The following is a 72,089-nucleotide window of genomic DNA, read 5'->3' on the forward strand; positions in this document are numbered from 1 at the left end:
CAGTGACTCATTTTGAATGAGAGTTCCCTCCCCCAAAAAACTAGATAACACATTGCTGATCACACAGGAGGTCAGTTGCTGTTTGGTCTCAGAGTAAGATGGAGTGCCAGCATGATTTTACAGAGAGAGAGAGAGAGAGACATAAGCATTGAGGAAATGGTATTGTATTGCTGGCCTGTAACTGTATGTAACTGTAACTGTATGTTTTAACTGCTTACTGTGTGAGTTGTAACCATGTAATTATGTGTATACGGTACATTGTAATATATTGAATACATATCCTTTTAATAACAAATATATACATCAATGAGCTTTGGAACTCAGATAATGTGTGGGTGTATTGTTTTCTCTTATGGGATGCAGTGTTTTGCGATGTACAGCGCACTTTTATCGTATATGGTAATAAGATGCGCCTGGCGTGTGCAGTATATATTAGAGTGGGCATTTTAAATATTTGTGAGGAAACAATTTGGCATTCACACACCCCTGCCCACAGATAATGTATCTCACACCTGGCAGACCACAGATAATGTATCTCACACCTGGCAGACCACAGATAATGGGGCAGATGTATTAACCTGGAGAAGGAATAAGGAAGTGATAAACCAGTGATAAATGTAAGGTGATACACGCACCAGCCAATCAGCTCCAATATGTAAATTAACAGTTAGGAGCTGATTGGCGGGGGCGTTTATCACCTTGCACTTATCACCGGTTTATCACTTCCTTATGCCTTCTCCAGGTTAATACATCTGCCCCAATGTATCTTACACTTGGCAGACCACATATAATGTATCTCACTCCTGGCAGACCACAGATAATATATCTGTATTAACCTGGAGAAGGAATAAGGAAGTGATAAACCAGTGATAAATGTAAGGTGATACACGCACCAGCCAATCAGCTCCAATATGTAAATTAACAGTTAGGAGCTGATTGGCGGGGGCGTTTATCACCTTGCACTTATCACCGGTTTATCACTCCCTTATGCCTTCTCCAGGTTAATACATCTGCCCCAATGTATCTTACACTTGGCAGACCACATATAATGTATCTCACACCTGGCAGACCACATATAATGGGAAGGAGATATACTGCCACTGTCAGTAGTGTGGGATGATGTTGGTGTCTATCTAGCACTTGTTGAGGAATGTCCTGGAGACAAGGGGGTATATTTACTAAGGTGTGAATTTTGTAGAAGTGGAGATGTTACCTATAGTAACCAATAAAATTCCACTTAACAATTATCTAGCAGCTTCTAGAAGATAATAGCTAAAAATAGGATTTTGGTTACCTACCGTTAAATCCTTTTCTCGTAGTCCGTAGAGGATGCTGGGCGACCGCCCAGCGCTTCGTTTTCCTGCATTTGTTATTTGGTTCAGTACAACTTCGTTTTAGTTGAGTACTGCATTGTTACTTGGTAAGTAATGTTTCAGCTGTTGCTGAGTAGTTCAAGGTAGTTGTCTTGACATGCCTTGTATGTGTGAGCTGGTATGAATCTCACCACTATCTGTGTTAAAGTCCTTAGAGGATGCTGGGGTCCACATTAGTACCATGGGGTATAGATGGGTCCACCAGGAGCCATTGGCACTTTAAGAATTTGAGAGTGTGGGCTGGCTCCTCCCTCTATGTCCCTCCTACCAGACACAGTCTAGAAACTGTGCCCGAGGAGACGGACATATTCAAGAAAAGGATTTAACACAGATAGTGGCGAGATTCATACCAGCTCACACATACAAGGCACATCAAGCTAACCAGCTGGAAAAACTCAGCAACTGCTGAAACATTACTTACCAAGTAACAATGCAGTACATAACTAAACAAAGTTGTACTGAACCAAATAAATGCAGGAAAACGAAGCGCTGGGCGGGCGCCCAGCATCCTCTACGGACTACGAGAAAAGGATTTACCGGTAGGTAACCAAAATCCTATTTTCTCTTACGTCCTAGAGGATGCTAGGGTCCACATTAGTACCATGGGGATGTACCAAAGCTTCCAGAACGGGAGGGAGAGCGCGGAGGCTACTGCAGAACTGATTGACTGAACTTCAGATCATCAAAGGCCAAAGTATCGAACTTGTAAAACTTTGCAAACGTGTTCGACCCAGACCAAGTTGCAGCTTGGTAAAGTTGCACTGCCGAGACACCTCGGGCAGCCGCCCAGGAAGACCCCACCTTATGAGTAGATTGGGCCTTAACAGATCTTGGACACGGCAGTCCTGCCGTAGAATAAGCATGCTGGATAGTGAACCGAATCCAGCGAGAAATAGTCTGCTTAGAAGCAGGACACCCAATTTTCTTGGGATCATATAGGACAAACAGAGAGTCCGACTTTCTGTGACGAGAAGTTCTCTTCAGATATATCTTCAGAGCCCTTACAACATCCAAGTACTTTGATGCGATTGAGGAGTCAGTAGCTACTGGCACCACAATAGGTTGGTTGATATGAAATGCCGACACAACCTTCGGAAGAAACTGCTGACGTGTCCGGAGCTCAGCTCTATCTTCATGGAAGATCAAGTAAGGGCTATTACTGGTTAAAGCCCCCAATTCAGACGCACGTCTAGCAGAAGCTAAGGCCAACAAAGTGACAACCTTCTATGTATAAATTTGACCTCAACCTCCTGTAGAGGCTCAAACCAATCCAACTGGAGGAACTGCAGCACCACGATAAGGTCCCAAGGCGTCGTAGGCGGTACAAAGGGAGGTTGGATGTGCAGAACTCCCTTCAAAAAGGTCTGAACCTCAGGGAGGGCAGCCAATTGTTTCTGGAAGAAGATGGAGAGGGCCGAAATCTGAACCTTCACAGATCCCAACCTCAGGCCCATATCCACACCTGCCTGCAGGAAGAGGAGAAAACGTCCGAGTTGAAACTCACTGTAGGAAACTTCTTGGATCCACACCAAGAGACATATTTCTTCCAAATATGATTGTAATGTTTAGACGTTACCCTTTTCCTAGCCTGTATCAGGGTAGGAATGACCTTCTTCGGAATGCCCTTCCAGAGCAAAAATCAGGCGCTCAACTTCCATGCCATCAAATGTAGCCGCGGTAAGTCTTGATAGGCGAACGGCCCCTGCTGCAGCAGGTCCTCCCATAGAGGAAGAGGCGTCGGTTCTTCTTGCAGTAGATTCAGAAGGTCTGCGTACCAAGCCCTTCTTGGCCAGTCTGGAGCAATGAGGATCGCTCGAACCCTTGTTCTCCTTATGAGCTTTAGGATTCTTGGGATGAGTGGGAGTGGTGGAAACACGTACACTGACTGGAACACCCACGGAGACACCAGGGTGTCCACTGCTTGTGGGTCCCTCGACCTGGAACAATACCGCTGAAGTTTCTTGTTGAGACGAGAGGCCATCATGTCTATTTGGGGTATTCCCCAATGGTTTGTTATTTCCTTGAATACCTCCGGATGGAGGCCCCACTCCCCTGGATGGAGATCGTGTCTGCTGAGGAAGTCTGCTTCCCAGTTGTCTACTCCCGGAATGAAGATGGCTGACAATGCCAACGCGTGTGTTTCTACCCAGAGGAGTATTCTTGTCATCTCTGACATTGCCGCTCTGCTCTTCGTTCCGCCCTGTCGGTTTATGTAAGCCACTGTTATTATGCTGTCCGACTGCTCTTGAATGGCCCGATTTCTTAGAAGAGGGGCTGCCTGAAGAAGACCGTTGTAGACGGCTCTTAGTTCCAGGATGTTGATGGGCAGGCCCGCATCCAGGCTTGACCATCGTCCTTGGAAAGTTACTCCTTGAGTGACTGCTCCCCAGCCCCGAAGGCTCGCATCCGTGGTTAGAAGGACCCAATCCTGAATCCCGAACCTGCGGCCCTCCAGAAGGTGAGGTAAGTGTAACCACCAGAGGAGCAAAATCCTGGCCTTCGGCGACAGACAAATTCTCTGGTGCATGTGGAGAGGAGATCCCAACCACTTGTCCAGAAGATCCAGTTGGAAGGTCCGAGCGTGGAACCTCCCATACTGGAGAGCCTCGTAAGAGGCCACCATCTTTCCCAACAGGCGAATGCATTGATGAACTGACACCCGGGCTGGTTTCAGGACATCCCGGACCATAGTCTGTATTACCAACGCCTTTTCCTGCGGAAGAAACACCTTCTGCACTTCCGTGTCCAGGATCATTCCCAGAAATGACAACCTCTGGGTTGGTACCAAATGTGACTTTGGAAGGTTCAGACTCCAACCATGACTCTTGAGGAGGCGTGTTGTGAGAACAATGGAATGCAGCAGCTTCTCCTTGGACGATGCCTTTATCAGCAGATCGTCCAGATATGGAATGATGTTCACCCCTTGTTTGCAGAGGAGAACCATCATCTCTGCCATCACCTTGGTAAACACCCTCAGTGCTGTGGAGAGGCCGAATGGCAGGGCCTGGAACTGATAATGACAGTCCAGCAATGCAAAACGGAGATAAGCCTGATGCGTCAGCCATATCGGAATGTGGAGGTACGCATCCTTGATATCCAGGGATACCAGGAATTCCCCCTCTTCCAGACCTGATATCACCGCCCTGAATGACTCCATCTTGAACTTGAACTCCTTTAGAAAGGGGTTCAATGATTTTAGGTTCAGAATGGGCCTGACCGAACCATTCGATTTCGGTACCATTAAAAGGTTTGAATAGTAACCTGTGGCCTGCGCAGGAGGAGGAACTGGCACAATGACCTGTGCCTCCACCAGCTTTTGGACAGCTTCTTGTAATACAGTGCTGTCTGCCAACAGAGCTGATAAGCCTAATTTGAAAAAACGATGAGGAGGGAGACTTTGAAATTGCAGCCTGTATCCCTGGGATACAATATCTATCACCCAGGAAACCAGGCCGGACGATACCCAGACGTGACTGAATTGTCTGAGTCTCACTCCCACTGGCCCCACCTCCAGGCCGTGCGGTCAACCATCATGCGGAGGACTTTGGCGTACCTGAAGCAGGCTTTTGTTCCTGGGAACCTGCAGCGGCAGGTTTCTTGGACTTAACTCGACCTCCCCTAAAGAAGGTATTAGATGGTCTGGCTTTTCTAGGCTTGTTAGGCCGAAAGAACTCTGTTGCAGATGAAGAGAAAGATTTCTTCGGAGCAGGTGCTGCTGAGGGAAGAAACAGAGACTTACCCGCTGTAGCCGTGGATATCCACGCGTCTAGAGCTTCCCCAAAGACAGCCTGACCTGTATAGGGTAGGGACTCCACACTTTTTCTGGATTCCGCGTCGGCCGACCACTGGTGCAGCCACAGTCCCCGACGAGCTGAAACAGACATGGAAGATATTCCCGCAGCCATGGAACCCAGGTCTTTCATGGATTCTACCATAAAACTTGCTGAATCATGTATGTTGCATAAAAATAATGCAACATCATCCTTATCCATCGTATCCAAATCCTCAAGTAAGGTAGCTGACCACTTTACTATAGCCTTTGCAATCCATGCACTAGCAATAGTGGGACGTAGTATGGCCCCTGAAGCAGTGTACATAGATTTAAGTGTGTTATCAATTTTCCGATCAGCCGGCTCCTTTAAGGCGGAAGATCCTGGAACAGATAAAACCACCTTCTTTGAGAGTCTGGACACAGATGCGTCAACAATCGGCGGGTTTTCCCATTTTTTTCTATCCTCCTCAGGGAAAGGAAACGCCACTTGTACCCGTTTAGCGATCTGGAATTTTTTCTCAGGGTTTTCCCATGCTTTCTCAAATATAGCATTCAATTCCTTTGACACAGGGAAGGTTAGCGAGGCTTTTTTATTTTCAGTGAAAAAGGCTTCCTCAACCATGTCAGGTATGGTATCATTAATATTCAACACATCCCTGATAGCCTCTATCATCAGTTGCAATCCTTTTGCAAGAGATGCGGACCCCCGCGACACATCCCCATCACCGTGTGTGGTGTCAGTATCGGTATCCGTGTTGTCTTGTGTGACATGCACAAGTGCACGCTTTTGGGGGTATATAGCGGAGCGTCCTGAGGTACCAGAAACCGGCCATACTGCCATAGAGTTCTGTAATACCTGGGTTGCAGATTCATTACTTGCAACCCTGTCTGAAATCTGAGAAATCCACGATTTGATAGAGAAAAACCACTCAGGCTCCCTTGCTGGTATCTGTGCTAAACCAGTGCTATCCTGATTACATGGAATGGGATCATCCTGGGAGAAACACACACACACACACACACACACACACACACACACACACACACACACACACACACACACACACACACACACACACACACACACACACACACACACACACACACACACACAGTTTCCCCTCAGTGCTTAAAGTGGTCCTTCAGAGGTGGTGGAACTCACCCCCCACCCCACAGCAACTATGTAACAAAGGCATTGCGCGCAACGCAAAAATGGGCGTGGTCTCAAAACGAAAGGGGTGTGGTCACAGAATAGTAATAATGCCCACAGTGGTAGCACCCCGTAATACACATAATGCCCACCACAGTAGCGCTTCTTATACAATGCCCACAGTAGTAGTGCTCCTTATGCAATGTCCACTGTACTGCTAGTGCCCACAGTGGTAGTGCCCCTTATATAGACCCCATAGTAGTGGTGCCCCTTTTGCAATGCCCGCAATAGTGGTGCCCCTTATGTCCCCAGGAGTGATGCCCCTTATGAAGTGCCCTCTTTACAATGCCCTCATTAGAAGGCCCCCAGTAGTAATGCCCTTAATGGTAATGCCCCTGTGTAGTATTGCCCCCAGTAGTAATGATGCCTGTACTAATGCCCCCAGTCGTTTAGCCCCCTGTAGTTTAGCCCAAGTAGTTATGCCCCCAGTGGTAATGCCCCTGCAGTTATGACCCCAGTAGTTTATCCCCCCCCCCCCTATTGGTTTAGCCTCCCAGTGGTAATGCCCCCAGTAGTTTGCCTGCTTGTAGTTTAGCCGCCAGCAATAATGCCCCCCTGTAGTTTGCCCCCTTGTAGTTTAGCCCCTGTAGTTATGCCCCACTTGTAGTTTAGCCCCAGTAGTAATGCCCCCAGTAGTTTAGCCCCTGTAGTTATGCCCCCAAGAAAATCTCTAAGGGATTCGTCTGGCACTTATACTGGACTACTTTTGTGATCAATTTGCTTGAACTATGAAGTAACCTCATATCTCATTGTTCTCTTACCAGGTATGTCTAGTGGAACAACAATGCCCAGCAAGCTGTACCGAGTCTGCTAATTATCATATAGGAATATCCTGAATGCTTAGCCATAGGTATGTCTAGTGGAACAACAATGCCCAGCAAGCTGTACCGAGTCTGCTAATTATCATATAGGAATATCCTGAATGCTTAGCCATAGGTATGTCTAGTGGAACAACAATGCCCAGCAAGCTGTACCGAGTCTGCTAATTATCATATAGGAATATCCTGAATGCTTAGCCATAGGTATGTCTAGTGGAACAACAATGCCCAGCAAGCTGTACCGAGTCTGCTAATTATCATATAGGAATATCCTGAATGCTTAGCCATAGGTATGTCTAGTGGAACAACAATGCCCAGCAAGCTGTACCGAGTCTGCTAATTATCATATAGGAATATCCTGAATGCTTAGCCATAGGTATGTCTAGTCACTAGTGTATTAAATATTAGCAGATTTATTCAAGTTTTATTTGTAGTTATTTGGGGAATGTGTAATGGTTTCATCCCTACACATTATTTGTTTGTTTAAGTTTTATTGCCCCAAATGGGTGATGGGCTAGGGGAGGGTCCAATCAATCAATGTGCTTACATACACATGTTTGGGCTTTATATTGGTGTGTAGTTTAGCTGATCTAGCGTAGCTGAATCATTGTGTGGAGAAAGATCTCAAAGGGAGAAAATCTCTAAGGGATTCGTCTGGCACTTATACTGGACTACTTTTGTGATCAATTTGCTTGAACTATGAAGTAACCTCATATCTCATTGTTCTCTTACCAGGTATGTCTAGTGGAACAACAATGCCCAGCAAGCTGTACCGAGTCTGCTAATTATCATATAGGAATATCCTGAATGCTTAGCCATAGGTATGTCTAGTGGAACAACAATGCCCAGCAAGCTGTACCGAGTCTGCTAATTATCATATAGGAATATCCTGAATGCTTAGCCATAGGTATGTCTAGTGGAACAACAATGCCCAGCAAGCTGTACCGAGTCTGCTAATTATCATATAGGAATATCCTGAATGCTTAGCCATAGGTATGTCTAGTGGAACAACAATGCCCAGCAAGCTGTACCGAGTCTGCTAATTATCATATAGGAATATCCTGAATGCTTAGCCATAGGTATGTCTAGTGGAACAACAATGCCCAGCAAGCTGTACCGAGTCTGCTAATTATCATATAGGAATATCCTGAATGCTTAGCCATAGGTATGTCTAGTCACTAGTGTATTAAATATTAGCAGATTTATTCAAGTTTTATTTGTAGTTATTTGGGGAATGTGTAATGGTTTCATCCCTACACATTATTTGTTTGTTTAAGTTTTATTGCCCCAAATGGGTGATGGGCTAGGGGAGGGTCCAATCAATCAATGTGCTTACATACACATGTTTGGGCTTTATATTGGTGTGTAGTTTAGCTGATCTAGCGTAGCTGAATCATTGTGTGGAGAAAGATCTCAAAGGGAGAAAATCTCTAAGGGATTCGTCTGGCACTTATACTGGACTACTTTTGTGATCAATTTGCTTGAACTATGAAGTAACCTCATATCTCATTGTTCTCTTACCAGGTATGTCTAGTGGAACAACAATGCCCAGCAAGCTGTACCGAGTCTGCTAATTATCATATAGGAATATCCTGAATGCTTAGCCATAGGTATGTCTAGTGGAACAACAATGCCCAGCAAGCTGTACCGAGTCTGCTAATTATCATATAGGAATATCCTGAATGCTTAGCCATAGGTATGTCTAGTGGAACAACAATGCCCAGCAAGCTGTACCGAGTCTGCTAATTATCATATAGGAATATCCTGAATGCTTAGCCATAGGTATGTCTAGTCACTAGTGTATTAAATATTAGCAGATTTATTCAAGTTTTATTTGTAGTTATTTGGGGAATGTGTAATGGTTTCATCCCTACACATTATTTGTTTGTTTAAGTTTTATTGCCCCAAATGGGTGATGGGCTAGGGGAGGGTCCAATCAATCAATGTGCTTACATACACATGTTTGGGCTTTATATTGGTGTGTAGTTTAGCTGATCTAGCGTAGCTGAATCATTGTGTGGAGAAAGATCTCAAAGGGAGAAAATCTCTAAGGGATTCGTCTGGCACTTATACTGGACTACTTTTGTGATCAATTTGCTTGAACTATGAAGTAACCTCATATCTCATTGTTCTCTTACCAGGTATGTCTAGTGGAACAACAATGCCCAGCAAGCTGTACCGAGTCTGCTAATTATCATATAGGAATATCCTGAATGCTTAGCCATAGGTATGTCTAGTGGAACAACAATGCCCAGCAAGCTGTACCGAGTCTGCTAATTATCATATAGGAATATCCTGAATGCTTAGCCATAGGTATGTCTAGTCACTAGTGTATTAAATATTAGCAGATTTATTCAAGTTTTATTTGTAGTTATTTGGGGAATGTGTAATGGTTTCATCCCTACACATTATTTGTTTGTTTAAGTTTTATTGCCCCAAATGGGTGATGGGCTAGGGGAGGGTCCAATCAATCAATGTGCTTACATACACATGTTTGGGCTTTATATTGGTGTGTAGTTTAGCTGATCTAGCGTAGCTGAATCATTGTGTGGAGAAAGATCTCAAAGGGAGAAAATCTCTAAGGGATTCGTCTGGCACTTATACTGGACTACTTTTGTGATCAATTTGCTTGAACTATGAAGTAACCTCATATCTCATTGTTCTCTTACCAGGTATGTCTAGTGGAACAACAATGCCCAGCAAGCTGTACCGAGTCTGCTAATTATCATATAGGAATATCCTGAATGCTTAGCCATAGGTATGTCTAGTGGAACAACAATGCCCAGCAAGCTGTACCGAGTCTGCTAATTATCATATAGGAATATCCTGAATGCTTAGCCATAGGTATGTCTAGTGGAACAACAATGCCCAGCAAGCTGTACCGAGTCTGCTAATTATCATATAGGAATATCCTGAATGCTTAGCCATAGGTATGTCTAGTGGAACAACAATGCCCAGCAAGCTGTACCGAGTCTGCTAATTATCATATAGGAATATCCTGAATGCTTAGCCATAGGTATGTCTAGTGGAACAACAATGCCCAGCAAGCTGTACCGAGTCTGCTAATTATCATATAGGAATATCCTGAATGCTTAGCCATAGGTATGTCTAGTGGAACAACAATGCCCAGCAAGCTGTACCGAGTCTGCTAATTATCATATAGGAATATCCTGAATGCTTAGCCATAGGTATGTCTAGTCACTAGTGTATTAAATATTAGCAGATTTATTCAAGTTTTATTTGTAGTTATTTGGGGAATGTGTAATGGTTTCATCCCTACACATTATTTGTTTGTTTAAGTTTTATTGCCCCAAATGGGTGATGGGCTAGGGGAGGGTCCAATCAATCAATGTGCTTACATACACATGTTTGGGCTTTATATTGGTGTGTAGTTTAGCTGATCTAGCGTAGCTGAATCATTGTGTGGAGAAAGATCTCAAAGGGAGAAAATCTCTAAGGGATTCGTCTGGCACTTATACTGGACTACTTTTGTGATCAATTTGCTTGAACTATGAAGTAACCTCATATCTCATTGTTCTCTTACCAGGTATGTCTAGTGGAACAACAATGCCCAGCAAGCTGTACCGAGTCTGCTAATTATCATATAGGAATATCCTGAATGCTTAGCCATAGGTATGTCTAGTGGAACAACAATGCCCAGCAAGCTGTACCGAGTCTGCTAATTATCATATAGGAATATCCTGAATGCTTAGCCATAGGTATGTCTAGTGGAACAACAATGCCCAGCAAGCTGTACCGAGTCTGCTAATTATCATATAGGAATATCCTGAATGCTTAGCCATAGGTATGTCTAGTGGAACAACAATGCCCAGCAAGCTGTACCGAGTCTGCTAATTATCATATAGGAATATCCTGAATGCTTAGCCATAGGTATGTCTAGTGGAACAACAATGCCCAGCAAGCTGTACCGAGTCTGCTAATTATCATATAGGAATATCCTGAATGCTTAGCCATAGGTATGTCTAGTGGAACAACAATGCCCAGCAAGCTGTACCGAGTCTGCTAATTATCATATAGGAATATCCTGAATGCTTAGCCATAGGTATGTCTAGTCACTAGTGTATTAAATATTAGCAGATTTATTCAAGTTTTATTTGTAGTTATTTGGGGAATGTGTAATGGTTTCATCCCTACACATTATTTGTTTGTTTAAGTTTTATTGCCCCAAATGGGTGATGGGCTAGGGGAGGGTCCAATCAATCAATGTGCTTACATACACATGTTTGGGCTTTATATTGGTGTGTAGTTTAGCTGATCTAGCGTAGCTGAATCATTGTGTGGAGAAAGATCTCAAAGGGAGAAAATCTCTAAGGGATTCGTCTGGCACTTATACTGGACTACTTTTGTGATCAATTTGCTTGAACTATGAAGTAACCTCATATCTCATTGTTCTCTTACCAGGTATGTCTAGTGGAACAACAATGCCCAGCAAGCTGTACCGAGTCTGCTAATTATCATATAGGAATATCCTGAATGCTTAGCCATAGGTATGTCTAGTGGAACAACAATGCCCAGCAAGCTGTACCGAGTCTGCTAATTATCATATAGGAATATCCTGAATGCTTAGCCATAGGTATGTCTAGTGGAACAACAATGCCCAGCAAGCTGTACCGAGTCTGCTAATTATCATATAGGAATATCCTGAATGCTTAGCCATAGGTATGTCTAGTGGAACAACAATGCCCAGCAAGCTGTACCGAGTCTGCTAATTATCATATAGGAATATCCTGAATGCTTAGCCATAGGTATGTCTAGTCACTAGTGTATTAAATATTAGCAGATTTATTCAAGTTTTATTTGTAGTTATTTGGGGAATGTGTAATGGTTTCATCCCTACACATTATTTGTTTGTTTAAGTTTTATTGCCCCAAATGGGTGATGGGCTAGGGGAGGGTCCAATCAATCAATGTGCTTACATACACATGTTTGGGCTTTATATTGGTGTGTAGTTTAGCTGATCTAGCGTAGCTGAATCATTGTGTGGAGAAAGATCTCAAAGGGAGAAAATCTCTAAGGGATTCGTCTGGCACTTATACTGGACTACTTTTGTGATCAATTTGCTTGAACTATGAAGTAACCTCATATCTCATTGTTCTCTTACCAGGTATGTCTAGTGGAACAACAATGCCCAGCAAGCTGTACCGAGTCTGCTAATTATCATATAGGAATATCCTGAATGCTTAGCCATAGGTATGTCTAGTGGAACAACAATGCCCAGCAAGCTGTACCGAGTCTGCTAATTATCATATAGGAATATCCTGAATGCTTAGCCATAGGTATGTCTAGTCACTAGTGTATTAAATATTAGCAGATTTATTCAAGTTTTATTTGTAGTTATTTGGGGAATGTGTAATGGTTTCATCCCTACACATTATTTGTTTGTTTAAGTTTTATTGCCCCAAATGGGTGATGGGCTAGGGGAGGGTCCAATCAATCAATGTGCTTACATACACATGTTTGGGCTTTATATTGGTGTGTAGTTTAGCTGATCTAGCGTAGCTGAATCATTGTGTGGAGAAAGATCTCAAAGGGAGAAAATCTCTAAGGGATTCGTCTGGCACTTATACTGGACTACTTTTGTGATCAATTTGCTTGAACTATGAAGTAACCTCATATCTCATTGTTCTCTTACCAGGTATGTCTAGTGGAACAACAATGCCCAGCAAGCTGTACCGAGTCTGCTAATTATCATATAGGAATATCCTGAATGCTTAGCCATAGGTATGTCTAGTGGAACAACAATGCCCAGCAAGCTGTACCGAGTCTGCTAATTATCATATAGGAATATCCTGAATGCTTAGCCATAGGTATGTCTAGTGGAACAACAATGCCCAGCAAGCTGTACCGAGTCTGCTAATTATCATATAGGAATATCCTGAATGCTTAGCCATAGGTATGTCTAGTGGAACAACAATGCCCAGCAAGCTGTACCGAGTCTGCTAATTATCATATAGGAATATCCTGAATGCTTAGCCATAGGTATGTCTAGTGGAACAACAATGCCCAGCAAGCTGTACCGAGTCTGCTAATTATCATATAGGAATATCCTGAATGCTTAGCCATAGGTATGTCTAGTCACTAGTGTATTAAATATTAGCAGATTTATTCAAGTTTTATTTGTAGTTATTTGGGGAATGTGTAATGGTTTCATCCCTACACATTATTTGTTTGTTTAAGTTTTATTGCCCCAAATGGGTGATGGGCTAGGGGAGGGTCCAATCAATCAATGTGCTTACATACACATGTTTGGGCTTTATATTGGTGTGTAGTTTAGCTGATCTAGCGTAGCTGAATCATTGTGTGGAGAAAGATCTCAAAGGGAGAAAATCTCTAAGGGATTCGTCTGGCACTTATACTGGACTACTTTTGTGATCAATTTGCTTGAACTATGAAGTAACCTCATATCTCATTGTTCTCTTACCAGGTATGTCTAGTGGAACAACAATGCCCAGCAAGCTGTACCGAGTCTGCTAATTATCATATAGGAATATCCTGAATGCTTAGCCATAGGTATGTCTAGTGGAACAACAATGCCCAGCAAGCTGTACCGAGTCTGCTAATTATCATATAGGAATATCCTGAATGCTTAGCCATAGGTATGTCTAGTCACTAGTGTATTAAATATTAGCAGATTTATTCAAGTTTTATTTGTAGTTATTTGGGGAATGTGTAATGGTTTCATCCCTACACATTATTTGTTTGTTTAAGTTTTATTGCCCCAAATGGGTGATGGGCTAGGGGAGGGTCCAATCAATCAATGTGCTTACATACACATGTTTGGGCTTTATATTGGTGTGTAGTTTAGCTGATCTAGCGTAGCTGAATCATTGTGTGGAGAAAGATCTCAAAGGGAGAAAATCTCTAAGGGATTCGTCTGGCACTTATACTGGACTACTTTTGTGATCAATTTGCTTGAACTATGAAGTAACCTCATATCTCATTGTTCTCTTACCAGGTATGTCTAGTGGAACAACAATGCCCAGCAAGCTGTACCGAGTCTGCTAATTATCATATAGGAATATCCTGAATGCTTAGCCATAGGTATGTCTAGTGGAACAACAATGCCCAGCAAGCTGTACCGAGTCTGCTAATTATCATATAGGAATATCCTGAATGCTTAGCCATAGGTATGTCTAGTCACTAGTGTATTAAATATTAGCAGATTTATTCAAGTTTTATTTGTAGTTATTTGGGGAATGTGTAATGGTTTCATCCCTACACATTATTTGTTTGTTTAAGTTTTATTGCCCCAAATGGGTGATGGGCTAGGGGAGGGTCCAATCAATCAATGTGCTTACATACACATGTTTGGGCTTTATATTGGTGTGTAGTTTAGCTGATCTAGCGTAGCTGAATCATTGTGTGGAGAAAGATCTCAAAGGGAGAAAATCTCTAAGGGATTCGTCTGGCACTTATACTGGACTACTTTTGTGATCAATTTGCTTGAACTATGAAGTAACCTCATATCTCATTGTTCTCTTACCAGGTATGTCTAGTGGAACAACAATGCCCAGCAAGCTGTACCGAGTCTGCTAATTATCATATAGGAATATCCTGAATGCTTAGCCATAGGTATGTCTAGTGGAACAACAATGCCCAGCAAGCTGTACCGAGTCTGCTAATTATCATATAGGAATATCCTGAATGCTTAGCCATAGGTATGTCTAGTCACTAGTGTATTAAATATTAGCAGATTTATTCAAGTTTTATTTGTAGTTATTTGGGGAATGTGTAATGGTTTCATCCCTACACATTATTTGTTTGTTTAAGTTTTATTGCCCCAAATGGGTGATGGGCTAGGGGAGGGTCCAATCAATCAATGTGCTTACATACACATGTTTGGGCTTTATATTGGTGTGTAGTTTAGCTGATCTAGCGTAGCTGAATCATTGTGTGGAGAAAGATCTCAAAGGGAGAAAATCTCTAAGGGATTCGTCTGGCACTTATACTGGACTACTTTTGTGATCAATTTGCTTGAACTATGAAGTAACCTCATATCTCATTGTTCTCTTACCAGGTATGTCTAGTGGAACAACAATGCCCAGCAAGCTGTACCGAGTCTGCTAATTATCATATAGGAATATCCTGAATGCTTAGCCATAGGTATGTCTAGTGGAACAACAATGCCCAGCAAGCTGTACCGAGTCTGCTAATTATCATATAGGAATATCCTGAATGCTTAGCCATAGGTATGTCTAGTCACTAGTGTATTAAATATTAGCAGATTTATTCAAGTTTTATTTGTAGTTATTTGGGGAATGTGTAATGGTTTCATCCCTACACATTATTTGTTTGTTTAAGTTTTATTGCCCCAAATGGGTGATGGGCTAGGGGAGGGTCCAATCAATCAATGTGCTTACATACACATGTTTGGGCTTTATATTGGTGTGTAGTTTAGCTGATCTAGCGTAGCTGAATCATTGTGTGGAGAAAGATCTCAAAGGGAGAAAATCTCTAAGGGATTCGTCTGGCACTTATACTGGACTACTTTTGTGATCAATTTGCTTGAACTATGAAGTAACCTCATATCTCATTGTTCTCTTACCAGGTATGTCTAGTGGAACAACAATGCCCAGCAAGCTGTACCGAGTCTGCTAATTATCATATAGGAATATCCTGAATGCTTAGCCATAGGTATGTCTAGTGGAACAACAATGCCCAGCAAGCTGTACCGAGTCTGCTAATTATCATATAGGAATATCCTGAATGCTTAGCCATAGGTATGTCTAGTCACTAGTGTATTAAATATTAGCAGATTTATTCAAGTTTTATTTGTAGTTATTTGGGGAATGTGTAATGGTTTCATCCCTACACATTATTTGTTTGTTTAAGTTTTATTGCCCCAAATGGGTGATGGGCTAGGGGAGGGTCCAATCAATCAATGTGCTTACATACACATGTTTGGGCTTTATATTGGTGTGTAGTTTAGCTGATCTAGCGTAGCTGAATCATTGTGTGGAGAAAGATCTCAAAGGGAGAAAATCTCTAAGGGATTCGTCTGGCACTTATACTGGACTTTAACTGGACGGAAACTGCATGGAAACTCCAAACAAAAGCAAATAAATCATCACAACCCACCAAACCTTGGACTGCAGCTACAACTGTATGTACACACCTATTAATCTCCAAACCTCACTTACCCGGACACTAAACATTCACTTTCTGCAAAAAACCTGCAATACAACTTTTACTCTGACCCTGCAAATACCTGGAAAACAAATGTTTAATTGAGAAGCATATTTGATGAAGTAACACTGACTTGTGGTTTGCCAACACTGTGTAATTTTCCATCTAACATCAACAAATATTTGATTTACTGGTGATCTGTAACATCATTTTAATTACTTGCAAATCGTATTTCTTTCTGCAAACTTCACTGCTCTCTCATACAGCCACCACTCCTCCCCCTATTCTCATTATACTACCAGTTTACACACCATCCACACTATGGCCAGGCTGGCAACCCCCATTACTTATTGTCCTTCTAATCCTTTATTCTGTCCCCTGTTACCACCTCTATCCCTCTCTCCCAGTCTCCTACATCTCATCCTCTCTCCTCTCCTCTGTCTGCCTCCCTACCCCTCTTCTGTTTCCCCATTGCATTTCACTTCTGCCCCTTCACACCACTTATACCCCACCGCTCAACCCTACTCTTTCCCTCCTCTGCCTGTCTCCTCACCTCTCCTCCACCAGTATCAAACTGCACTCCCTCCCTGTTTCATGCATGCAGTCTCCCTTCCTAGCCAAGGCCCCAGCACCATCATCACACCCTCTTTATCTTCTCCTTCCAAATTACTCCTACCTCAACGCTACAGCAATCCTGATAATCTCATTCACATCTCTCCCACAAACTCATACCCCCTATCTTGTGCACTCTGGAATGCCAGATCTATTTGCAACAAACTGACCCCCACTCATGACCTTTTCATTTCCAACTCCCTGCACCTCCTGGCCATTACAGAAACCTGGATTACTCCTCATGACACCACTTCTCCTGCTGCTCTCTCTGCTGGGGGCCTCACATTCTCACACACACCCCGACCCGGGGGTCGCCATGGGGGTGGTGTTGGGATCCTTTTACCCTCAAGCTACACATACCAACTTATACCTCCAGAACCTTCTCTTACATTCTCTACATTTGAGGTCCATGCATTACGCCTCTACCAACCTACTAATCTTCGAGTTGCTGTAATTTACCGTCCACCTGGCATTTCCTCCAAATTCCTTGACAACTTTGCTTCCTGGCTTCCTCACTTCCTCTCTTCTGACATTCCCTCCATTATTCTAGGTGATTTCAACATCCCTATCGATAACCCCACAAAATCACCTGCCTCTAAACTCCTTAGCCTCACCTCTTCACTTGGTCTCTCCCAGTGGACCACCTCACCCTCCCATGTGAACGGGAGCTCACTGGATCTGGTTTTCACTCACCGCTGTGATATTTCTGATTTCTCCAATTCCCCTTTTCCCCTCTCTGACCACCATTTGCTCTCTTTCAACTTATCTATCTCTGCTTCCCCATCTCTCCCTCCTAAGGCTACCATCACGAAGCGTAACATTGAGGCTATTGACACCTCATCCCTGTCCTCCCTGTTTGACTCCCTTCTCTCTCCTCTTCTCTCTCTCACATGCCTTGAACAAGCCACATCCCTATACAATGCATCTCTTACTTCTGCCCTTGACTCTGTTGCTCCGCCAACCACTATTCACCCTCGCAGATCAAAACCTCAACCCTGGCACACCAAATGCACCAGATACCTACAAAAATGCTCACGTACGGCCGAGCGACAGTGGAGGAAATCACGCTCTAAAGCAGACTTCCTCCATTTCAAATTCATGCTCTCATCCTTCAGTACTGCCCTTTCCCTTGCTAATCAATCATACTTCAAAAACCTCATTTCTACACAGTCTTCCAACCCCCGGCGCCTCTTTGCCACTGTTAACTCCCTCCTCTGCCCACCACCACCTCCTCTCCCTTCCTCATTGTCTGCTCTTGACTTTGCCACTTATTTCACATCCAAGATTGACTCCATACGTCAGGATATCACTTCCCACCAGACCAGCAACCAGCCACCACCCATCCCTTGCCACCCCTCCCCTTCCCTCTTACCAACTCTGACATCTTTCTCCCATGTATCTGGCGAGGAAGTCATGGCCCTCATCCGTTCCTCCCCCCCCACAACCTCCCCGCTCGACCCTATCCCCTCCCACCTCCTCCGTTACCTCTCCCCTTCTGCCTGTTCCCATCTTGCCCACCTTCTCAATCTCTCCCTTTCATCAGGCACTGTCCCCTCTGCCTTCAAGCATGCTCTTGTCTCCCCTATTCTTAAAAAACCTACCCTTGATCCTAACACTCTCTCCAACTATCGACCCATCTCTCTCCTCCCCTTTGCCTCCAAACTTCTTGAGCGTATTGTCTATAACCGCCTCACTGCCTTTCTTTCCTCTCACTCACTGCTTGACCCATTCCAGTCTGGTTTCCGTTCTCTCCACTCCACTGAAACTGCCCTCACAAAAGTCTGCAATGACCTCCATGCAGCCAAATCTAAGGGCCACTACTCTCTGCTTATTCTTCTTGACCTCTCTGCTGCTTTTGACACTGTGGACCATCCTCTCCTTCTGCAAATCCTTCACTCTCTTGGTCTGCGTGATACTGCCCTCTCCTGGCTGTCCTCCTACCTCTCTGATCGTTCCTTCTCTGTCTCCTCTCATGATGCTACCTCCCCCCCACTTCCACTAACTGTTGGTGTCCCCCAAGGCTCTGTTCTTGGTCCTCTCCTTTTCTCTCTCTATACGTCCTCTTTAGGTGAACTCATTAGTTCTTTTAACTTCCAATATCACCTCTATGCTGATGACACTCAAATCTACCTCTCCTCCCCTGATCTCTCCACGGCTCTCCTCACTCGTACCTCAAACTGTCTTTCTGCTATCTCTTCCTGGATGTCTCAGCGCTTTCTTAAACTCAACATGTCTAAGACTGAGCTGATCATCTTCCCACCATCCCGCACAGCCTCACCTCCCACAATCTCATTATCCATTGATGGCACAACTATCTCCCCTAGCCCCCAAGTACGCTGTCTTGGCGTAATCCTTGACTCCTCCCTCTCCTTCAAACCACACATTCAGCACCTCTCACAAACCTGTCATTTTCATCTCAAAAACATTTCTAGAATCAGACCTTTTCTCACACAGGATGCCACTAAGATCATTATTCACTCACTGATTATTTCCAGACTGGACTACTGTAATCTCCTCTTAACTGGTCTCCCTGACAATCACCTCTCTCCACTCCAATCTATCCTCAATGCTGCTGCCCGGCTCATCTTCCTCACCAAACGCACTACGTCTACCTCCCCCCTCCTACAGGCCCTCCACTGGCTTCCCTTCCCTTTCAGAATCCAATTCAAACTTCTCACACTCACTTACAAAGCACTCACCCACTCCTCTCCCATCTACATTTCTGACCTTATCTCCCTTTACTCTCCCACCCGTCCTCTTCGCTCTGCTAATGCACGCCGTCTCTCCTGTCTTCTGATTACTTCCTCCCACTCCTATCTCCAAGATTTTTCACGTGCTGCTCCATTTCTCTGGAATTCTTTACCTCTCCCCCTCAGACTCTCCACCTCTCTACAAAACTTCAAACGGGCTCTTAAGACTTATTTCTTTACCAAACCTAGCCAAATCTCAACATAACCCTCTGTTCCACGCTCTCTATGTACCCCATCTGTGTCATCCCTGTCTGTCCCTCCCCTTAGAATGTAAGCTCTCACGAGTAGGGCCCTCTTCCCTCATGTGCTTATACTTTTCTTACTTTAATAATCCTCAACTGCCCAGATCCCACAGTTTTTTGACCACCTGGAACTTATCTCTGTTTACTGATGTAGTTATGCTTACTTGCCCTGTACTTGTCCTATATTGTATTCAACTGTAAGTCACTTTTCCTGTTTTTTATGTGCATTTGTACTCTGTAATCGGGCGCTGCGGAACCCTTGTGGCGCCATATAAATAAAGGATAATAATAATAATAATAAGTAGTAATGCCCCTGTAGTTATGCCCCCAGTAGTAATGATCCTGTAGTTATGCCCCCAGTAGTAATTCCCCTGTAGTTATGCTCCCAGTAGTAATGCCCTCCTGTAGTTATGCCCCCAGTAGTAATGCCCTCCTGTAGTTTGCCCCCAGTAGTTAGCCCCTTTGTAATTTGCCCCCAGTAGCTTGCCCCCTTGTAGATAGCCCCCAGTAATAATGTCCCCCAGTAGTAATGCCCTCCTGTAGCTTGCCCCCAGTAGTAATGCCCTCCAGTAGTAATGCCCTCCTGTAGCTTTCCCCTAGTAGTAATGCCCTCCTGTAGTTTGCCCCCAGTATCTTGCCCCCTTGTAGCTTGCCCCCAGTAGTTTGCCCCCCTTGTAGTTGGCCTCCAGTAATAATGTCCCACAGTAGATGATCCCCCAGTAGTAATGCCCTCCTGTAGTTTGCCCCCAGTAGTAATGCCCTCCTGTAGTTTGCCCCCAGAAGCTTGCCCCCTTGTAGCTTGCCCCCAGTAGCGTGCCCCCTTGTAGTTGGCCCCCAGTAATAATGTCCCCCAGTAGATGCCCCCCCAGTAGTAATGCCCTCCTGTAGTTTGCCCCCAGTAGTAATGCCCTCCTGTAGTTTGCCCCCAGTTGTTAGCCCCTTTGTAGTTTGTCCCCAGAAGCTTGCCCCCTTGTAGTTTGCCCCCAGTAGCTTGCCCCCTTGTAGCTTACCCCCTTGTAGTTGGCCCCCAGTAATAATGTCCCCCAGTAGATGCCCCCCCAGTAGAAATGCCCCCAGTAGATGCCCCCCAGTAGTTTGCCCCAGTAGTTCCCCCCAGTAGTGATGCCCCCTGTAGATGCCTCCCCAGTAGTAATGCCTAGATGCCTCCCCAGTAGTAATGCCCCCCGTAGATGCGCCACTGCACTAAGGAAGGAAACAGTCACAATACTTACCGAGCCCCGCTCCCGTTTCCAGACCGCTGCAGTCCTCTCTCGCCGCCCGCTCCTCGGCACTATGAGAGAGACGTCATGGCGTCTCTCCCATTGCGCACAGCGACAGCGCCGGAAGCCGGAGCTCAGTACTGAGCTCCTGACTCCGGCTGCCGCCGGGCGCCCGCTGGTAACGCAATCTCAGCGGGCGCCCGGCATCGCGCTGCACACAGCGGGTTAGGTGAGCCGGGGGAGGCGGAACTGCATTCCGTCTCCAAGTGGAACTGACGAAACGCAGTTCCGCACCGTTCCGGCTCACTTTAGACCCTGTTTCCCCCCCAAGAATGGCAAGAGACATAGAGATTGAAGCCAACCCACACACAGCGCTTTTACCAAAGGGAGACCCCTTATCAGCGCTGACTGTGCTCCTTAATAGGACACACAGTCGTATTACAGCCTTCCCCCCTTTCTACAACCTCCTGGTACCGTTTACAGATAGCTGGAGTTGCTGTGGAGGTGTCACAACTGAGGGCTGGTGCGGACCAGGGGGAAGCCTCAGTTGTAGGGGCTGAGGTATATGTGTACCTGGGAGGCAGTACAGGGTTCTTGAACATGCAGGGAACCTTTAGAACAAATGCCCGAAGGCGTGACCACGACAACAAGGGAAAGTTCAAAGGTTTTATTAAACACAGTTCAGAGGAATACTGATGGCTTGGTACTGGTAATAGGAAACACAGTTCAGAGAAATACTTGGGATCGATGACGGAACACTGATGGTGACTTGGAATCGATGGCGGAACACCGATGGTTACTGGGGATCGATGGCTGAACACAGATGGTTACTGGGGATCGATGGCGGAACACCGATGGTTACTGGGGATCGATGGCGGAACACCGATGGTTACTGGCAGGGCAGAGCACCGCTGGAAGCTAGAAGCTGGAAGCCGGTCTCGGGTAACTGCCAGTCACAGGGTGCAATGTTGAGACACTGCAGAGTCAGGCTGTACTGCAGAGAAAGTCCATGGGAGAACTGCACACTGGATCACTGAAGACAATTGAAGCACTGACCTCTTTCCAGCCCAGGAACAAGATATTTATACCAGCTGGGAAACAGGGATTGGCTGGCTGATTAAGCAGAGTCTAGAGTGCAGCTGCTGGGTAATTAGGTAGAAACCAGAGTGCAGCTGATTGGCTGAAAAGTAACATGTGATGAAAACAAACATGGCTGCGCCCATGTTTGAACTTGGAGGGAAAGACTGTTTGTAACTTGCATGTGAGTTTTAACCATGAAGCTGCCAGAATCACAGTGAAGAGATTTGAGACAATGAGATGCAGCGTGCTGCATGCAGACAGTGCAGATGGAATCCAGGCTTGGAACACTGGGACAGTCTCAGGAGGCATTTGGAAGGTAAATACTGATAAGGAATTACCTGGATCGTGACAGGAGGGACCTGATTCTCCTTCTCAGCGCTGTGCAGGCAGGAAAATGGCACTGAAACGCTGCTGGGTCCGCTCTGAGGAGAAGCTCCGCTCCCTTAATGGCGCTGTCTTCCCGCTCTGCATGGATTATATTGGCCTGAGGAATTAGTGCTGGCTGAGATCAGAGGACCCGACAGGCTTCTGGACCAGTGTAGGGGGTAAGCGCTGGCCCAGGGCGCCCCTCACAGTGCCGCACCATGTACCTCTGAGCCATCCCAGGAGCGGAGTCAATACTGTGCTCCCTCCCTGCTGCCGCCATCTTCCCACCGGACCCTGCTTGCTAGGGGGGTCGGTACTTCTTCAGCTCTGTAAGGGGGTGGCAGCATGCTGCTGGGGCGAGCGATCCCCTGTGGCGAGGAGCGATCCGACCGCTCTGGTGCTCAGTGTCCAGTCAGCGGAGACAATGGTTCAGACCCCGCAGGGAGTACACTGCTTTCCCCCTTAGTCCCTCGCTGCAAGGAGGCTGTTGCCAGCAGCCTCTCTGTAAAATTAAAAACTCTAACAAACTTTTTACTAGGAATACTCTGGAGAGCTCCTCTAGCTGTGACCGTCTCCTCCGGGCACATTTTCTAAACTGAGTCTGGTAGGAGGGGCATAGAGGGAGGAGCCAGTCCACACTCTCAAACTCTTAAAGTGCCAATGGCTCCTGGTAGACCCGTCTATACCCCATGGTACTAATGTGGACCCCAGAATCCTCTAGGACGTAAGAGAAATCTGATTGTTATGGGCAAAATCTTCACTTCTAAAAAAAACTCCTTAGTAAATATACCCCATAGAGTTGGGTTATCTCCATGGGCTGCATTCAGAGAACAGGGGTGGATGTTCCGCACATGACTCCCAGAGAATGTATATTTAGGTTCCCCTAGGAACCTCTTTGGGCAAACTAGTACCAATATATGTCCAATGACAGGACAATGGCCATGGTCATCATAGTCAGAGCATAGATGGCCGGAGAAATCCTCACAAGTGGGAGGCCTTAGTGAGCAATAATATGGGACATTTACAATTTGTACGCACAAATGGGAACGCTATAGAGAGATACAGTAAGATTTGGCTACGATGAAGCAGATGACATTGCAGCGTTGATGGATGAATCAGAATGAGCACTCTCCTAGGTGCCCAGTATTAGCTCAGTTCTTCACATATTGGGGGTCATTCCGAGTTGTTCGCTCGCTGCTATTTTTAGCAGAATTGCTAATAGGCTAAAATCTGGCAGTTCTGCGCATGCGTATGCACCGCAGGGTGCACGCGCTCAGCAATTTCACACAAAACTATGCTATTTTACTCACGGGCGAACAAAGCTTTTCAGTCACTCTGTTGATCGGAGAATGATTGACAGGAAGTGGGTGTTTCTGGGTGGTAACTGAGCGTTTTCTGGGAGTGTGCTAAAAAACGCAGGCGTGCCAGCAGAAAACGCAGGAGTGGCTGGAGAAACGGGGGAGTGGCTGGCCGGACGCTGGGCGTGTTTGGGACGTCAAATCAGGAACTAAACGGACTGAGGTGATCGCAATCTACGTGTAGGTCTGGAGCTACTCGGAAACTGCAAGGAAATACTTAATAGCAGAATTGCTAATCTTTCGTTAGCAATTCTGCTATGCTAAGATACACTCCCAGAGGGTGGCGGCTTTGCCTTTGCATTTCTGCTAAAAGTAGCTAGCGAGCGAACAACTCGGAATGACCACCATTGTTATCTGTGTCTCTATGCAGCATCTGCTATTGCAGTTCTGGTCTTGTACCTGGACCCAGGAACTAACAGCAGTTATCTCATTATTATGCATATGTCCAATGGTTCCGTCCATGTAGCACAGTAACCGTCACAGTCACTCTTCTACTAGTAATATAATAAATAAATTATTAGACCTCTTACTGTATATAGGGTAGCAGGACCTCCGCTACCAGTATTTCATGTTTGTGGAAACAGAGAATAAATGTTTCCCCTGTCCTGGGGGCAGTTACCCATGGACTCTCCTATGTCTCACTCACCTGATGCTCCTTCATTTTATACATAATCATATACAGTATTTCCACATTGCACCTCAGCTAATGGTTTGGGATGGGTTTTTTTGTGTGTTAATGTCTGTTATGTTTGTATTTATATAGTTATGTGCTTGTATTTAATAAAAACACTGGATATAAAAAAAAAACAGATAACATTTTATATAAACATTTTATATATTTACATTTTACATATTTACATATTACATTTTTTTTATTGAATACTTTCTCCGGCAGGGTCCACAGGTTATCCACAGGATAACAATGGGATATGATGGAGCGACAGCGGATTGGCACCAAACGATCACAAGCTTTCAGTCCTCCCAGGATGCAACCGGCTCGTCCATATAACCCCGCCCACTGGCTCAGGCAAATCAGTTTTTTGTTTGGTGCGGCAGGAGCCGGATCATGGTCACAGGGCTGCTGTGTTTGGCAGCCCTAAGCTTTCTTATTTTATTTTTATAGTCTTACTACTTTTTTTGAGTAATCTTTCCTAACAGCATCTTATACGCATATTGGAAAGAGTCGCTCCAACAACTCTCCGCCGAGTCGCAACAACGCTTACCCACGGTACAAGTGCTGTCTCAACGGGCGTCTTGTCGGATATAACTAGCAGGTCCAGCAGACATTACCAGGCTGTGGCCGAAGCACGGGGAGAAGGTAAAAGCATCGGTTCCACTTAGAAGGGGAATACGGACACAGCCACACTGTATTGGGAGGAGACTACCAAACAGTAGTTGGCGTGCCGCCACCACGGGTGCTCCAGCGCTAGGCCTTAGGGATCATATGGCACCAGGATTAGTATGAGGCTGCGATCCCTAGGGTTGATGTCAGCGTGGGGAGTTAGACACTTTCCTGGTTGCCCCTACCCCCGGTTCATGACCAGTTTCTGCTGGTCTCCCGCCATGAACTGATTTGCTTCACTTCTGTCTCAGACGCTACCACGAGGGGTCTCAGTCACAGCATAGGCCACTGCGTCTGTGTACACTAGGCGCTACTGCGAGGAGACCGGGTCGCAGACCGGTGCATCTGCATGCACAGTGCGTCTGTGTTCACTGAGCGTCTGTGTTGACTAAAAGTTCCCGGAGCGGCAGTGTACACTAGTAGCGTCTGGATCTACTCAGCGTTCGCTAACGTATTGATCGATCTTGGAAGTGGGGTGAGTCTCCCTGTATCCCACTCTACTGAGTATGGGTTATACAGCACTAAATTTCTATTTACTTTTTATCAGTATGAATAGTTAACTTTAGTGCCTATTGCATATGAGTCTGTGTACATTACTGTGGTTTTCTTCGCAATGCATCTGAATACGTTAAATAACTGTATAGAACAGAATTCAGTAAATGTACTCATACATACTTTAAAATGTGTTTTGTGGTTGATAATATATGGTTGATAATATGCTCATATGACTAATATATAACATGTGACTGACTGCTAGTGTGATTGCTGACTTTATATATGTTTGTCAGTGGTTTCTTCTGAGCCTCAATGCTGGTGCATGGGTTTGGGTCAAATTGATATCACTTTAAATATAGTAAAGTGATTACAGTCACAAATTGGGTAGTACACTGTGAAAAGCTGATTATTTATCATGTCTAAGAGCGGCAAAGGTGACGAGGTTACATTAACAGTAACACCGACACTCATAACATGTTTGTCCTGCAAAGTGGGATTATCCTCTCAGGATCTGGCACATGATGGGTTATGTACAAATTGTTTTGCGTTTCAGCAGATTGCAAGGCAGATCCCTGTTCAACGGCAGGTAGATCCACCTTGGGCTATGTTTGCACAAACCTTGTTCAGTATAGCTCAGTGGTGGCCAACGCGTGGCTCTTGAGCCGCATGCGGCTCTTTCTTTATTCAAATGTGGCTCCCAACACTCAAAGTCACGTGACCACAAGAGATCTGTAAACCGCTGCACTCCTGTCAGACATGCAGGAGCACTATGTAGACTGAGAACTGAGGGAGCCAAATACACATGGGGGAGCTGGCTGGAGTGACACAGGCAGGTGCTGGCTGGAGTGACACATGGGGAACTGAAGTGTATTATGTGAATCTGGCTTTTCAATATATTTTCTGCGGATCTGGCTTTTTAAATTATTTGATGTAGAAGTGGCTTTTTCATTGTATTTTATGTTGGATCTGGCTTTTTCAATGTATTTTATACCAGGGCGTGGCCAAGCAGGCACAAGGTCACACCCCATTTTTGCAAGTGCGCCTTTGGCTCGAAGTCGGCTCTTTGATGTACCTAACAAGATTTCTTGGCTCTTTGTCTCTGACTGGTTGGCCACCCCTGGTATAGCTGAACGAATAGTCCCTACAGCTTCACTCTCAGGAGTACCGTACACTATTAACCCATACATGCAGCTTCCTTCTTATGGTATAGCCCCAACAGCTTCTACAAGTAAACAAGCTGATAAACCAAGGGTAAATATATCATCAAATTCACAGGCTACACAGGATGATACATCAGATGATAGCTCTATATACTCTGCATATAAAGAACAGGTAGAAGGTATCAGCTCAGAGGATATAGCTGAGTTAATTGGAGCAATGAAGGCAATTCTGTCCCTAGAGGATTCAGCAGAGCCAATATTAAAAACTAAGGGACCTGTGTTTAAACATCCCAAAACAGTTAGGGTCGAGTTTCCAGGGTCAGATCAGCTGACGGAAATTATGGAGGAAGCTTGGGCTACACCCAATAAAAAATATAGAATTCCAAAAAAAATGGGATTCCTATTACCCTTTTCCAACTGGGGACTGTTTAAAAAGAGAAGTGCCTCCTAAGGTAGATACGCACATCATTCGATTAGTGCGAAAATCTATATTGCCTTTACCGTCAACATCATTAAATGATGTCACAGACAGAAGAGTGGATGGGTTTCTGAAAAACATATTTTCTCTGTCAGGGGCAGTCATAAGGCCAGCTATGGCCTCAGCCTGGATGGCAAAGGCGGTAGCTGAATGGGCTGACGAACTGGAAAACGGGCTTTCGGTACCTACTAGGGAGCAGGAATCCCATATAGCTCACATGAAGCAAGCTGCGGTATTCTTAGAAGAAGCAGCAATAGATATGGGTACTGTTGCCTCCAAAGTGTCAGCCTTAATGGTAGCTGCTCGTAGAGCAATTTAGCTACGTACATGGAAAGCTGATTCAGAATCTAAGTAGGTTCTGGAATCTTTGCCTTTTGTTGGGAATATTCTCTTTGGTAAGGAATTGACATAGTCAGAAGCAGAATCCAAGAAGGTCAGGTTTCCTGCCAATTATAACCCCAGGCCTAGGGGTTCGGGGTTTCGGACATTTCAGTGGCAAGGAAAAACAAAAGGAAAAAATGATTCTAAGCAGCCCCAGTACAATAAGTTTGGTAAGGCAAAGAAGCAATGGGCCACCAGAAGGCCAGCTTCCAAACCAGAACATAAGCCATCAGCCTGATGGTGCGTGCCTCCGCCTGGGGAACCCCAGGGTAGGCGGCCGACTTCTTCAGTTTGCACACATATGGCAGCAGTCGACAACAGATGCTTGGGTGCAAGAAGCGGTATCTCTGAGCTATGTTTTCCCTTTCAAGAAGCAGCCTCTTCGAAGGTTCTTCTGCACCAGTCCGTCTCATAGAGAGGCGAAGGCCAGAGCCCTGCAAGAAGCAGTTCAGAAATTGCTTCAGTCAGGAGTAATTATTCCAGTACCCCCGGCACAACGGGGATAGGGTTTTGACTCCAACCTATTTTTGGTTCAGAAGCCAAATGGGTCATTCCGGCCAATTCTCAATCTCAAAATGTTAAACAAATACATTTGGGTACCACGATTCCACATGGAGACGTTACGCTCCATAGTTTTGGCCATTGAACCAGGGGATTACATGGTATCTCTGGATATACAGGATGCTTACCTGCATGTTCCTATGGCATTGTCCCATCAGTGTTATCTCAGGTTCGCCATCCTCCAGGAACATTTTCAGTTCCAGGCCTTACCCTTTGGGTTAGCCACAGCCCCCAGAGTATTTACCAAGATTATGGTGGTTATGGCAGCTTATCTCTGCAAACAGGGGATAAGAATTTTTCCATACCTCAACGATCTTTTAATCCTGGCACAATCCCAGGAATTGCTCGAGCCATCTACAACAGACAATAACTATAGAAGCACGGATGGCTCATAAATTGGGCAAAGTCATCTCTGATTCCGTCACAATGGATGATTCACTTGGGGGCTGTATTGGATTCAAGTCTGCAGAAAATATTTTTACCTCGGAACTAGATATCCAAGGTGCAGTTAATGACTCAGGAATTGTAACACAGCCAAACAATATCAATTCACGCAGCAATGCGAGTGATGGGTTTGATGATGTCAACATTCGACATGGTGGAGTATGCGCAATTCCACTCAAGACCTCTGCAGTGTCTGATTCTGGCCAGATGGAATGGAGTACATCAGACAATAAGGAAACAGACGATGGTACTTCCAGTAAAGGTAAAAAGGTCCTTAGCCTGGTGGCTGCAGACATCCCATCTAGACAAGGGAGACCCTTTTGGATATCAGATTGGGAGATCCTGAAAACGGATGCCAGTCTTCAGTGCTGGGGAGCAGTGTCCGGGAGATTATGGTTCCAGGGACAATGGACCACAGAAGAAAGTTGCCTGCCAATAAACCTGTTGGAACTACGGCCCATATACATAGCACTGATTCAGGCAAAGGACAGTCTGCAAGGAAAACCAGTCCAGATCCGCTCAGACAATGCAATGGCAGTAGCGTACCTCAACCATCAGGGAGGAACTCGCAGCCAAAAAGCAATGAAGGAGGTAAGTCACATACTAAAGTGGGCAGAACTCCATCTCCCAGGCTTGTCTGCAGTATTCGTTCCAGGAGTCCTAAACTGGGAAGCAGAGTTTCTCAGTCGACACACCATTCGAGCAAGCGAATGGGCTTTACACCCGGAAGTTTTTCAGACTTTAGTAGACAAGTGGGGGTTGCCAGAGGTGGATCTCATGGTGTCCCGTCTGAACAACAAAGTACCGGCATACGGGTCAAGAACAAAGGATCCCGGAGCGATCCTTGTGGATGCACTGTCAGTGAAATGGGACTTTCATCTGGCATATCTGTTTCCTCCGATTTTCCTGTTACCCAGGGTGGTGAGGAAAATAAGCAAGCAAGGGGTGCCGTGAGTCTAATAGCTCCGGCTTGGCCCAGAAGACATTGGTACATAGATCTACAAAGGATGTCGATGGATGCTCCAATTCTGCTCCCTCAACGTCCAGATCTACTGATGCAGGGTCCTTGTTATCACAGGCATCTGGAGCAACTGTCTATCCTGAAGTCAAGAGGTTTCTCACAGCAAGTAATTCAAACTATGCTCAGAGCAAGGAAACCCTCCTCAGCTCGCATTTATCACCGCATATGGCAAACCTATAGTAATTGGTGCAGTGAAAGAAGTATGGACCCAAAATCTTTCAGAGTATCCAGAGTCTTAGATTCTGCAGGCAGGAATGAATAAGGGTTTGAAGGTGGCTTCCTTGAGAGTATAAGTATCAGCATTGACTGTATGGTTCCAAAAGAAAATTGCCAATTTACAGGATGTGCGTACTTTTTTCCAGGGAATGCTGCGCATTCAACCACCTTTTGTTCCTCCTGCAGTGCCTTGGGATTTAAGTCTGGTTCTCAAAGCTCTTCAAGTTGCTCCGTTTGAACCACTTAATAAAGTGGATCTTAAATGGGTGACAGCTAAAGTTCTCTTTCTACTGACTATGACATCAGCTAGAAGTGTGTCTGATTTAGGAGCGCTGTCATGTAAATCTCCTTTTGTGATCTTTTATCCAGATAAAGCAGTTCTCAGAACTAGGTCTGGTTATCTTCCTAAGGTGGTATCTAAGTTTCACCTTAACGAAGAAATTGTAGTCCCGGCTTTTCAGGTATCGGGACTTTCTGCGGGAGAAGCGTCGCTGGACGTAGTCCGTGCATTAAGAATCTACGTGGATCGTACCAGTGCCATCAGAAAGACAGATTCTCTCTTCATTCTCTACGGATTTCACAAGAGGGGATGGCCTGCTACTAAGCAGACGCTAGCAAGATGGCTTCGAATGACGATTTCAGAAGCATATTCTCAAGCTGATCTCCCTGTTCCGGCTAATGTCTCTGCGCACTCTACACGTAAGGTAGGTCTTTAATGAGCAGCACAATATGGTGCTTCAGCAGAACAGATATGTAAGGCAGCCACATGGTCATCCATTAACACATTCATTAGACATTATGACTTGGATACTTTTGCCTCTAATGACGCTGAATTCGGGCGTAAGGTTCTCCTATCCAATCAGGAGCGTCCCCACCACTAAAAATTGCTTTGGGAAGTCCCATTGTTAGCCTGTGGATAACCTGTGGACCCTGCCGGAGAAATATACGTTATGGTAAGAACTTAACGTTGATAACGGTATTTCTCCTATGGCCACAGGTTTCCACAGGGATCCCACCCTGACCTACCTGATTTGAGAATCTTTATACTCACTAAACTCTTCCCTCTTGCATGGAAGGGTGTGCATGTGTGTTCTTCTCACCTGAATAGGGTTCTACATAATGCTCCTGCCTAAATGCTTTGGAATACAACTGATTTGCCTGAGCCAGTGGGCGGGGATATATGGACGAGCCCGTTGCATCCTTGGAGGACTGAAAGTTTGTGATCGTTTGGTGCCAATCCGCTGTCACTCCATCATATACCATTGTTATCCTGTGGAAACCTGTGGACATAGGAGAAATACCGTTATCAACAGTAAGTTCTTACCATAACGTATATTTATTATTAATTCAATAACACATTTACAAAAATAAAACTAATAGGAAAAAATAAAATGAATACATGCTATACAGCTGCACAGAAACATAGAACACATACCGACACTGCATAAAATAATACCAAGAGGAGACGCATATAAGGGGTTATTCAGGCCCCGCCGAAATAGCAGCCCGCAGCGCAGTTTGCTGGTGGTGGCACTTCGCATGCGCAGCGGCTGAACGGCCATACGCATTGTGGGGAGTTAAAGCGTTGCCGGAAAAATGGGGGCGGGACCATTTTTGGGGTGGCTGCATGACGTTACACGCAGCCGCTCTAAAAAAATGTCCGCTGACAACCTGTCAGCACAGCCTGGCTTCGCTCCCAGGGGTCAACCTTGCCCTGTACTGGGAGGCCCCCAGCACGTGCAGAGATGCAGCTATCTGCATTCATCTCTGAATAACCCCCATCGAGTCACATATTGTGCAACCAGCATCAAAAGAGAAAGTTTAAAGTCACACACCACAAACCAGCAATAAATACAACAGTCTACGGTTGGAGAGGGCACAGAGCATTTGCAGAAGTAGGGACCCCCAGAGTGAGTCAAGCATGCTGCAGCAGGGATACATGGACAACAGAAGTAATAACGGATCAGCTAAAGGTAAATGAAATCCCCTCAATCAGGTTGTAACGGGGGAGCATACCTGGACCATATCTTGTCATATTTAGATTCCGCTGTACTAGCAAGATACAAATAGCCTTCATGCTGCACTGTGGCATTGACCAGAGATAGCCAAGCCTGAAAATCAGGACCTGCAGCAGCCATCTAAATCTTGTTATGCAGACCTTCTCCAGTATACATACATTTATAGCATACTGTGAATTAGATTTATCTAGGGCACCATCAGCTATACCTCCAAGACAACAAAACTCTAGAGTAAGAACAGAGGGTGAAATACTAGAGTGCACCCGAACCTGGACCCAAAAGGATTGCACCTCCAGATACTTCTGTAGTAAATGACAAAAGGTACCAGAAGGGCAGACATCAGAAGCCCTCCAACCAAATCTCACCAATCTAACTGGCATCAAGTAAGTCCTTTGCAAAATAACTGAATATGCTGAAAGCGAACAAAAGCAGTAGATACTCGGGGGCAAGCAAGAGCTCTACACCAGTTATCCTCAGAAAGATTACCCACCTCCAAGGGCGGATTGGCCAACCAGGACACCATGACAGATTGTGATGGGCTGGTCCCATACCCCCCTCAGCCAGGCTGATTCACACTGCTTCCAGTACTTGCGGTTCATTGGAACGCAATCCGGAAGTTAGGCTAGAAAGGACTTCCAGGTGCTACTAGCCGTGAAAAGTGATGAATCTGTTCTACTAATGGGGGACCTGGAGATAGTTAACCAGCCTAGCAGCATCCTCTCCTTGGCCCTGGCCAAAGGTCTCTTCAACGAGCCCAGGAGAAGCATAGCGATGGTCGGAGCCAGGTTCACTATACCTGCCGCCACCTTAGCTCCCACACTCTCATTGAACTGGCCAGAGCGGCGACTGAGCACTGATGGGGACCTGGCAGAGAGGTTATTTTTAATTTCATTATTTGCATTATCATGATGGTATAAGAGTTAGGTTGTCCCCAGTCACAGTGTATGGTTTGGGGACTGGACAGGAGCAGGACGTACCTTGTTCTCAGGATGCCAGCTGATCAGGGAGCACTCACAGCCAGCCCTGGGACAATCTCTAATGCATAGTCCTTCAGCTCTATAGCTGCCCAATGTCTGTCCATGATGATGGGCCTATTTATGTAATGCGGTGACTACATATGTAATGCGGAGGCTTCATATGTAATGCAGTGGCTACGTATGTAGGCCCTCATTCCGAGTTGTTCGCTCGCAAGCTGCTTTTAGCAGCATTGCACACGCTAAGCCGCCGCCTACTGGGAGTGAATCTTAGCTTAGCAAAAATGCGAACGAAAGATTCTCAAAATTGCGAATAGAAATTTCTAAGCAGTTTCTGAGTAGCTCGGGACTTACTCTGCCACTGCGATCAGTTTAGTCAGTTTCGTTCCTGGTTTGACGTCACAAACACCCAGCGTTCGCCCAGGCACTCCCCCGTTTCTCCAGCCACTCCCGCGTTTTTCCCAGAAACGGCAGCGTTTTTTCACACACTCCCATAAAATGGCCAGTTTCCGCCCAGAAACACCCACTTCCTGTCAATCACATTACGATCACCAGAACGAAGAAAAAACCTCGTAATGCCGTGAGTAAAATGATAAGCTTCTTAGCAAATTTACTTGGCGCAGTCGCAGTGCGAACATTGCGCATGCGCAATTAGCGGAAAATCGCTGCGATGCGAAGAAAATCACAGAGCGAACTTGGAATGACCACCGTAATGCGGTGGCTACGTATGTAATGTGGTGCTATTTGTATAATGAGGTGCTATGCGTGTAGTGCGGTGCTATACATGTAATGTGGTGCTATTCGTGTTATGTGTTGCTTGCTATTATGTAATGCGGTGCTATACATGTAATGCAGTGCAATGCGTGTGATGTGGTGCTCTTCCTGTAATAGTGTGGTGGCTATGTATGTAATCAGGGGCGGATTGGCCACTGGGACAGATTCTGCTGCGCTGGTCCCCTCTGTCTGTGTTTCACTACTTGTGTGTGCTCCCTCCCTGTACTGTGCTGTATGTAGTGTGTGCTCCCTCCCTGTACTGTGCTGTATGTAGTGTGTGCTCCCTGTACTGTGCTGTATGTAGTGTGTGCTCCCTTCCTGTACTGTGCTGTATGTAGTGTGTGCTCCCTCCGTGTACTGTGCTTTATGTAGTGTGTGCTCCCCCTTCCTGTACTGTGCTGTATGTAGTGTGTGCTCAGTGGCGTAACTAGAAATTTTTCTCCCCCAAGCCAAAAAATTCTTCGGGGCCCCCCCCTCTTCATGCTCCATAATAGGGAGCAAGAAAGGGATAAATATGCGCGCGCCGAAGGGGCGCGCAGCAAAAAAAGGGGCGTGGTTTTGTTGGAATGGGCGTGGTTTCGCATAAAGGGGCATGTCATTGCAGGAAAAGACTACCTTATACCCCAGTTTTGCCACCTGCACGCCCATACGTTGGCCACCACAGGAAAGAAAAATAATCCTGATTCATGCCCCTTACATTATTTGTAATTTTTCCTCCTTATAGTAATGCCCTGTATACATTATACCACATACTGCAATGGCCCTTAGACATTATGCCGCACACAATAATGCACATGACACAATATGCACACACTGTAATGCCCCCGACACATTATGCCACACACCGTAATGCCTGTGACACATTATGCCACACACCGTAATGCCTGTGACACATTATGACAGGAATCGCAATGCCCGTTATACATTATGCTACACACTGCAATGCCCCTGATACATAATAGCACATACAATGTCTGTGACACATTATGACACACACCGCAATGTCCGTGATACATTATGCCACACACTGCAATGCCCGATACATTATAGCACATACAATGCCTGTGACACATTATGCCACACACTGCAATGACCTTGAGACATTATACCACAATGCCCGTGATATAGTATACCATACACCGTAATGCCTGTGACACATACCGCAATGACCTGCCCGTTATACCCTATGCCACACACCGCAATGCCCGTTACGTATTATGCCACACTGCAATGACCCTGAGACATTATACCACATACCACAATGCCCGTGATATAGTATACCACACACCGTAATGCCTGACACATTATGACACACACCGCAATGTCCGTGATACATTATGCCACACACTGCAATGACCCTGAGACATTATACCACATATCACAATGCCCGCGATATAGTATACCATACACCGTAATGCCTGTGACACATTATGACACACACCGCAATGTCCGTGATACATTATGCCACACACCGTAATGCCCATTACACATTAAGTCCTACAGTAAGGCTTCTAATTACTTTTCAATTACCTGCTCGTTGTCAGGGGTTTCATGCACTGGGTGTCATGCTCGTTGCCAGGGGTTTCATGCTCTTGGTTCCATGCACGGTGCCAGGGGTTTTCATGCTCAGGGTGTCATGCTTGTTGCCAGGGGTTTCATGCACTGGGTGTCATGCTCGTTGCCAGGTGTTTCATGCACTGGGTGTCATGCTCGTTGCCAGGTGTTTCATGCACTGGGTGTCATGCTCGTTGCTAGGAGGTAGTCCTTGTTGCTAGGGCTGTGCTCCCAGTGCCACATATGTCCCCAGTGCCAGATATTCCCCCACGGTGCCAGGTACTCACATGCCCCAGTGCCAAATATAGCCCCTCCCCCATGTGCCAGGTACACATATACCCCCCCAGTGCCACATATGCCCCCAGTGCCAGATATTCCCCCCCAGTGCCACATATGCCCCCAGTGCCAGATATGCCCTCAGTGCCATATATTCCCCCCCAGTGCCAGATATGCCCCCAGTGCCAGATATGCCCCCAGTGCCACATATGCCCCCAGTGCCGGATATTCCCCCCCAGTGCCACATATGCCCCCAGTGCCAGATATTCCCCCCCAGTGCCAGATATGCCCCCAGTGCCACATATGCCCCTAGTGCCAGATAGTCCCCCCCTGTGCCACATATGCCCCCAGTGCCAGATATTCCCCCCAAAGCCAGATATCCCCCCCATGCCATATATGCCCCCAGTGCCAGATATTCCCCCCCAGTGCCATATATGCCCCCAGTGCCATATATGCCCCCAGTGCCAGATATTCCCTTCCGTGCCATATATGCCCCCAGTGCCAGATATTCCCCCCAGTGCCATATATCCCCCCCAGTGCCAGATATTCCCCCCCGTGCCATATATGCCCCCAGTGCCAGATATTCCCCCCGTGCCATATATGCCCCCAGTGCCAGATATTCCCCCCAGTGCCATATATGCCCCCAGTGCCAGATATTCCCCCCCAATGCCATATGTGCCCCCAGTGCCAGATATTCCCCCCCAGTGCCATATATCCCCCCCAGTGCCATATATCCCCCCCCCCCAGTGCCAGATATTCCCCCCAGTGCCAGATATTCCCCCCAGTGCCATATATGTCCCCAATGCCAGATATTTCTTCCCACCCCCCACCCCCCGCCGCCGCCGCTTTTTGGAGGGACACGGAGGGCACAGCTCACCTCTCCTGTGTCCCTCCTGCATCATCTCCGGCGGCCGCGGGTCTAATAGGGGGAAGTGCCGGTTCGTGAGCCAATTAGAGCTCACGGACGACACTTCTCCCTATTAGACCCGCGGCCGCCGGAGATGATGCAGGAGGGACACAGGGAGGCGCGCTGTGCCCTCCGTGTCCCTCCAACAAGCGGCGGAGGGAAGGAGACCGCAGCAGACTGACATGCGGACGCTCGTCCGCATGTCAGTCTGCTGTAAATCAGTGGCGCCCCCGCAGCCCCTCGCCCCCAAGCCACCGCGAGGGCTGCGGGGGCAGTAGTTACGCCACTGTGTGTGCTCCATCCCTGTACTGTGCTGTATGTAGTGTGTGCTCCCTCCCTGTACTGTGCTGTATGTAGTGTGTGCTCCCTCCGTGTACTGTGCTTTATGTAGTGTGTGCTCCCCCTTCCTGTACTGTGCTGTATGTAGTGTGTGCTCCCTCCCTGTACTGTGCTGTATGTAGTGTGTGCTCCCTCCCTGTACTGTGCTGTATGTAGTGTGTGCTCCCTCCCTGTACTGTGCTGTGTGTACTGTGCTGTATGTAGTGTGTGCTCCCTCCGTGTACTGTGCTGTATGTAGTGTGTGCTCCCTTCTTGTACTGTGCTGTATGTAGTGTGTGCTCCCTCCTTGTACTGTGCTGTATGTAGTGTGTGCTCCATGTACTGTGCTGTATGTAGTGTGTGCTCCCTGTACTGTGCTGTATGTAGTGTGTGCTCCCTCCGTGTACTGTGCTGTATGTAGTGTGTGCTCCCTCCCTGTACTGTATGTAGTGTGTGCTCCCTCCCTGTACTGTGCTGTATGTAGTGTGTGCTCCATGTACTGTGCTGTATGTAGTGTGGGCTCCCTCCGTGTACTGTGCTGTATGTAGTGTGTGCTCCCTCCCTGTACTGTGCTGTATGTAGTGTGTTCTCCTCCTCCCTGTACTTTGAAACATATAAGGTTAAAAAAAGGGGTTTGTAGAATGCAAAATCAATAAAATCGGAAGTAGATTAAAGGCATGACAGCAGTGTCAGTAGACACTGAAAGTGGGCATATCAGTCCTTGTATATTCAGACGTACGGATGACCCCTTCCCCTGAATAGACTCCACCCCATTAGGGCTGCTTCCATAAATTCCCGGGCTGGTGTTTGATCCCAATCCGCCCCTGCCCACCTCTAACTCCAAGCTCTGTTGCAAGCAGGGCAGATTAGAGGCATGATAATACGACATTAAAAAGGAGTATAAACAGGAGAGAGTCCGCTAGGGCGCAAATGTAAAAGGAAAGATTTCAAAGGGGAACGCTACATAGAGAGAGGACCCCCAGCAAACTGGGTGGTCAACGCATGGCGAAGTTGCAGACATCTAAAAAAGTACGCAGAGGAAAGATTAAACTCATCTGCTAGCTGGGTAAAAGATTTAAGAATCCCATCTTGTTATAGCTGGCTTATCATGGTAATACCTTTACTAGCCCACACCTCTGTAGGATAGAGGGAGGAAATTTCCATCAGTCTACGGGATCTCCACAGGGAAGTATCCGAGTCAACATCATGAAATTGTATTAATACATGAGCCGTATGTCAGACCTTCAGGGCCTGTATAATTAAGCAGGGTTCATTGTGAGGAAAAAGTGTACCCTAACAGGGCCTGCAGTTGCGTAAGGCCTACTGACATCTGAGAAACTAAAAGGGCCGGAAGGGAGCTCTGAGTATTGTCCTGCACCCACAGTCGCAGATGTGCCAAAAGTAATAATATTGATAGTGGGGAAGCGCTAAGCAGCCGGAGGCTTTAGACCTGGTGAGTGCTTCCAACCGTATACGTGACCTTTTGTCTATCCATACCAAAGAAGAGATCATGCTGTTCAGTTTCTGGAAAAGCGAGATAGGGAGATATATTGGGGCTTGCTGAAAAATGTAAAGAAACCTTGTCGTTAACCCTCTTTACATTCCATGTAAGCAATTTTATCATAAGAGTAAAAAAACACATGCAAAAAACCTAGAGCAAAAGCACCCCTCCACTCCCCAACATAGCAGAACTCAAATAAAACAAATAGAGGTGTGTTTCTTATATACCAGCATGTACATAATAAAGAAAGAAAACAACACTCTAAACCCAACCATCCCCCCACCCTGCATACCCTATCCAGCATAGGCATACTTAATTCCCCAAGCACAGAAATCCTATTCTAAAAAGGAATCATATATATAAACAAAACAAACTGCAAAGAAATAATACATTATAATAACCACCAATGCACATAGTATAAAACATCCAAGAAGAGTATGGCAGTGATGCAGCAAATATACAGTACTAGCTGAGTCCCCGGGTTTACATTTTCAAGTTCTTAAGTAATGAATGAGTTGGATATAACTGTGAACATTTTAAAAATAATGAGCAGCTCTTCCAACACACCCATGAGGTGGCTGCCCGGTGTCGTTTTTTTTTGTTTTTTTTTGGGGTGTCGCCAGTAGCCTTAATCCCCATGTAACTCACAGACCAGGTAGAGGAGTTCAATGATACACATCGATGTTTTCTCTCAGGAGGGAGTCTGCCATATGCCACAGCTCAGGATCTTCTCCTCTGATGGTGGAGGAGATTATATATTAGCTGTCCTGGATATTTTAGATGGTCTTCCTCAGAGCCGGCCTTAGGCATAGGCAAACTAGGCAATTGCCTATGGCATCTGGTATGCCTAGGGGCACAAGCAGCTTCTGCTGATTAAAATGATATGCAGCATGCCTATATTCTCTGTGTAGCATTTCGTATGCAGATACAGCCACAGTCTCACACAGTATATAGGCATGCCGCATATCATTTTAATCAGCAGAAGCTGCTTGTGCATCCTAGCCACATAGCAATGCAAATAAGATGCATTTTCTTAAAAAATAGGCACCCGACGTTAGCAGAGCTGCCAGTTGACTCACGGCAGGAACTATATGTGTCATTATTTGTATAAGGGCATTAATAATGTGTAACATATGTGTAAGGGGCACTATGTGTGTCATTATGTGTTTAAGGGCACTAATAATGTGTGGCATATGTGTAAGGGACATTATGTGTGTCATGTGTATAAGGGCATTAACAATGTGCGGCTTATGTGTAAGGTATATTATGTTTATAAGGGCATTAATAAGGGTTGGCATAATGTGTAAGGCACTTTATGTTTATAAGGACATTAATAATGTGTGTCATATGTGTAAGGGGCATTACTGTGTGGTATTATGTGTATAAATGCATTACCAATGTGTGGCATTATGTGTATAAGGTGCTCTACTGTGTGGCGTAACGTATAGAAAGGGCACTACTGTGGGGTCTAATGTGAATAAAGAGCAATATGGTGTGGTGTAAAGTAAATAAGGAGCAATATGGTGTAGTGTAATGAGAATAAAAAGCAATATGGTGTGTAATGTGAATAATTCAGTATGATGTTATGTGAATGAGGGGCATTACTGTGAGAAGTAACGTATATAAGGTAAATTGGTACTACTGTGTGATGTAATGTGAATAATGGACACTATCGTATGATAAATTGTGAATAAAGTTGCACTACTGTGAGGCATAATTTGAATTGGGGGTACTATTGTGTGGTCATGCCTCTTGCCAGCAAAAACACATACCTTTTTGGGCTGTGCGCCGAATGTGCACACTGTTCTTATTTAAATTACAGGGGGTAGGGAAAAAAAAAAGGACTGCTATGGGTGGAGGTTTGATGGTGCTGGGAAAGGGGTGCAGGGTCAGAGGCGGAACTAGCGGTGGTGCTAGGGGGCACCAGCCAAAATCTTGCCTAGGGCATCCTATTGGTTAGGGCCGGCTCTGGTCTTCCTGCATCCTCCTCTCCATCTTCACAGACCGAAGGCCGTTTTCTTGTTCTTCCTGTAATACACAAGTTTCAGTTAGAAACAAAGCATATTTCCCGTATGAGATGATCATCATACAGTGCATATACCGTAGGTGTGTATGTGCCATGTGTGTATGTGTATGTATACAGTAATCCCCAATATTAAACTGTTCAGATAGAGAATTTTTGCTAGAAAGCTGTTTTTATATTCTAACATATATCTGTTATGCACTTAAAAAATTTGATATTAAGCTGGTGCGGACCATGCTACGAATGTACTCAGGGCCAGACTGAACATCTGGCACTTCTGGCAAATGCTAGAATGCGGGCATGACAGGAAGCTTTGGTACAGGCAGGGCCTCGGCATGTACTCCCGAAAAGGGGGCATGGCTGGCCTGGAGGGGGCATGTCCTCATGCCGCATCCCAAATTTGTCACTCTTGGGGTGTGCCCAGCACATATGGAGGTTATGGGCTTCCCCCAAGCTCTCTGCTCAATGTGAATGCACACGGCATCTCTTCATGTGGTGGTGATCTGAATCAGCAAATTTTCCCACCAACGGGACACTGCGACCCACAGGTGGAGATAGCATCGGGCACTGGGCAGGCTATTTTAGCAGGGCACCATGATTGGAACAGGGTGCATTTTGCCACTTTGAAATTGAGCATGACATGATGCCCTGCTATAACAGACTAGTGCTGATATATGTGTGTGTGTGTGTGTGTGTGTGTGCGCGCGTATGTGCGCGTGTGTGTGTGTGTGTGTGTGTGTGTGCGCACATGTGCGTGCACTGGGCCAGGGACATATTTAAATGACCGGTTATTTTCTGTCAGGCGATACGGAATATGTGTGTGCTATATACTGTAAGTAGCTGTTAATACATAAAAATGAAAAAATGAAATATAGAAATTAAATACATAGGCATATTAATCATAAAATCCTCACTACCTTGGTGAGGAGGCTCCACTTTCTGTAATGTGCTGCCATATGTTTTGGCGTGAGCCATCCACCATTTCTCCCGCGATGACAGCGGTCTATCCATGGACCTCTTAATGCCGGCATGGCACCGATCACACTGCCACTGGTGGCATTTTAGATTTAATACTTCCTGATGAAATGTATGGAAGACCTAATCAAATAGCAGAAATAAATATTAAATGACAGAAATGAATCTCAGAAGAAAAGGGACAATGCTTATAACACATATATATAGCTCTACAAATGATAGATAACGTATGTTAGTGATTGGTTGCATATTAATGCTCTCCTTAATGTCTCCTATTCTGTACATAATTACATACATGATATGGTTATGAGGAATAATACAGAACACTGTTATCCTGATATTTTATTTAGCAGTGTTACCATAAGAACGAGCAAAATAACTCTTAATGGCATACAGATGTCTCATACCCTCCTAGTCCATGATGTCCCCACTGCGTCACCCACTGGTGTTTCCTGGAATATTACTGACATGTGATGACACACAGCACCTAGCTACTGACAACCAGATGCCCTCTCCTCAGGGCTAGGCAGCATGCTCTGGTCAGCACATGATCAGCTACAGAGACAGCGTCAATAAACACAATGATAAGAGTTATGGAAAACTATAAGACAGACTAACTATGGACAATGGGGGTCATTCCGAGTTGTTCGCTCGCAAGCTGCTTTTAGCAGCTTTGCACACGCTAAGCCGCCGCCTACTGGGAGTGAATCTTAGCTTAGCAAAATTGCGAACGAAAGATTCGCAATATTGCGAAAATACTTCTCTGTGCAGTTTCTGAGTAGCTCGAGACTTACTCTGCCAGTGCGATCAGTTCAGTGCTTGTCGTTCCTGGTTTGACGTCACAAACACACCCAGCGTTCGCCCAGACACTCCTCCGTTTCTCCAGCCACTCCCGCGTTTTTCCCAGAAACGGTAGCATTTTTTCGCACACACCCATAAAACGGGCAGTTTCCGCCCAGAAACACCCACTTCCTGTCAATCACATTACGATCACCAGAACGAAGAAAAAACCTCGTAATGCCGTGAGTAAAATACCAAACTGCATAGCAAATTTACTTGGTGCAGTCGCACTGCGGACATTGCGCATGCGCATTAGCGACTAATCGCTCCGTTGCGAGAAAAAAATACAGAGCGAACAACTCGGAATGACCCCCAATGTGGCAATAAGCCATTGCATGGAAGGGGTTGTCATTGAAAAGGCATCATCCAACAGTATTTTGTCCTTTTAGAACATATCTCAAAATTTGCCCTAAGTTGTTTTAGTGAGCATAAAGTGAAACGTGAGGAAAAGAAAGAAACAGTCACAGCGCCCCACATGCTAATATAACCTATTGGGATGGTGGTCACAATGGAGGCACAGCGGATGTAGCAGTGGCTGTTAGGCCACACAGAAAGTCTGTAACAGCAGGTACAGGGTTAATGCAGGAACATAGTGGTAAGGAAATGGTTAACAGCAGTGGCATTAAACCGTGGTAATTGCAGGTATTAGGTGTCTCACCTCAGGTGGGCAGCATACTTGCCCACTCCCCCCGGATCAGCCAGGAGGCTACTGAATTTTGGGTGGTGCTCAGCCTGGAAAAGTGGACAAGTCTCCCAAAAGCCAACCATGGCCACCCACTTCCCGAGTGACGTGGGCGGTCCAGTCAACTGGTGACGTGGTTCGCACTGATTTGCTTCATCACGGCCCAGACCCTCATTTCACTGCGCACATCGATGATAGTAAATATCAGCCTCCCCTCTCATTCTCAATAAATGGACCCTAAATGGTTTATTATATACTTACAGTTATGTTAGTGCCATGCAGGTGGTTTATGGCATTCATAAGAGTTTTATACGCACGTCCATGTTCTTCCGACTCTTCAATCTGTGTTTTATACATATATGCATGTATCATTTCATGGAGGAGGCTCTGCAATACAAAACAATGAGCCTGTTATAGTAAGAACAGTGTTCTCCCCAGAAAATTTTGCCAGCAGGATGGAATCAAGAAGTAGCCAGGAAGGGGCCTTTGTGCAAAAAGGGGTGTGGCCTCACAAGGAAGGGGCATGGTCACACACATTCACAGTATGCCCGTTATTGCACATTATGCATACATAGTATTACCCCTTATTGCACATTATGCCCACACAGTATGGCTGCTTATTGCACATTATGCCCACACAGTATGACTGCTTATTGCACATTATGCACACACAGTAGTGCCCCTTATACCCATTATTCCACACAGTATGTACCACTTCACCTATTTGATACTAAAGAGTGGATTGGGCCTAATGCCCAGCCACTCAACAGGGGCTCAGGCTGTTGCCTGCCTGCCTGCCTTAGGGAACATAACGTGACTTGGGCCTAATGCCCAGAGTCACTTTTATTTGTGGCATGGGCCCTCTGCCTGCTTAACATGTCACACAGACCTGAGGCCTGATATTACCCACGGGCCTAATGCCCATCACCTGATGGTCCAGGGAGGGAGGGCATCTTACCAGTGGCCAAGGCCGCATTCCGGTACTTTGGGAGTGGCTGCAGTGAGGAGCTTTGTTCAGCTCTATGCTTGCCACTACCTGCAGCATTCCCATCTTTCCTCTGATGCTGGCCCATTCTAGCCAGCTGCAGCCTGCAACATCATCTTCTCGCCTCTGCTGTGGCAGCTGGAGCTCCTCAGGAATGTTTGCACCTGATCACTGCCGCTGCCGAACTGAAGGCTCCCAGAATTGTTTTTTTTCAATATGGTGTTGACAATATTCTCTAACACCCCTGCCTGCCTTCCCACATCGGTGAGAAAAGTTTAAGGCCCACATTTATCAAAGAGTGTAAGCTCTTTTAAACTCGTTCCTAGTGCTACACTGCCGACACTTATGAATGTGGTTAGTGCTACCCTAATGCAGCGCTATTGTTTTTTCATATTTTCATTATAATTAGCCAGGTGCTCTTGTATAACAACAAGCCGTTACCAATTTTTGTTAATGTAGCGATCTACATCTCAGTTTGCTCTTCCAGCCTAAACATAACAGAAGCCTGTCCTTTCCATGACAGATTTGTAGTAAACAGGTTAGGCTTGGGGATCTGGGCACTAGGTATTAGTTAGCTGGACAGGAAAAAAAGTTTTCAAGGACATAATTCAAATCAGAAGTAAGGGCAACATTTATGGACTGATAGAACATCAGGTGGTGACACAGATATTCCCCTAAATATTTCTCACCTGTGCAGGGTGCAAGAATAATCCTGTTTCCCACTATTACATATACAGTGTTGCTGCAATAGTTGCAGTCAGGTGCACAAGCAGTCATCTAACAGAGCGCTCACATAACACTTACTTGCACAAGATCTCTCCGGGAAAGCTGGTCAAAGAGAGGCTTGCTAAGTTTTATTTCACAAAGTCCTCCATATTGTCTAGGATATCGACATACTCCGGTGCATCTGGTGAAAGAACACAAATCACATATGACTGACAATCATAGTCCGATGTACTTGTATAAGTGGAGGTCAAAAAATTGTCAGTTTAGATCCCTATCCCTATTTACATGCGGGCATGAGCGTGTAGGCATGCTATGATTTTTGCTGCCAGCTAGTAGAATACCTAACAGTTGCCACTGGTGATTTGCCCAATGTAAAATTGACTATTCAATATGTCCATTTTTTTGACTGAATTACAGTAAATCTTATAAATACCATCAACATGTACTACAAGGACAGGCTTATTATAGTATTAATGGCAACACAGTGTACGGTGCTGCAGACTATATGACTTAATGTTAATAAATAGACTCATTATTATTTAGCAGGAATATGTTATAATAAATTCCACACTTACCTCTTCAGCCTAGAACTCCATGTCACTATGACTCCGTCTAATTTCCCTGCAAATATATTGTGGTTCAAGTCTGTGAATAGTTGTTGAATATTAGGGTGGGGGTCTAAAGACTCCCATAATTCATCCACAACCGACAACTTGCCTGAGAGGCAGTGGGTGGGGTGCTAATCCAGAAATGAGGGCTGTCCCAATCCCTCAGGTGTGTATACACACACATAATATAGACTAAATGGAAAAGGGCCTGGACTGCACACCCTAGCTTATTATAATGGGATGTGCTACCTTGCTGGTGCCCTGGGGTGGTGTGGCTGGGGTGGTCTGGGGGTGCCCTGCGTCCCGGAGGTGAACCCCTATAGTGTTAGGGACCTGTCCGATGAGGTCACCGTGAAGCAGGTGGGCAGGCTCATATACTGGCCAATATATGCCAAGAACCTCAAATATTATATTATGGTTATAAATAATTTTAATGGTGTATGGTGCACCTGCACCCTTTGTTCCTATGTTGTAGTATTGCAGTACTTAGTCCCAGCAAGGTAGCACATCCCATTATAATAAGCTAGGGTGTGCAGTCCAGGCCCCGTTTCCATTTAGTCTATATTATGTGTGTGTATACAAACCTGAGGGATTGGGACAGCCCTCAGTTCTGGATTAGCACCCCACCCACTGCCTCTCAGGCTTTTAAACAGGGAACCAGCACATTCTGACTGCACAAAAGACATATGTATGATCCTTTTAATTATATATAAAGTCAGTTTTGGGGGGTGAGCTTTTGGGGTGTGGAGCTCCCTATATTGCTCTGGCTGGGCCACCTTGGGGCAACACCACCTTACATTTACTTTTAACACTTATATCACATTGTGTTTGTTTTATATTTATGTAGCATTTTTCACATACCTGTATCTTTTACACTCATAACACTGCTCAGCTAAACTTCACATTCTGACACTTTACTGCTGTTCTCCTTTTTTTCTTTTACATTCAGCAGCCTCTTTCATTTGCTTAACACTGTTCTTTCACTCCTAGCCTTTTTCTGTGTGGTGCCCTGGGGTGGTGTGGCTGGGGTGGTCTGGGGGTGGTCTGCGTCCCGGAGGTGAACCCCTATAGTGTTAGGGACCTGTCCGATGAGGTCACCGTGAAGCAGGTGGGCAGGCTCATATACTTGCCAATATATGCCAAGAACCTCAAATATTATATTATGGTTATAATAATTTTAATGGTGTATGGTGCACCTGCACCCTTTGTTCCTATGTTGTAGTATTGCAGCACTTAGTCCCAGCAAGGTAGCACATCCCATTATAATAAACTAGGGTGTGCAGTCCAGGCCCCGTTTCCATTTAATGAAATCCCAGTACCTGATTTACCTTTAGCGGTGCTTCCAGTCATAGGCGTGCGCAGCACATTTTATTAGGGGGTGCACCATCGGAGGTGTGTGTCTAGCACCGCCTTATGGGCGTGTCTAGCACCATCTATTGACGGTCAACGCAATATAAAATATCCACCCTTGTACCAATCCTAATAAAGCAGATACATTGTCAGATGTTGTGGTGTGCACCAAACAAACACCCCTGATGGCACTCACTGCAATTACACTTCTCCTCAGCCTGGTCTGGCTCCCTCTCTCTTTCCCCTGCAAGCTGCAGCAGCTTACTTACTAGTCAGTCACTCACTGACACTGACAGTCGCAGACTAGTACTGCTGCTGCTGGAAAAACGAGCGACGTGTCAATGCTGCTGCTGACCGCCTGTCAGTATTGAATTTGTCTTCCTAAGATGAACGCTGGCTGCATGCTGCTCCTTATCAGTGGCTGGCGTTGGCATAGCATAGAAGGAGAGAGGTGGGCATGTGGCAGGTGGGCGTGCGAGCATGTTTTTGTACATGGAGTTTGAAAGCCGGTGGCAGTGGCACCCTTCATTAACCCAGGCATCCAGTCAGTAATGCAATCCTGACAGGGTGCAGCGCAGAGGGGACAGTAATCAGCCTGCTCGGCGATCGCTGCATCAGGCATGTGAGATTGGGGTGCCAGACATTAGGGGGTGCCTGTGCTCACCAGGAACCCCCCCTGCACACACCTATGCTTCCAGTGCATTTCGGGCTACAAGCCCTTTCTCAAGGATGGTGCAGATTTGATCCTTTCTTCCTTTTATCTTGAACTTTTCACTGAGAATTGCTCCCTTCCCACATATCAAAATATGGAACCCTTTACTATCTGAGGACCGCAGCAATAGACAACAGGGCTGTAAACATTACACTAACTCTTCTTTTTTCTTTTCAGGCATTGCGCTAAAAAAAAACCAGTATAATTTTCACACAGTTACAATATTCAGCTACAATATATATAGCAGTTACATAATTACAAGCGCTCTGTTCTCAATTTTATTATAGGACTTTACAAACTCTGCTACTACCACTAAACCAATCTTTACAACAGCCTCAGCTTACTGATAATAAATTTGGTGAAGGAGGTGCATATTTAAAGTCAGAGAGACTCACAGCACAAAAGAACTTTCACTTTCTGCAGCAGGGCACACTGGGTTCCACAGGGAATAACATCGATCCGAGGCACCAACAGGCTAGAAACTTTGACTGTTCCCAGAATGCATAGCGCCGCCTCCTCTATAACCCCACCTCCGTGCACAGGAGCTCAGTTTTGTAGTTGGTGCCTGCAGTGCAGGCAGACAACAGGCAGGGCTGCTCCAAGTAGCCCTCAGAAGAGCTTTTTTAAGTGAAAATTGATCAAGGGCTGCAGCAGAGACACTGTGGGGGTTAGATGTCAGTCAAACATCTGCTGCAGCTCCATCACCTCCCCCAGCGGCGCTGTATACTCCCGCGCCCTGGTTGCCGGGTAATTACAGTGGAGGCTCCGGTTTCAACATACAGGCACACACACACCACTGCAGTCTCCAGGATCGTGTGGCCGCACTCAGGGAGGAGGTAAGAGGGTCCCCCAGGCAGAACCCGCTGGAAATCGCGATCCGGCGCCTGTAAAGCTGCCTGCATGTCAGCGCTGTACATTTTACGGGACACAAGTATTCTACGTCTGTTGACAGTGTTAGTTAAGAAACAGTGCAATTCATCAGGGTTATGTAGTACAAGTACCCTGTGATATACATCCAGTATTTACTGTGCATTGATATATCTAATAATTGTATAGCCAGGGCCGGCTCCAGGCATGTTTGAATAGAGCGGCCGTGCAGGGCGCCACCCTTAATGGGCGCCACGCGCTGGCGCCGCCATATTCAAACCTGGAGCCGGCCCTGTGCAGCATTACCCGGCCTTGAACGCTTGTGTGCAAGTGCGCGCTGAGCAGCGCCGGTGTCTAACGTCAGAGGCTTTGGAGGCCATCCGCACCCGGACCCGCACCTGCAGACAGCAGCACTCCTCCCCCTCCCAGAGCCGAAGGTTTTGGGGAAGGGGGGGCATATCTGCACTGTGGGGGCATTTATCTGGCACTGTTGGGGGCATTTATCTGGTACTGTGGGGGCATTTATGTATCTGGCACTGTGTGGGGTCATATCTGCACTGTGGGGTCATATCTGCACTGTGGGGGCATTTATCTGGCACTGTGGGGGCATATCTGGCACTGTGGGGGCATTTATGTATCTGGCACTGTGGGGGCATATCTGGCACTGTGGGGGCATTTATGTATCTGGCACTGTGGGGGCATTTATTTATCTGGCACTGTGGGGGCATATCTGGCACTGTGGGGGCATTTATGTATCTGGCACTGGGGGGGCATTTATGTATCTAGCACTGTGGGGGCATTTATGTATCTGGCACTGTGGGGGGCATTTATGTATCTGGCACTGTGGGGGGCATTTATGTATCTGGCATTGTGGCGGCATTTATGTATCTGGCACTGTGGAGGCATTTATGTATCTGGCACTGTGGGGGCATTTATGTATCTGGCACTGTAGGGGCATTTATGTATCTGGAACTGTGGGGACATATCTGGCACTGTGTGGCTATTTATGTATCTGGCACTGGTGGGGGGCATGTCATGTGTTGCTGGCACTGCTGGGGGGCATGTCATGTGTAGCTGGCACGGCTGGGGAGCATATCATGTAGTGTTCCCGCTAGGCGTCTGTGGCTAGGCAACGTGTCTAACGTGCTCTGCCTGGCGCAAAGTGTGTAACTTGCTCTGCCTGGCGCAAAGTGTCTAACATGCTCTGCCTGGCGCAAAGTGTATAGGAGGTTCTACCTGGTGCAATGTGTATTAACTGCACTACTGTGTGGTGTAATGCAAATTGCCACTATTATGTGGCCACGCACCTTCCCCACGAAGCAACGCTCCTAAATTTTTGCTGCGTGCCTTTTGCGCGGACTGTCCATGCTTAACCATGTAGGTAGATGAGCACCAAGCATTACAGTATGTACATCATTGTGCCCTCCTAACTTAAAAATGTGCCCTCCCTGTGATCAGCACCCTGTCCTAAAAAGTGAACTCTATCATGTGTAGCCGGCACTGCTGGGGGGCATATCATGTGTAGCTGGCACTGCTAGGGGGCATATTATGTGTAGCTGGCACTGCTGGGGGGCATATTGTGAGTAGCTGGCACTGCTGGGGGGCATGTCATGTGTAGCTGGCACTGCTGGGGTGCATGTCATGTGTAGCTGGCACTGCTGGGGGGCATGTCATGTGTAGCTGGCACTGCTGGGGGGCATGTCATGTGTAGTTGGCACGGCTGGGGGGCATGTCATGTGTAGCTGGCACTGCTGCGGGTCATGTTATGTCTATCTGGCACTGCTGGGGGTATATCGTGTATCTGGCACTGCACTACTGTAGACATTAGGTGTAGCTGGCACTATACTGGAGACATTGTGTGTAAGGCTGCTAATTGTGTGCGTAGAGGGGGTGTGAAAATATATTTATTTATAGTCTAATAATATGACGTTGAGGCCATGCCCACTTTTCCATAGGCCACACCCACTTTCCCTGGAGCGCGCATAGGGGTTGGAGGGGGGGGGGGGGGTCGCTTTTACATGTTCTCGCTCAGGGTACTAGTAGGCCTGGAGCCGGCCCTGTGTATAGCTATACTTATTATTACTTTGTATTGCTAGTCCAGTGCAGTTTTATTGCATGTCATAATTTCTGCATTGTACATGTGACTGCATGTGTGCATATATAGCTGCTGCGCGACTTCCATTCCGTGTATCTCACTCAGATTGCTATCCCTATATTCTGTACCCTGAGGTGGCTAAGTGCGTCAGGGCTTTTATTTAATAAAGGAGTTTCACAGGATATACTTGTTGAGTATTTTTCTCTGTGTTTTCAGTCACCATATACCTCTTGAATTCTATGTTTGTGCTAATACACTGCACAGGGGGTTCTTGACAAGGTATTAGACTGCTGATATTGGCCCTCATTCCGAGTTGTTCGCTCGCTAGCCGCTTTTCGCAGCAGTGCACACGCTAAGCCGCCGCCCTCTGGGAGTGAATCTTAGCTTAGCAGAATTGCGAACGAAAGATTCGCAAAATTGCGAATAGAAATTTCTAAGCAGTTTCTGAGTAGCTCGGGACTTACTCTGCCACTGCGATCAGTTTAGTCAGTTTCGTTCCTGGTTTGACGTCACAAACACACCCAGCGTTCGCCCAGGCACTCCCCCGTTTCTCCAGCCACTCCCGCGTTTTTCCCAGAAATGGCAGCGTTTTTTCACACACACCCATAAAACGGCCAGTTTCCGCCCATAAACACCCACTTCCTGTCAATCACACTCCGATCACCAGAACAAAGAAAAAACCTCGTAATGCCGTGAGTAAAATACCAAACTTCTTAGCAAATTTACTTGACGCAGCCGCAGTGCGAACATTGCGCATGCGCAGTTAGCGGAAAATCGCACCGATGCGAAGGAAAATAACGAGCAAACAACTCGGAATGAGGGCCATTGTACTGTGTTGCCCGTGATTTGAGCTTACAGGTATGTCAGCTACAAGGAGCGATGGAGCTGTGGCTGATCCCACATTGTGTGGTGGTGATGTTGCGGACACGTTAGAGGAAAACATAGCAGCCAAGAGTTCAGGTTCTGGGGGTTCCCTACCTCCCAGTGGGACCATAGCAACGGGGGTTCATAATGGGCTACTTTCTCCACGTTATTAAGTACGCTGGTAACTAGACTTACGCCCCCTATGGGACCTCACGTACCGGTACAACCGCATATTGTCCCGGTGGTTAATCCGCCATGGGCAGATCACCTGTCCACTCAGTTACAGCAATTGAACCACTCACTGACAAAACAAAAATCTAACTCTCGCCCACCTAAGACCAAGGGGTCCTCTAAGCGGGCCATTACTTCCTCGCAATCCACCCACGTCCCAGACACCTCGTCTGATAAGAATGGCGTGTATATCGATCCCACAGATACTGATCCAGATACTTCTGATCAGGGACGTGCAGTCAGGGGAGGCAGGGGAGGCAGTGCCTCCCCTGTGATTATTAAAATAATAAAAAGAAGATACTTATGACACATATTCTGTGTCATAAGTATCTTCTTTATTGAATCCTACTCATTTTACTGCTTTAAAGCAGTTTGGGAGGCACTGACAGCAGGTGCCTCCCGTGGATAATGGGAACGGGACAGTGCGGGGGGCGGAGCCTATCACTGGGCTGTAAAAGCCCATGAAAAAACATGGGGAAAGCGGCACTGTTCCAAGTGCCTCGCTGACAGGGACACCACCCCCATGTCAGCGAGGCACCTGTGATTGGACAGCGGATCCAGGGCTAGATCCGCTTGTCCAATCACCCACATGCGGCGCTGCAGGCGGCGGGTCGCGGCGTGAATGATAGGCGGGAGTAGCGGTGGCCAGTGTGTCTGCGGCTTCCCCCCTTCCCGTCCTCCTGCTCCGGCTCCCGCTCACCTTGCCAGCGGCGGCGGCGGTCCTGAGGAGTGTGCAGCTCTCCCCCCCGTCCTCCCCCGTCTGGCTCCGTCCTCCCGGCTCCCGATCACCTGACAGCCAGCAGCGGCTTGTGCGGCTGTCCTCCTCCGCCGGCTCCAGCAGCAGCAGGTTAGTTCTGTGTGTTGTGTGTGTTCGTCTCTCTCTCTTTCTCTCTCTCTCTCTCTCTCTCTCTCTCTACTTTCCCCCTCCTGTGGATCATATGTAAGCATAATGTTCATTTTTACAGGTACCCCTTTGGATTCTACTGGACAAGTGGACGTGACCGGCGTGGGATGTAGGTAAGTAATCTCTCTCATTTTTACAGGTATCGGCCCTACTGGATTCTACTGGACAAGAAGACGTGACCGGCGTGGGATGTAGGTAAGAAGTATGTGTGAGTGTGTAAGTGTGTATTAATAAAATTTTACTGTCACGGTGTGTGTGTTTGTGTTTTTATTTGGGTATTTTTGTTGTTGTAGAACTACAGGTACCAGCGAGCCCGTTATTTCCCCGCCTGCTGGTACTTGAGGTTCTCCAAGTACCAGCAAGCGGGGGAGGCTTGCTGGGCCTTCTAGTTCCACAACAAAAAACAATATTCTTTTTTTTACACACATGGCTATCAGCCTGGCACCCACCGCCCAGGGGTGCTGGGGACAGCCTCGGGCTTCACCCCTGGCCCTTGGGTGCCTGGAGGGGGGGACCCCTTGATTTAAAGGGTCCCCACTCCTCCAGGGAACCCCGGCCAGAGGTGACTAGTTGGGGGGGTAATGCCACGGCCGCAGGGACCTACATAAATGTGTCCCCCGGCTGTGGCATTATGTCCCTGGCTAGTGGAGCCCGGTGCTGGTTTTAAAAATACGGGGGACCCCTACATCTTTTGTCCCCCGTATTTTTGGAACCAGGACCGGACTAAGAGCCGGTGCTGGTTGTCTAAATACGGGGAACCCCTGTCCAATTTTTTCCCCAGTATTTAAACAACCAGGACTGGCTCAAAGAGCCCGAGGCTGGTTATAATTAGGAGGGGGGACCCCACGCATTTTTTTTAACCCATTCAGACCCTTCTCCATTAAGTTAATGGAAGCCCTGGACAACAAAATTGCATTCATGTCCTCCTCCCACTCCCTTCCCAGTCCCAAACACTAATTTTATTTATTTTTTCTATAAAAATGTACACTATAAAAATGTACACTACACTACAAGTACACTACACTACAAGTATGATGAGCAGGCAGCGGGCATTGGCGGCATCGGACTGAGATAGAAATTAGTGGCGGAGGGCTGAGTCAGTTGATTGTGGGCGAGTTTGTAAGCCTTTGGCGGTGGCAGCGGGTACCGGCTCAGAGGCAGTAGCGGGCATTGGCTCGGCGGTGGTAGGAGTCATCGGCAGGATTCAGCCACTGACCTCACCGCACGCCACTGCTTCTGATGGGGAATCGGTCTCTCGGGTGGATATTCCTGACTTACTGGAGGCTATAAGACTGATTCTTCAAATTACTGATGACCCAGAGCCTGATGCTACCTCTAAGAAACCAGACAGATTTAAACGTCAGAAGGTTGTTAAACAAATTTTGCCTCACTCTAACCTTTTAGTTGACATACGTCAGGAATCCTGGGAAAATCCGGGAAAGAAATTCACACCTCACAAGAAAATGCTGGCTCGCTATCCCCTCGCTGTGGAGCTAAGTAAAAATTGGGAAACACCCCTGCCGGTGGATTCGCAAGTGGCGCCACTGGTGGTTTCCTCAGCTCTACCTGTAACTACCGTCACTTCTCTGAAAGAGCCGATGGATAAGCGTGTGGAGGGTTGCTTAAAGGTGATTTAAACCCTAGCAGAAGCTGTGCATTGGCCCACTATTGCAGCTACTTGGGCTGCAGAAGCTATTAAAGCGTGGGCTCAGGAGGTGGAAGTGGAGCTGCCTTCCATCTTTTCTGATAATGCTAGACAATGTGTCTCGTATATTATTACAGCCTCTCATTACATTAAGGAGGCGGCTTCTGACGACGGTATTCTGGCGGCCAAGGCTTCTACTACTGAAAATGGGTAGGTGAGGTGGGTTCCTGCGCACTCTCTATGCTGCCTAGCGTGAGGTCCTATCCTGATGTGTCACCACACACCTGTACCAGATTGAATACAAAAAGAAAAATTGGATAGAACCTGCTGTGGGCGCAACGTGTGGATAACGATGGTGTTACACCGTGGGGTCAAAGTACAAAGTTATTTGGGTGAGAGAATTTCTTCGCTGTTCTCCAAAAAGTCCTTCATCCGATAAGTTCTTCTCCCTCAAACGATGTTGTATGCGGAGAAAACACAAATTGTACACAAGAGTTCAAAAAAAGGGGGAATTTCTCCCAATGCAGATAGTTCAGAGTGATGGTGACTTCTCCCCGGACTCTATGGACTACGATGTGGTGGGAAAGTGTGGAGATATCCGTATGGGTTCACCCTGGTGTTTCAAAGTAAACTTGGCCTCTCACATGTGTGCTTACTTTCATGCAAATGAAAAAGGCCTATAAAGGTTTCTTTATAGCCCCCTAAGGGTATTCTTGGTACCGAAAGTGGGTACGCTCCAAACATTCACATGCAAACACTTCTGAAAGGATGCTCACATCTAGGCTTACTTCAGAAGGCGCCGTCCTTTCATGTAAAGGTATCTTTATCCCAGCAGGCTGGATGGCCGTCCTCATTCACCTCCTTTGTTTCGTATTTAGGCCCACTCAGGTGTCCTGATAGTGGCTGACTTAGCGTCTGCTAAAACAGCATGTCTACCTAGTACTGCCCCTTTGGTACCAAAGGCTAAGAGTACTTCCTTTCGCTCCTTTCGTCTTTTGGGGAAAGCAAAGGGTCAGGCGTACCCAAAACAGGCTTGCACTTCCAAAACCACTAAGCCCAAACGTAAACGTGCCTGGGCTGCCCGTCAGCCAGCTTCCAAAACTGACAAGCCTGCTGCATGACGTGGCGGGCCTCCCTCTGGGGGATCCCAGAGTGGGAGGCCGACTTTTAGGGTTTACCCAGGAATGGTTGAAGACCACTTCCGATGCCTGGGTACGAGAAGTCGTCACTCGAGGTTATGCCATATCTTTCAAGAATTGTCCCGCTCGTTGATTTTGCCTGACAGACGTCCCTTCAGATCAGGTGAAGGCAAAAACTCTTCATTTGGTGGTACAATCCCTCCTGGACACAGGAGTGGTAGTACAGGTGCCTTTGGCTCAGAGAGGCAAGGGGTACTATTCACCGTTGTTCCTAGTCCCGAAACTGAATGGCCCATTCTCAACCTCAAGTCCTTGAACATATCTGTGAGAGTCTCCAAGCTTCGTATGGAAACTCTTCGCTCTATTGTTCTGGCCTTGGAGACAGGGGACTATATGGTCTCCCTGGACATACAGGATGCTTACCTGCATATTCCTATTGCAATGTTGCATCAGCAGTACCTGAGGTTTGCTGTGGGCAACCTCGATTATCAATTTCTGGCTTCACCTTTTGGTTTGACCACGGCTCCACGAGTCTTCACGAAGGTCATGGCAATAATGACGGCTGTACTCCGTCGTCAAGAGGTCAGGATCATCCTGTATCTGGACGACTTGTTGATCCTGGCAAATTCCCCAGAAATTCTCCTTTGTCATCTGGATTTGACGCTCCAGTTTCTGCAAGCCCATGGGTGGCTCATCAACTGGAAGAAATCTTCCCGGGCCCCTGCTCAGAGCATGGTGCACCTGGGGGCATTGTTGGACACTCACAACCAGCGGTTGTTGTTGTCTCAGGAGAAGGTCCTGAAACTTCAGGACAGGATTCGATGCTTCCTATCTCGTCCGCAAGTGTCGATACACTCGGCAATGCAAGTGCTAGGTCTCATGGTGTCAGCTTTTGACATGGTGGAGTTTGCTCAATTCCATTCCCACCCTCTGCAGAAAATGATTCTTGCCAAATGGGATGGCCTGCCTCACCGGATCAGGTCTCACATGATCTCCTTATCTCCGGAGGTCCGTCTGTCACTGAGTTGGTGGCTGCAGGACCAACGTTTGAGCAGGGGTCATCCCTTCTGGATCTCCAACTGGATCCTTCTGACGACGGATGCCAGTCTGAGAGGTTGGGGCGCGGTGTTGGAGCAACACTCCCTTCAGGGTCTGTGGGCCAGAGAGGAGTCTCTCCTCCCGATAAACATTCTGGAACTGCGGGCAGTGTTCAATGCACTGAACTTGGCCCAGCATTTAATACAGAACAGACCTGTTCAAGTACAGTCGGACAACACCACCACAGTGGCATACATAAATTATCAAGGTGGCACCTAAAGCCACATGGCAATGAGGGAAGCATCAAAGATTCTTCAGTGGGCGGAATGCCATCTGTCGGCCATATTGGCAGTGTTCATTCCGGGGGTCCTAAACTGGGAAGCAGACTTCCTCAGTCATCAGGACATACACGCTGCAGAGTGGAGCCTCCATCCAGAAGTATTTCAACTCCTAGTGGACAAGTGGGGCCTCCCAGATGTGGACCTGTTGGCGTCTCGACACAATCACAAGGTATCTGTCTTCGGAGCAAGAACAAGGGATCCTCAAGCAGCGTTCGTGGATGCACTGGCAATTCCATCGAACTTTCGGCTGCCCTACGTTGTCCAGTGTCACTTCTGCCCAGATGTAACATGTACATGAAATACATGTTATCCCTGGACATACAGGATGCTTACCTGCATATACCTATTGCCATATCGCATCAGCAATATCTGCGGTTTGCTGTTGGCAACCTACATTATCAATTCATGGCTATGCCATTTTTTACTGGCCATGGCCCCTCGGATCTTCACCAAGGTCATGGCCATGATGACGGCCCTTCTCCGCCGTCAGGGAATCAGGATTCTGCTGTATCTGGACGACTTGTTGATCCTAGCAAACTCCCAAGAGGTTATCCTCAGTCATCTGGAGCTGACTGTACAATTCCTTCAAACCCACGGGTGGCTCATCAACTGGAAAAAGTCCTCGCTGGTCCCTGCTCGGAATATGGTGCACCTGAGGGCACTGCTGGACACACAACCAAAGACTGTTTCTGTCTCCGGAGAAAGTCCTGAAACTTCAGGACAGGATCAGATGCTTCCTTTCTCACCTAAGGGTGTCGATACACTCAGTGATGCAAGTATTAGGCCTCATGGTACTAGCCCTCTGCAGAGGTTAATCCTTTCCAAATGGGACGGCCTGCCTCATCGGATCAGGTCTCAAATGATCTCCTAGACTCCGGAGGTTCATCTGTCACTGAGCTGGTTGCTACAGGACCAACCATTGAGCAGGGGGCTACCCTTCTGGATCCCCAACTGGGTCCTACTGACTACGGATGCCAGTCTGCGGGGTTGGGGTAGGGTGCTGGAGCACCCTACCCCAACCTGACACTGTCCACCGACACTCTCTCCAGGGTCGCTGGACCAAGGAGGAATCTCTGTTCCCAATAAACATTCTGGAATTGTGGGCAGTGTTCAATGCTTTGAATATGGTCCTGCCTCTAGTACAGAACAGGCCTGTTCAAGTACAATCAGTCAACACCACCACGGTGGCATACATATATCATCAAGGCGGCACTCAAAGCCGCATGGCAATGATGAAGGTGTCAAAAATCCTTCATTGGGCAGAACGCCATCTGCCAGCAATATCGGTAGTGTTCATTCCCAGAGTCCTCAACTGGGAAGCAGATTTCCTCAGTCATCAGGACGTACACGCCAGAGAGTGGAGTCTTCATCCAGAAGTCTTTCAACTCCTAGTGGACAAGTGGGGCCTACCAGATGTAGACCTGATGGCGTCTCAACACAATCACAAGGTTTCGGCATTCGGATCAAGGACAGGGGATCCTCAAGCAGCATTTGTGGGATGCACTTGCAATTCCATGGAACTTTTGGCTGCCATACGTGTTCCCTCCAGTGTCACTCATGCCCAGGGTACTACGGAAGTTCAAGCAAGAAAGAGGAATACTACTTCTAGTCGCTCCATCATGGCCCAGATGGCATTGTTTCTCAGACCTGCAGAGATTATCAATAGAGCATCCTCTTCTACTTCCTTAATGCCCATACCTCCTCGTTCAGGGCCCATGTGTCCACCCAGACCTGGCCAGACTGGCTTTGATGGCATGGCTCTTGGAGCTTCACTCCTAAGGGCCAAAGAATTCTCTGAGGCAGTTATCCAAACTATGTTGAAGGCCCGCAAACTGGCTTCTGCAAGTATTTATTACAGGGTCTGGAATTCTTACTTCACTTGGTGTGCTGCTAAGAATTACGATGCATACAATTTCAGAACTTCTAGACTTTTGGCGTTTCTGCAACAAGGCCTAGACTCAATGTTCATATTTCTGCCTTGGTGTGGTTTCAGAGGAAAATTGCATCTATTTCTGACTTTCATACTTTCACTCAAGGTGTTTTATGGATTCAGCCTCCCTATGTCCCTCCTGTGGCTCCATGGGATCTGTCTGTTGTCTTGAATGCCCTACAAGAGTCTCCATTTGAACCTCTTGAGTCTGTGGACCTTAAATATCTTACGCTTAAGGTTGTGTTTCTACTGGCTATTGCATCTGCTAGTGCTAGGAGGGTGTCGGACTTAGGAGCTTTGTCCTGTCATCCACGCTTTCTGATTTTTCACCATGACCGGGCAGTTCTTCGAACTCGCCCTGGTTATTTGCCTAAGGTGGTGTCATCTTTTCACCTTAACCAAGAGATCGTGGTTCCGGCTTTTATCTTTTCTGGTTTGTCCTCCAAAGACCGGTCTTTGGATGTTGAATGGGCTCTCTGTATTTACGTGGAGAGGACTGCCTCTCTCAGGAGGTCCGATGCCCTTTTTGGTTTTCAAAAACATGGCTGGCCTGCGAATAGGCAAACCTTGGCCAGATGGATTAGAATGGTGATTGCACAAGCTTATGCACAGGCTGGTCTTCCATCTCCTGCTGCTATCAAAGCTGGTTGTGTGTCCAGCAGTGCCCTCAGGTGCACCATATACTTGGTCTGTTGGACCTTCTTGGGCGACCCGCCGAGGCGCGTCCGCTGAACAATTGTGCAAGGTGGCTACGTGGTCCTCGGTGAACACGTTCATTAGGTTTTATGCCTTTGATACTTCCACCTCCCAGGATGCTTCCTTTGGATGCCGTGTTCTTGTGCCCGCTACAGTGCGTCCCCTCCCATGAGGAACTGCTTTAGGACATCCCCGATGTATTCCTTGTGGAACACAGTGTACCCCGCTGCAGAAAAGGAGATTTATGGTAGATTTACCATAGTTAAATCTCTTTCTGCGAGGTACACTGGGTTCCACAGGGCGCCCACCCTGATGCACTTAGCTTCTTTAGGTTTGTATGGCATTAGCTGCTGGTACCTTCTCCTGTCGTGAGAATGTGGTTCTATGTGACTAACATCTGCCTTCTCTTTACCTGCTACTGCATTGGACTGGTTAACGAAACTGAGCTCCAGTGTCCGGAGGCAGGGTTATAGAGGAGGCAATGCAATGCATCCTGGGAACAGTCAAAGCTTTAGCCTGTTGATGCCTCTGGATCAACATCCAACTCTACACCCCAATGCATTCCCTGTGGAATCCAGCATACCTCGCAGAAAGAGATTTAACTATGGTAAATCTACCATAAATCTACTTATTATACCCCACCAACCTGTATTTATCATCCCTATTGAACTGGGCAGGGAGTCTGAATAATTCAAAACTTCATAGATTGAATAATACAGACTCTCGCAACAGAACTTTTGAATGATGAGAATAAGTCTGCTATAATAATGTGTTAGATAGGCGCTGCTGAACAGGATTTCTAATGTAATACACATAAATGAAATTAAACACTATACTCATGAAATGAGAAGATACATGTGAGCAGCTGCATTTGCTACGAGCATCTCCAAACTGTATACAATGTTACAAATTTGGTAATGATACATTGTCTCCATGCTTGTATGCAGCTCCACAATGCAATAGGATCCTGATGTGAGTGACAGGTGATTACTTTTCCCAATATAAGCAGCATTAGTCCTTAAAAGAATTATATGATCGTGTTGGGGTGTTTTATACACTGAAAGCTATATATATATATCCTGTTTAAGTGTGTGCGCTTCACTTCTGGACTTTATATATATATATATATATATATATATATATAATTATATATTTTTTTTTTAAGGGACATGATATATCTTGATGGCTGTTTCTAATACATCAGCGTTCCTGGTATTAATGTGCTGTGTCAAAATTCCCCTAGAAGTACATATTATATTACTAATAATACAGCTTAATATAGCTATAAAATACAGTGGGGATTTCATTTTCTAACATTGTCTGGTGATATCCAGGAATATGTAACATCAGATAACAGCGTTTTCAGAGGCTGCCTGTGATAGAACACAGATACTGTATACCAATTACCTCTTATTTGCAAAAATATCATCTTCAATTAAGATGTCTTCTCTCGTATTATTGTGAATAGTGGGAGTAAAAAAAATAATTTAATATTCAATCTAACCTGATACAGTTAAAGAACAGGGGAAACAGCTGTTTCCCCTTGACTGTATAAAACATTAATTAATATGAATTTTAATGTAATTAAAATCTAGTAAGGTGACAGTTCACAGTATATACTGTAATTTTTTGATGGTGTGGTTTCCTATCCTTAATACAGTACAGACATAGGATCCACTCTGGCCTGAAAGTAATTTGTGCTGGCACCCAAAATGCGATGAGAGTTCGTGTGTGTGTGTGTGTGGTAGACAGTGCCGTAACTAGGCATTTTAGTGATGTGTGCAAGAAACGACATTGGCGCCCCCCCATGCAAGATAGGGGCAGTGCGCGCCGTAGGCGCGTGAAAAATATATAGGGGCGTGGCTTCATGTGGAAGGGGCGTGGCCACAAAATAATAGCAATTCATACTACGGTGCACAGTAGTCTCCATTATTCAAATGACGCTGCACAGTAGCGCCACTACACCAGGTAGAGCCCCTTTTATACATTACAGCAGACAGCGTCCCCCTTTTTACACATTACAGCAGACAGTCTCCCTTTTAACACATTGCGGCAGCCAGTCCCCCTTTTTACACATTACAGCAGACAGTCCCCCTTTTTACACATTGCGGCAGCCAGTCCACCTGTTTTACACATTGCGGCAGCCAGGCCCCCTTTTTACACATTGCAGCAGCCAGGCCCCCTTTTTACACATTGCAGCAGCCAGGACCCCTTTTTACACATTGCAGCAGCCAGGCCCCCTTTTTACACATTGCGGCAGCCAGTCCCCCTTTTTACACATTGCGGCAGCCAGGCCCCCTTTTTACACATTGCGGCAGCCAGTCCCCCTTTTTACACATTGCGGCAGCCAGTCCCCCTTTTTACACATTGCGGCAGCCAGGCCCCCTTTTTACACATTGCGGCAGCCAGGCCCCCTTTTTACACATTGCGGCAGCCAGGCCCCCTTTTTACCAATTGCGGCAGCCAGTCCCCCTTTTTACACATTGCAGCAGCCAGGCCCCCTTTTTACACATTATGGCAGACGGTGTCCCCCAGAGAGAGAGAGAGAGAGAGAGAGAGAGAGAGAGAGGGATATACTTACCTTCTCCCCGCTGACAGGCTCCTCGTGCTGGCATCTCCCTCTGTGCAGGCATCGGACAAGGAGGAGGAGGGAGGGGGACTGAAGCCGCAGCAGCGCTATGTCATTGGTAGTAAGCACCGCTGCAGCATCCCCCTCTCCTTCTGTATTGGCTGCCCGGCGCTGCTGTGGATGCTGGGATGGAGGAACCGCATCCCAGCATCCACAGCAGTGCCGGGCAGCCTATACGGAAGGAGAGGGGGATGCTGCAGCGGCGCTTACTACCAATGAAATAGCGCTGCTGCGGCTTCAGTCCCCCTCCCTCCTCCTCCTTCTCACCTGCCCGGCGCTGCTGTCTCCTTCACAGCGCGGCTGCGGCGCACGGCGCAGACTTCAGAGGCGGCATGTAATGAGTCAATTTGACTCATTACATGCCGCTGGCCGTGCGCCCTCAGGGCAACTGCGCTGTGTGCCAAGCCCACTTGGCACACACGTAGTTACGGCCCTGGTGGTAGATAGATAGATAGATAGATAGATAGATAGATAGATAGATAGATATAGATATATCCAATATATTTACTTCAACCACACTAACCTATGCTCACAGTCTAAAAAGTAATAAGGAACATTCCTTTTAGGTTATATTTGGCGAGTAGTAGGTTGGTGGTATTTATAGGTATATGGAAGTGATTTTCATTGTGACACTCTAATTAAGTAATTCCAAATATAGGATAACTTTGGTCTTAGACCTAGTACATCTAGTACATCCAGGGTGTTCAGAAATAGAATTTCTCTAACGTCCTAAGTGGATGCTGGGGACTCCGTCAGGACCATGGGGTTTAGCGGCTCCGCAGGAGACAGGGCACAATAATAAAAGCTTTAGGATCAGGTGGTGTGCACTGGCTCCTCCCCCTATGACCCTCCTCCAAGCCTCAGTTAGATTCTTGTGCCCGGCCGAGAAGGGTGCAATCTAGGTGGCTCTCCTGAGCTGCTTAGAATAAAAGTTTAAGTTAGGTTTTTTTATTTTCAGTGAGTCCTGCTGGCAACAGGCTCACTGCTACGAGGGACTTAGGGGAGAGAAGTAAACTCACCTGCGTGCAGGATGGATTTGCTTCTTAGGCTACTGGACACCATTAGCTCCAGAGGGAGTCGGAACACAGGTCTCACCCTGGGGTTCGTCCCGGAGCCGTGACGCCGACCCCCCTTGCAGATGCCGAAGTTGAAGAGGTCCAGAGGTCCAGAAACAGGCGGCAGAAGACTTTCAGTCTTCATAAGGTAGCGCACAGCACTGCAGCTGTGCGCCATTGTTGTCAGCACACTTCATACCGGCGGTCACTGAGGGTGCAGGGCGCTGGGGGGGGGCGCCCTGGGCAGCAATGTATTATACCTTTTTATGGCTAAAATACATCACATATAGCCCTTGAGGCTATATGGATGTATTTAACCCCTGCCAGATCTCACAAACTCCGGGAGAAGAGCCCGCCGTTTTAGGGGGCGGGGCCTATTCTCCTCAGCACACGGCGCCATTTTCCTGCTCAGCTCTGCTGTGAGGAAGGCTCCCAGGCTCTCCCCTGCACTGCACTACAGAAACAGGGTTAAAACAGAGAGGGGGGGCACTTATTTGGCGATATGATTACATATGTGAAAATGCTATAAGGGAAAACACTTGTATAAGGGGTTGTCCCTGTATAATTATAGCGTTTTTGGTGTGTGCTGGCAAACTCTCCCTCTGTCTCCCCAAAGGGCTAGTGGGGTCCTGTCCTCTATCAGAGCATTCCCTGTGTGTGTGCTGTGTGTCGGTACGTGTGTGTCGACATGTAGGAGGACGATGTTGGTGAGGAGGCGGAGCAAATTGCCTGTATTGGTGATGTCACTCTCTAGGGAGTCGACACCGGAATGGATGGCTTATTTAGGAATTACGTGATAATGTCAACACGATGCAAGGTCGGTTGACGACATGAGACGGCCGGCAAACAAATTAGTACCTGTCCAGGCGTCTCAGACACCGTCAGGGGCTTGTAAAAACGCCCATTTACCTCAGTTGGTCGACACAGACACGGACACTGACTTCAGTGTCGACGGTGAAGAAACAAACGTATTTTCCTTTAGGGCCACACGTTACATGTTAAGGGCAATGAAGGAGGTGTTACATATTTCTGATACTACAAGTACCACAAATAAGGGTATTATGTAGGGTGGGAATAATCTACTTGTAGTTTTTCCTGAATCAGAAAAATTAAAGTGTGTGATGATACGTGGGTTTCCTCCGATAGAAAATTATTGGAGGTATACCCTTTCCCGCCAGAAGTGAGGGCGAGTTGGGAAACACACCTTAGGGTGGATAAGGCGCTCACACGCTTATAAAAACAAGTGGCGTTACCGTCTCCAGATACGGCCGCCCTCAAGGAGCCAGCTGATAGGAAGCTGAAAAATATCCTAAAAAGTATATACACACATACTGGTGTTATACTACGACCAGCAATCGCCTCAGCCTGGATGTGCAGCGCTGGGGGGGCTTGGTCGGATTTCCTGACTGAAAATATTGATACCCTTGACAGGAACAATATTTTATTGACTATAGAGCATTTTAAGGATGCATTTCTATATATGCGAGATGCGCAGAGGGATATTTGCATTCTGGCATCAAGAGTAGATGTGATGTCCATATCTGCCAGACGATGTTTATAGACACGACAGTGGTCAGGTGATGCAGATTCCAGACGGCACATGGAATATTGCCGTACAAAGGGGCGGTCCATCGGACCTGGTGGCCATGGCAACAGCTGGAAAATCCACTTTTGTTACCCCAAGTCACATCTCAGCAGAAAAGGACACAGTCTTTTCAGTCTCAGTCCTTTCGTACCCATAAAGGCAGGCGGGCAAAAGGCCAGTCATATCTGCCCAGGGTTAGAGGAAAGGGAAGAAGACTGCAGCAGGCAGCCCATTCCCAGGAACAGAAGTCCTCCACAGCTTCTGCCAAGTCCGCAGCATGACGCTGGGGCCATACAAGCGGACTCAGGTGCGGTGGGGGGTCATCTCAAGAGTTTCAGCACGCAGTGGGCTCACTCGCAAGTGGACTCCTGGATCCTACACGTAGTATCCCAGGTGTACATTGGAAATTCGAGACGTCTTCCCCTCACAAGTTCCTGAAGTCTGCTTTACCAACGTCTCCCTCCGACAAGGAGGCAGTATTGGGAAAAAATTCACAGGCTGTATTCCCAGCAGGTGATAATCAAAGTACCCCTCCTACAACAAGGGAAGGGGTATTATTCCACACTATATTGTGGTACTGAAGCCAAACGGCTCGGTGAGATCTAAAAGATTTGAACAATTACATACAAGGGTTCAAATCAAGATGGAGTCACTCAGAGCAGTGATAGCGAACCAGGACGATATGGTGTCACTGGATATCAGGGACGCTTACCTACATGTCCAAATTTTGCCCTTCTCACCAAGGGTATCTCAGGTTCGTGGTACAGAACTGTCACTATCAGTTCAGACGCTGCCGTTTGGATTGTCCACGGCACCCCGGGTCTTTACCATGGTAATGGCCGAAATGATGATTCTTCCTAAAAGAAATATGGACGCTTTCCTGATAAGGGCAAGGTCCAGAGAACAGTTGGCGGTCGGAGTAGCACTATCTCAAGTAGTTCTACGACAGCACGAGTGGATTCTAAATATTCCAAAATCGCAGCTTTTTCCGACGACACGTCTAATGTTCCTAGGAATGATTCTGGACACAGTCCAGAAAAGGATGTTTTCTCCCGGAGAAGAAGGCCAGGGAGTTATCCGAGCTAGTCAGGAACCTCCTAAAACCAGGAAAAGTATCAGTGCATCATTGCACAAGGGTCCTGTGAAAAATGGTGGTTTCTTACAAAGCGATCCCATTCGGTAGATTTCACGCAAGAACCTTTCAGTGGAATCTGCTGGGAAAATGGTCCGGATCGCATCTTCAGATGCATCAGCGGATAACCCTGTCTCCAAGGACAAGGGTGTTTTCTTCTGCGGTGGCTGCAGAGTGCTCATCTATGAAAGGGCCGCAGATTCGACATTCAGGACTGGGTCCTGGTGACCACGGATGCCAGCCTGAGTGGCTGGGGAGCAGTCACACAAGGAAAAAATTTCCAGGGAGTGTGATCAAGTCTGGAGACTTCTCTCCACATAAATATACTGGAGCTAAGGGCAATTTACAAGGCTCTAAGCTTAGCAAGACCTCTGCTTCAAGGTCAGCCGGTATTGATCCAGTGGGACAACATCACGGCAGTCGCCCACGTAAACAGACAGGGCGGCACATGAAGCAGGAGGGAAATGGCAGAAACTACAAGGATTCTTCGCTGGGCGAAAAATCATGTGATAACACTCTCAGCAGTGTTAATTCCGGGAGTGGAAAACTGGGAAGCAGACTTCCTCAGCAGGCATAACCTCCACCCGGGAGAGTGGGGACTTCAGCGGGAAGTCTTCCACATGATTGTAAACCGTTGGGAAAAACCAAAGGTGGACATGATGGCGTCCCGCCTGAACAAAAAACTAGACAGATATTGCGCCAGGTCAAGGGACCCTCAGGCAATAGCGGTGGACGCTCTGGTAACACTGTGGGTGTACCAGTCAGGGTATGTGTTCCCTCCTATGCATCTCATACCAAAAGTACTGAGAATCATAAGAAGGAGATGAGTAAGAACGATACTCGTGGTTCCGGATGGGTCAAGAAGGACTTGGTACCCGGAACTTCAAGAGATGCTCACGGAAGAACCGTGGCCTCTACCTTTAAGAGAGGACCTGCTCCAGCAGGGGCCTTGTCTGTTCCAAGACTTACCGCGGCTGCGTTTGACGGCATGGCAGTTGAACGCCGGATCCTGAAAGGGCATTCCAGATGAAGTCATCCCTACCCTGGTCGAAGCCAGGAAGGATGTAATCGCAAAACATTTTCACCGCATTGGGCGAAAATATGTTGCGTGGTGTGAGGCCAAGAAGGTCCCTACAGAGGAATTCCAACTGGGTCGTTTCCTACATTTCCTGAAAACAGGACTGTCTATGGGCCTAAAATTAGGGTCCATTAAGGTTCAAATTTCGACCCTGTCGAATTTCTTCCAGAAAGAACTGGCTTCAGTGCCTGAAGTTCAGACGTTTGTAAAAGGGGTACTGCATGTACAGCCTCCTTTTGTGCCCCCAGTGGCACCTTGGGATCTCAATGTTGTTTTGAGTTTCCTAAAGTCACATTGGTTTGATCCACTCACCACTGTGGAATTAAAATATTTCACATGGAAGGTGAAGATTCTATTAGCCCTGGCTTCAGCCAGGCGTGTGTCAGAATGGGCGGCTTTATCATATAAAAGCCCTTACTTAATTTTTTATTCTGACAGGGCAGAATTGAGGACTCGTCCTCAATTTCTCCTTAAGGTGTTTTCTGTTTTTCACATGAACCAACCTATTGTGGTACCTGCGGCTACTAGGGACTTGGAGGACTCCAAGTTACTTAACGTTGTCAGGGCCCTGAAAATATATGTTTCCAGGACGACTGGAGTCAGAAAATCTGACTCGCTGTTTAGCCTGTATGCACCCAACAAGATGGGTGTTCCTGCTTCTAAGCAGACGATTGCTCGCTGGATTTGTAGTACAATTCAGCTTGCACATTCTGTGGCAGCCTTGCCACAGCCAAAATCAGTAAAAGCCCATTCCACAAGGAAGTGGGCTCATCTTGGGCGGCTGCCCGAGGGGTCTCGGCTTTACAACTTTGCCGAGCTGCTACTTGGTCAGGGGCACACCCTGACTGAGGAGGACCTGGAGTTCTCACATTCGGTGCTGCAGAGTCATCCGCACTCTCCCGCCCGTTTGGGAGCTTTGGTATAATCCCCATGGTCCTGACGGAGTCCCCAGCATCCACTTAGGACGTTAGAGAAAATAAGAATTTACTTACCGATAATTCTATTTCTCGTAGTCCGTAGTGGATGCTGGGCGCCCATCCCAAGTGCGGATTGTCTGCAATACTTGTACATAGTTATTGTTACAAAAATCGGGTTATTCTTGTTGTGAGCCATCTTTTCAGAGGCTCCTTCGTTGTTATCATACTGTTAACTGGGTTCAGATCACAGGTTGTACGGTGTGATTGGTGTGGCTGGTATGAGTCTTACCCGGGATTCAATATCCTTCCTTATTATGCACGCTCGTCCGGGCACAGTATCCTAACTGAGGCTTGGAGGAGGGTCATAGGGGGAGGAGCCAGTGCACACCACCTGATCCTAAAGCTTTTATTATTGTGCCCTGTCTCCTGCGGAGCCGCTAAACCCCATGGTCCTGACGGAGTCCCCAGCATCCACTACGGACTACGAGAAATAGAATTATCGGTAAGTAAATTCTTATTTTTATGGTACAAAGCATATTTGTTAATCTCAACACTTCGTATTTTATATTGAACACTATGACCAAGTGGACATATCTGTGATTACAGTTAAAATACACCATCTAAATAATAACACGGGGATTAGACACTATTTTAAATCTTTTAATCTACACATTTTCTTTATTCCTCTCATTACATGTTTGTTTAGTTTTTGTGATTTTAATTTCTACGTTTCACTGCTGTCTTGGAGTAATATGTGAGCTATATTCACATTATCTTAAATATTAAAAAAAGAAAAGTTATATTTATCTAATAATTTTTTCGTCACTTGTGCGTCGACCATCACGATTTTCTCCCAATTTTGCCAGGAATATAATACCGGCCCTGCTGCGTTGTGAGCATAGCGAGCCAATGAGGGGACATGCTGCACTCGCTGCTGAGATTTCGCCTGTTGGGATCCTGGCGTCGGTCTCCTGACCACCGGGATCCCCCTGCCGGGATCCCATACTGATCCCATTGTGTCAATAGAGACATTCTGACTGTGCATTGGAAATCGAATAAGAAAAAGTTAAATGTTTTCTAGATGAATCATCCAGTTTTAGGCAACATACTGTACTAAACTCTACAAAGGAAAGTGCACAAAAAATTCCCAAAGTCGGGAAAAAGAACTAGTTACTGATTTGGTGCACACAATCCCTAACTAGAAGATATAGGGGGACAGACAGCAGCACAGAGTATATCAGGAGACAGCATAACTCCGGAATTGCTGGAGCAATGTACTCCAAAATTGGTACACATATGCCTTACAATCTGGCAGCAAGCACTATGGGGGTCAGACACCCCGAGCACCCCTAGAGGTGGGACAGCAGCACAGAGTATGTCAGCAGCCAGCAAAACTGTGAAAGGCCTGGAGCAATTTACACCAAACTTGGTACACATCTGACTTAAAATCTTGGAACATACTTTGTGGGGGTTAGACACACCTAGCACCCCTAGGGGCGGGACAGCAGCACAGAGTATTTCAGGAGACCGCAAAACTATGGAAGGCCTGGAGCAATTTACACCAAACTTGGTACACATCTGACTTAAAATCTTGGAACAAACTTTGTGGGGGTTAGACACCCCCTGCACCCCTAGGGGTGGAACAGCAGCACATAGTATTTCAGGAGACAGCATAAATCCCGAATGGCTAGACCAATTTACAACAAACTGGGTACACAATGACTTACACTTGGGAAGCAAACAATGTGGGGGTCAGACACCCCTAGCGCTCCTAGGGGTGGGAAAGCAGCACAGAGTATGTCAGCAGACAGCATTACTTGAAGGCCTGGAGCAATTTACACAAAACTTGGTACACATCTGACTTACAATCTGGGAACAAACTCTGTGGGGGTAAGACACCCCTTGCACCCCTAGGGGTGGGGCAGCAGCATAAAGTATTTCAGGAGACAGCATAACTCCAGAATGCCTAGACCAATTTACAACAAACATGGTACACATATTACTTACAAGCTGGGAACAAACACTATGGGAGTAAGACACCCCTAGCACCCCTATGGTTCAGACAGCAGCACAGAGTTTTTCAGCAGGCAGCATAACTCTGGAATATGTGAGGGTGTGATCCCACTAAAATAGGCGCCACCTATATAGAGTGTAGACACCACAAAGGTGAATAGGAAATAAAGTGTACGTTCCTTACAACAACTTCATAGATCTTCCAATCCACATTCAATTCTGTATGATGTCCACTCCACATGTAGGAAAAGACATATCATATCATGTGTAGTACAACAAATTTATTACAGTAAATACAGGTACATAAAACAATGTGATGTCCCACAGCGATGCCCCTGAGGGACTGAACAATTACCAGAACAGGTGGAGAACTGATGGAAAGCAGTTCTCAAATCACGTTCTTATTACTCATCAAAAAAGAGCAAACCACCCGGGCAGGCAAACTCAGGATAAGGACCAATCTGGTTTTCACTCAGAATTCTCAGGAGCAGCTCCGGGAATAAAGGTCCACTAACACAAACAGCCGACGCGTTTCAACCCTCCCAATGGGGTCTTTTTCAAGGCAGTGTGTTAGCGTATCATCCCAAGGTCCTTTTAAAGTCTCTATTGACCAATTGTCAAGTCCCGCTTGGCACGTAATTTTCCCGCTTTTTTTCTACGCTTACGTCATATTAAATTGTCCGGGCTGGCCGTCACTGTTAGTCATCTCCTACGGCCGCTATTCTCAAAAGGAAGTCGCGCGCGGACTCCGCCGCCACATACTTCCGCTCCAGGATTTTATTAAAGAAGGCATTTTATTAATTTTATCCAATAATTATTTTATTTGTTATGGGAATTTTTATTTACACTAAGTCGGTACGGCCATGGGCACCAGGTTCGCTCCGAGCTATGCCAATATTTTCATGGGCCAATGGGAGGAGTCGGTCATTTGGCATAACAATCCGTTCGGAGCGAGCCTGGTGTCCTGGAAATGCTATAATCGATGACGTGTTTTTTATATCGAAGGGAAGCCGTGAAAATTTAGATCAGTTCTGTCTGTATCTCAACGACAATGTTTTAAATATTGAATTTACATTTAATATTGATATACAGAAGATTGACTTTTTAGACATAACTGTATCGATAGAGAATAATCAGATCCATACTAGAACATTTACCAAACAAACAGACTCTAGGACTTACATTGAGTACAGTAGTTGCCATCATATAAATTGGCTCAACTCCACCCCCCTCGGTCAGTTCAAACGCACTAAAAGGAACTGTACCAATGAGGATACCTATAAACAACAAGCATGCGAGCTTCAAAATAGATTTGAAAAATGTGGTTATAGGAAGGAGATTATAGAATCGGCAGTACAGAGAGCCAATGAAGTAAACAGAATTGATATTTTAGACAACAAACCTTTAGGACAAATTAAGAATGATAGGTTTGAGTGGGCTTTTATTACCAGTTTTAATTCTCAACATAAAATCTTAGAAAAATCTTTTAGGAAAAACTGGAATATTTAAAAAAAAGATCCTATAGTGGGGGACAAGATTCCAGAATGCCCCATTTTTATTTATAAAAAATCCCCCAATTTGAAAAATGCCTTAGTAAATAGTTATTTACCTCCTATAAAACGGGAACCAAGGATTATTACAAAAGGATTCCACCGATGCGGCATGTGCATTGGTTGCCGGGAGATTAAAAGTGATGGCACCAAGAAGTTGGACAAAATCCAGATCAATGACAAAAATGTCTTGATCAAGGATTTTATCACATGTAATACGAGTAATATAGTTTACTGTATTGAATGCACATGCCACCTATTTTATATTGGCCGCACTTCACGAGCACTTAAAGTGAGGATAGGGGAGCATTGCCGTAATATAAAGAGGGGACTTGATACCCATGCTTTGTCGTCCCATTTTTAAAAAATTCACAATTGTTCCCCTAAGCATATAATCAGGTTTGCAGGAATTAAACTGTTAAAGTTTAACCTTCGCCAACGAGATACTGCCTCATGTCTGGTCAAAAGTGAGATGCAACTAATATATGAATGTAATACTTTACAACCACACGGTTTGAATAGTGATTTCGAACTGAAATGGTTTCTCTAGCTCTCATTTGTCATGCTGCTATTTCTTGGACCATTGCACTTTCATTTATGCTGTAAGTTTATTGTTTTTAATAAATATTAAGTTATTCACACGGACTTTTATTTGTTTTGCTGCTATTTTGCATTTTTGCATTTGTACCGATATGTCTATCACATTATCCTTAATAGTATTTGTTTCTGATGTCTTTTATCAGGTTTTAGTAAAGGATTCAATGTGTTCATTTTTAAATGTACATTATTGTTTACATCTACCATTTCCGCCCGTCCGTTTATGCCGTTGTGGGACGCACTTCCGCCCGGACATCAATAGAGCGGAAGTACGTGGCGGCGGAGTCCGCGCGCGACTTCCTTTTGAGAATAGCGGCCGTAGGAGATGACTAACAGTGACAGCCAGCCCGGACAATTTAATATGACGTAAGCGGAGAGAAAAAGCGGGAAAATGACGTGCCAAGCGGGACTTGACGATTGGTCAATAGAGACTTTAAAAGGACCTTGGGATGATACGCTAACACACTGCCTTGAAAAAGACCCCATTGGGAGGGTTGAAACGCGTCGGCTGTTT

General features: G+C 46.4%; 1 protein-coding gene across 1 annotated transcript; it reads right to left on the minus strand.

The window, feature by feature from the left end:
- Nucleotides 1–38,747: 38,747 nt before the first annotated feature.
- LOC135051329 (DNA-dependent metalloprotease SPRTN-like) lies at nt 38,748–44,798 on the minus strand. Its single transcript, XM_063957384.1, has 4 exons — nt 44,678–44,798; nt 43,150–43,275; nt 41,309–41,489; nt 38,748–40,396 (listed from the first exon to the last, which is right to left on the minus strand). The coding sequence occupies exons 2-4, from the start codon at nt 43,258–43,260 to the stop codon at nt 40,308–40,310; spliced, it is 381 nt and encodes a 126-aa protein (XP_063813454.1). The 5' UTR covers nt 43,261–43,275; nt 44,678–44,798; the 3' UTR covers nt 38,748–40,307.
- Nucleotides 44,799–72,089: the final 27,291 nt, after the last annotated feature.

Source organism: Pseudophryne corroboree, chromosome 2 (assembly GCF_028390025.1).
Source record: "Pseudophryne corroboree isolate aPseCor3 chromosome 2, aPseCor3.hap2, whole genome shotgun sequence".
In the NCBI taxonomy this organism is placed as follows: Eukaryota; Metazoa; Chordata; class Amphibia; order Anura; family Myobatrachidae; genus Pseudophryne; species Pseudophryne corroboree.

Excerpts from the sequence above, each read along its gene's own strand:
- LOC135051329 (XM_063957384.1), bottom strand. The coding sequence starts at position 43,260 with ATGATACATGCATATATGTATAAAACACAGATTGAAGAGTCGGAAGAA. Across the intron at positions 41,490-43,149 it reads TGCATGGCACTAACATAACT|GTCTTCCATACATTTCATCA; the intron begins GTAAGTATATAA and ends CTATTTGATTAG. Across the intron at positions 40,397-41,308 it reads AGTGGAGCCTCCTCACCAAG|GAAGAACAAGAAAACGGCCT; the intron begins GTAGTGAGGATT and ends TGTGTATTACAG.